This window comes from Rutidosis leptorrhynchoides, chromosome 2 (assembly GCF_046630445.1).
Source record: "Rutidosis leptorrhynchoides isolate AG116_Rl617_1_P2 chromosome 2, CSIRO_AGI_Rlap_v1, whole genome shotgun sequence".
Lineage (NCBI taxonomy): Eukaryota > Viridiplantae > Streptophyta > Magnoliopsida > Asterales > Asteraceae > Rutidosis > Rutidosis leptorrhynchoides.
This window is the reverse complement of record NC_092334.1, coordinates 492,706,279-492,778,367: the sequence shown is the minus strand read 5'-3', so window position 1 is coordinate 492,778,367 and position 72,089 is coordinate 492,706,279. Positions and strand designations below refer to the sequence as shown.

Sequence of the window (72,089 nt, the reverse complement as noted above, 5' to 3'; positions counted from 1 at the left end):
TGGAATACCTTGAAAGATGATCCATTTGGGCAGGATCCACCTAGGAGAATAAAATTTTTATTGCAAGCCACACTTAGAGAAGAGTTGTATGTTGACTCTCGGGTTGAGTCATCTTTTTTCGGTCAACTGAAAAAGGATTTATCTGATATATTATATACCACCCGAGATGTAAATGAATGGCTCACTCTTCTAATTCGTGGAACTTTCTCCACTGATTTTACATGTCGTTCGATAAATATAGAGAAATTTGACCCCGCTAGGCAATAAATTATGGGGCCGAGTCGAGAAAACGACTTGTTAAAAAAATCATGTTTTGAGTGCCTTTTTATTCATTATGTGATTTATAAAATTAAAGTCTATATATATATATATATTAAAGTGTGTTTATTTCTCAAAAATATAAAAACTTTAACTTTTAATAAATTAAATTTTATAAATTTGAATTTTAAAATTTATAAACGGATAAAGACTAGGTTTTACAACCGAACTTTTCGTTATAAGAAATATAAATTTTATAAATGATATTTTAAAATTTTAATTAGTTACTAAGTTGAAAAAAATAAAAAAAAATAATTGTGTTTTTAGTTTATTATATTTTTGTTTGTTTATATATGTACAAAAAATTTAAGTGTGGGGTAAAATTTTTGGTACTATTTAAGTACAGCCCCATCTTTTGTGAGATTAACATGTTTGTTGACAGGTACTTACGATGATGCATTCGACTTAACGAAACACCAAACCAATACTAAATTATGATAAAAGGAGTGGATATGTTCATACGATAAGCATTTTACGGTCTCCAATTTTTAACCAAGGAAGTTCTAAACAACCTTTACACCTTTTGTCCTCTCAAATTTATATATTTTTTTTCTGATTTTTTGTAATGAGGGCATTACAAAATCTTAAGTGTGGGGTGGGGATATAAATTCTCGAGAACTTAGAATTTGGTCATTTTTACGAAAAATTTTTAAAAATTTTAAATAAATATACATAAGTTATTTGATTAAAACATATAAAAAGAAAACCAAGTATAAGGGAATTTATAAACCCATATGTTTAGAACCATTTATTACGTGTTTCTATAAAGTTTATTGCAGATATCATTGCTTTGGAATGTATAAACCTGTTTATCCTAATTGATGCGAGTAATAAAGGATGAATCAAGTCCATCCTTTAAGGAAATAAAGTCTTCCGAATGTCGTTTTACTTGGTATAGCATACTTCCTAAACTATATCATTTCATACTAATATCATATCACGATATAAAAGTACCGTGGGAAGAGAAAGTCTTGAACTTTCAAACCCGAAAATAAACTTGGTAGGGTAAATCCAAGTCGCTATCCAGTGCAAGACCGATTACGGTGTATAAGCTGGAGCAGGATCTGTCACACGTGATAGCTTAATCTTCGCAGTTTTAACCCTTGAATTGAAATGTACAAATTGTCATAAAAGACCGATAGAAATATCGCGTCAGGGGGCGCCCGGTTAAGAGTTCCATGATACTACAATCATGGGGGTGGATAGCTTGCTAATCGCCGACTGAGGCTTCGGTTTTCAGTTACCCTCAACCGAAATTTGAGGTTAAAACCGAAAAACGTGTCTAGTGTAAAAACTAGCATGACATTTTAAAAAATCATAAAACGTTTTCACAAGGTCCAATTTTCCCTAAGGATCCAAATTTTTAACTTTTCGTGAGACTTTAATCACGAAATTTCAACTTCGTTTATGTTGCCAGAATTTCATTTCGTGTGGTGTGTATGATCCAATAAATATCGTGTGATGTTTTCAAGTCATTTCATAAAGTGTGTGTTTTCGTTTCGTGTGACGTGTGTGTGTGATGAATGATTGATATGGAAAAATATGTAGTATTCCGAGTCTTTTAAAAAGCTGTTATTGCTTGAGGACAAGCAACGTTCAAGTGTGGGGTAATTTGATATTGCTTAAATTATACATATCTTTTGGCGCAATATCAGTTCCAATTATATATGCTTTTGCCGTTTTCAAGAATATTTGATACCTATTTCGCAAGGAAAATGACTCAAGTACATACAAGTGAAAAGAAGAATGATCGGTTAAAAGAACGATAATTTCGGCGAAATATATATAAATCAAGAAGTGTTTATCCGAATTTGAAATATAATATAAAGATTAAGGGGGTATATCGTTAAATTTTTGAAAAGGACAAAAATAATTTGTGAATTGCAATTTAGATTACACGTAACGTGTAATTTGAAGATTAATTACGCGAAACGTGTAGGATTTTACTCGGTACTCGTACTATTCGAATCTACGCAAAACGCGTAGGACTACACGAAACGCGTATTGGTACCAGATTCATATCTACTTTTCATGTGGGAAGGCTTCTTTATCAGTTATTTATTATACTTTATCGATGATCAGTCCTCTTTACAGTAACAGATGCACTCATTTATATTTTAAAAGGCAAAGGTTACAGATCAAGCTAGACTCTACCTACTACCTACTACTTCATTTACATGATAAATACGGAGTACTATGCATTCAGTAAAGGGAAGAGTCAACATACTAGCTAGACTACACAAATTTGCATACTAGTAGCTAGTTTTAGTTTAGTCCTAGGACAGTAGTAGTAGGGAATTTTTAGAACGAGAAAATATCTATTACTGTCCAAGTTATATTTCTAGTACTCCGTACCATTTATATTTCAGATTATATTATGTACTGTTATTATTTCCAAGTTAAAATAGGATAGTTTTAAATATTGTAAGAGTGCTATTTCAATATTGTAAGGGTGTTATTGTTCGTGTGCACGGGTGCTGTCATTTCCATTTTCTACCATTTGAAGTTAATGAAAGTAAAGACTATTGTAAGTTTGTTCGATTTAAATTTTTATTATTGTTGCTATCATCTTTATTATTGTTATTATTATTAGTATTAGTATTAGTATAGTAGTAAATTATTATTATTGTTATGTTTATCATGTTATGTTTACGTTTTTACTCCCGTACCATTATTATGATTAGCTAGTTTACTTGCGTGTGTTTGCTTAGATGTAGAACCCCTCGATTATGAATTGTTATCATTTAGAACATTAAAATGTAACTTTGATTATCTTTAATATTGTGCCTAGCCAAAAGAACCATTGTTATATAATTAGATATTTAATCTTTATCACATAATTTGTTAGATATAAATAGCGAAGGTTATGTCTATTTATATAAATTAAGTTTTAACACTAAAAGTGGTTTAGACGAACTTATGAATAAATTATTAACACCAATTTAGAAATATGATTCAGTGGTTTGGGTAATATCATTAGTTATATAATCGTGAAATTGTAAAAAGGGAAATCGTTACAATTTAAGTTTTGGCGAAAGTCAAAACTAGGCTAGGTCTCAATTTAGATAATTGGGGTATAGTTAACTATCTAAAATAAGATCCAATGAAAATTAGATTTAATTTTAATTAGTTAAGATTTTATATAAATTCGAAAGAAAAATATATAAAGTAAACATTTTAGAATAATTACAAATGTTATTTAGATCAATTTTAGATATTGTGTTCAATCAAAAGATCCATTATTATGTAAATTTAATACTTAATCCCCGTCACATAGTTTATTGAATCATTTAGCGAAAGTTAAATTGGTGATATATAAAATATGCTTCAACACTATTTGTGATCTAGACAAAACGTAGGATTATATTCCTGACAAAAATATAAGAATACGGATTTGGTGATTTGGTGGTATTAAGATTTATATAGTCATGAAATTATAAGAAGGGAAACCATTTTAGTTTAGGTTTTAATGAAAGTTAAAACTAGGTTGAATCACAATTCGAATGATCAGGTATAGTTGATTTGTTAAAATGATAAGTTGAATTTTAGTAAATCAGGACTTTATGAAATCGAAAGGTTATCACGAAGTTATATACTATATAATATTGTAACCGGACTTAACAACAATCCATAGTATATTGATTTTGAATTGTCTATGATTCATATCAACGAGGGGGATGAAATCTAAGTAAATACACTTTCTTATATTTTTATTTCTTGTAATTTTTATTATTATTTTAGTTAATTATATCCAAAATCAAAAACCAATTAAAACTCACTTAAAAGTATAATTAATTGTTGTTAGATTCTTGAATACGCTTCTCCCTGTGGAACGAACTTGACTTGCCAGTATCTATTGCTGCACGATCGGGACCAGTTGCTCGTAGTGTGATAATATTTATTAAGCTAGTTTAGTTGTAAAATTTAAAGGTCAGTTTTATCACATCACCATTATTAGTATTATTATTGATATTATGAGTATTATTAATTATTGTTATTGTTATGTTAATATAAATATTATGATTGTTATTATTATCCTTTTAGTTAGTATTACGTAATATCACTAAGTATTAATAGTATTATTATTATTAACATTAATATAAGTATGATTATTATTATTATTATTATAAATATGACTATCATTATTATTATTATTGTTATTACAAAAATAACACAAACTATTATTATTATCATTAATATTAGTATTAATATCTTTCTATAAATAATAGAAGTATTAATATTGACATAAGTAATATTATTATCACGAATATTATTATTATGTAATTACTAAAACCATTATCATGACTATCATTCACAGTAGAATTAATATTTTTACTGTTATTATTATTAATATCATTATTAAAGAATTATTAACATTAATATCTTTATTAGTAATATTAAGTATTATAATTATTATCATTTTTACTATTATTAATATTACTCTAGTGTTATTATAACTATTATTTTGCAAACAAAAGATTTTTCATATAAAAATATATATAATAACCATCACTTAAATATATAAGTACTTTTATTTAAAATATATAAAATGAAAATATAATGAAGTAAATAAGTTATTAATATAAAGATTACATCACTAATAATAATATATAAACTTGTTCAATTACGATTATACATTTTAATATATATACAAATGATATAGGTTCGTGAATCCGAGGCCAACCTTGCACATGTTCAATGACGTTATATGTATTTTTTACTACGAAATACAGTATTGTGAGTTCATTTGATTCCCTTTTACTCTTTACATTTTTGGGACTGAGAATACATGCGTTGTTTTTATAACTGTTTTCTAAATGCTTTTGAGATATATTTTTGAACTGAGAATACATGAACTGCTTTTATAAATGATTGACGAAATAGACACAAATATTCAAAACTACATTCTATGATAGAATTATTTGGATTCAGAGGTTCGATTTAGTAGTTAACGGAGAGATGATTTTGCATTGCGTACGCATTAGCTCCCGTTTTAACTACCATCGGCGAGATGAGTTTGCATTGCACGCACGCACTAGCCCCCGATGTATTGTATTGTATTATAGTCGACTTTGTAGTTGGTAACGGAGGGATGATTTTGCATTGCGTACGCATTAGCCCCCGTTTCAGCTACCCTCGGAGGGATGATTTTGCATTGCGTACGCATTAGCCCCGTTGTAAGAATTATATTGTATTAACTACCACGGTGAGATGATTTTGTCATTGCACTACGCATTAGCTACCGTTGGTGAGTTGTTTGAAAGGTTCCGGTGTTCTTCATATGAATGATTTTACAGCAGGAATAGACCTGCACAGATTGTTTTCTAATTATGAGTATCTTGTGGTCTATTATATTATTGAAAATGATTGATTATGAAAAACTAATGAACTCACCAACCCTTTTGGTTGACACTTTAAAGCATGTTTATTATCAGGTATTAAAGAAATCTTCCGCTGTGCATTTGCTCATTTTAGAGATATTACTTGGAGTCATTCATGATATATTTCAAAAGACGTTGCATTCGAGTCGTTGAGTTCATCAAGATTATTATTAAGTCAATTATAGTTGGATATATTATGAAATGGTATGGATGCAGTCAACTTTCGATGTAGTGAAAGTTTGTCTTTTAAAAACGAATGCAATGTTTGTAAAATGTATCATATAGAGGTCAAGTACCTCGCGATGTAACCAAATGTAATGTATTCGCCCAGATGGATTAGGACGGGTCCTTTCAAATCAATGAAGAGAAACACAACAATTACAATGACGGAGTGAAACTCGGTCATAAGAAAATGAAAGGATACAATACCAACGATTAAAAACAAAGCAAAAGTGGGCGTTGATCTCGTATATAAGATTGTAATCTGTGCCAAAGAATGAAATAAGATGCTCAAAAGAAGATTTTCAAATTGACGTTCCACACTATATCCGATTGGCATGTGAATTTGCCATTAAAAGGAATCGATTCTAGCCAACCAAATTGCCAAAATAGCGGCGGGCCCGATTAACTTCCAAAACCTTGAAGCATCGATAAGCCTTGAAACTTTGAAGCACATGGGAGGCGGCATTGTTGGACAGTAGCAAATTTAAGAGTGTAAGTCAAGAAAAGAGAAGGAAAGTCGTCATTTAGAATGCGACCATCAAGCCACGAAACATGCTAAGACAAAAAGATTACTCTGTAGTCAACAATCCACTTCCATACATTAGAAGCCACAATATTAACCAGCAACTCAAACTTCTTCAATATTACCAAATCCTTCCATATTGATGATAATTGGGATGTATGCAAGGATGTCATCTCGTTCATAATTCGATTGGTACCGAGACCGCGGGTATACCACGGGGCACTCCTCATAGTTTTGCATCGATGTTGGCTTGATCGTCTTCTGCCATGTTGCTCATTAGAATGCCAAAATTGATCAATTCTTCTTTATAAGTCATTTTCCCCCCACCAAATTGCTGATTACAACTAGTAAGTTGTTACTTGTTAGTCGGTAAATAAAAATAGCGCGTATATCCAGGGTAAATTAACACGGAGTATTTTTTCAATCTAACGGTAATATTCCGTAAGCGTCAAGTTAAATATACTCGGTAATTAAACTATATAAAGTCGCCTTATACATCTCTTCTCTGTTATCAATCAATAAACCCTAAAATAAAATAAAACACGCTCCATCGCTCTCGGCAACTTCACCGTTGCCGGTATTCAATACATACACGCACTCGTTGTCGCAAACATCTCTGTTATCCTTCACTCCCGGCCATCTATCTCTCTGGTCTCTTGCACTTTTCCGGCAATGATTTCCATCACTGCCGTTCCTCTATCTCCGGTCGCTCTCTTGTTTCCGGCGGTAATTGTTTCATATAAGACCTAATTAATCTTTCCCTACCAGTTATTTTTGTTGTTGGATGCATCCTTAATTGATTCTAGCAATTCGAAAAAGGTAGGTGCAAGTATAACTATGAGAAAATTAGAATTTTTATCATCAAAATTTAGGGTTTGCTAATAATTTCTAGTATATCTTTTGGTTTCAGGCAATGAGTATGCTGTCTGTTCCTATTGCCTCAAAACGGAGCCAATCTCCGTCGTCACATAATGTGGAATGAAGCTACTACTGTAAGATACAGACAGAGCGATGGTGAAAAAGAGGTAAGCACTAAGCAGTAGATCTCAATCTCAATTCATTCGTCTTCTTCGATAAATAATCACAACTTTGATTTGATTGTTTTATTGTATGAGTATTTAACTTTACAAAATAATTATTTCATTGCTAGAGGCAAACATTTAGGGGTGTTTTTAGTGAACCGCCCAAACTCGATTACATAAACCTATTCGAAATTCATCTATATCTATGTTAAAAACATAACCTATAACTAATGATATATATCTACCAATGCAACCAAAAAATCTCAGCCTTTGACCTATAAAACCACAAATTACAAAACCTCTTTAGCACTTTCAAATAACTCTGATCTTCATCAGCATACTTGAATCTTTTACCATTGACCTTCAAAACATCCCAATTCTTTAAAAGAAGATAATCAATCAAATACAGTATAATAAAAACTACTTTGGAGAGCTGTATCATCCCATTTGATCAGCAGCAACAGTTAAATCACACATAACATGTAGGCTTTCCCAAATCACACTTTTTAATAATATTCTCTTGATCTTGACAACAGCTATCCCTTTTGACCCAACATGTACACTCACAATGCACCATATCTCGAAACAACAAAAGTTTAACATGACTTTCTTCTTGAAACCATATAACCAAAAAAACAGCAGCCAAGATAACCAAGTAGACTGGATGTGGTAATTCTGACCCAAAACATAACTAGAAGTCCAAAACATCAGAAACCACAAAACCTTGACACATATTTCAGCTTTTAATTTTCTTGCTTGACCGTACAAAGTCAAAACAGCAGCATCAGCAAGATTACATATAATCAGATCAAAATATTGCCCTATCACAGTTTGAAAAAACAGCCACAATATTAAACAGCCCTATCACAGTGGTAACTCTGACCCAGTTTACTCTTTAAGCTCCAAGGAAAGCTAAGACAATTACAAATATAGTAACTACCCAATACAAATATTGCACCTTAATTTATGCATGTGGTAATCACTGCCAAAGACCAAATCAGACAGAAATTATATGTTCTGGAAGTTGATGTGCTCGCTCAATTAAAGCAACGCGCTTCAACACAACAATAAATCATCTACTAAGTCTCCCTTTGAAGAATAAAGAAAAGAGATGATCAACAACAAATAACATCAAAGGGGGAGATTGTTAAGTCAAAAGAGATGATGATCAACAACAAATAAATCATCTACTAAGTCTCCCCTAGATGTACTTTTACACATTTACCCTTGTAACCCCATATAAATGTAGATGGTGTCTAGGGTATAAATAGATGTCATCCTCGTCATTTTTAGGTTACACTTATACACACCTTCATACCAGCTCCCTTTCTCCCAAACACTCCCTAATTTCATCGTTTTCCAAAATGCCCAAAACCTTGTAAAACCCTAATGATTTAATAATTGTGGCTATGAGCTTTGATTAGATATTGCTTTCTGTTTGTTTATCTATTATACTATTATATCTATATCTTATATCTTATATACTGATCTATACTATATACATACACTATATCATCATCATCATCTTCGTTATCATTTCAACAAAAAACACTGTATCGTCAATTTAAACAAACAAAACGTGATTTGAAGCTACAATCAAGGAGTTTCACAATGCACCATATCTCAAAACAACAGTTAGCATGACTTTCTTCTTGAAACTATATAACCAGAAAAACAGCATCCTAGATAACCAAGTAGACTGGATGTCGTAATCCTAACCCAAAACATAAGTAGTAGTCCAAAACATCAGAAACCACAAAATCTTGACACAAATCTCAGCTTTTATCTTTCCTGTTTGACTGTTTCACTGTACAAAAGTCAAAACAGCAGCAACAACAAGATTACAAATAACCAGATCAAGATAGCAATTAAAAGTTATCCAAACATCAACTCTCAGTTTGAAAAAACAGCCGTAATAATAAACAACCCCATCACATTGGTAACTTTGACCCAATTTACTCTTTAAGTTCCAGGGAAATTAAGACAATTATAAATATATAGTAACTAACTCCTTGAATACAAATATTGCTCCACAATTTAATGATGTGATAATCACTGCCAAAGACCCAATTAAACAGTTCTCGAAGTTGATGTGCTTCCTCACTACCATGTGATATATTTTGTGCTTAAGTGCTTTCGGTAGAGGTTTCTGACTTTTATTCAAAAAATCATTTCGTGTTGCGATTTCAATTAACTACACTTAAAGTGTGATCCATAGAAATTAGCTAGAAAATTTGGAAGCCCAAGAATTCCCTCCCTAGCCCAATGCGGCTAATCCCCCTCCCCACGATCCATTCATTATTTTTGGCACAAGCATGTAAACCACCTTGAACCTTAATCACATTCTAAGCCTCACAATCTATCCAACAACTCTTGTTTGCAATTCTTGAAGTTCAGATGGAGCAAATTTATAAGGCGAACTTGCTACTGGCGCTGCTCCCGACACTAGATAGATTTGAAATTCTTCCGACCGTTGTGGGGAAGACCAGGCAATTCCTCTGAATTCTCAGGATATTCTCCTAGAATAGGCACATCTTCAATGCTCTTCTCTTCGGTTTCGATTTTCTTCACGTGTGCCAATATGGCATAACAGCCCTTTCTAAAAAACTTTTGACCTTTCAAACTAATAAGGTTTAGCTTTTGGTTGTTCTTTTCTCCATAAACTATCAATGGCACTCTATCCTCCCAAGAGGATACAGATAACCTTCTCAGCACAAACAACCTTTGTTTTCTTCTTGGATAACCAGTCGGTACCAATTCACCCAAGATAATCACATTGCACATACAACAAGCAAATACACTTTATACAAAATTGCACAAAATGTGAAGTTTATTAACGAGTCGTTCACTCGACTCGTTTCCAAGTTTAGTCAACATTCGGATTGAAGTTGAGGCTAACCTCATTCTCAATCTCCATGGGTCCATCTACATAATGCTTGACCCTTGACCCGATGGCTATTCACTTTAAATTCATCCCTATTAGAGTTCACCAACTCAATCGTACCATACGGGTACACCTTTTTCACAACAAATGGTCCCGACCATTGGGACTTGAGCTTTCCGGGTAAGGGTTTAAAACGACAGTTAAAAAGAAGAACGCGATCGCCTTTCTTAAACTCTTTTTGATTTTTAAGTCGTTTGTCATGCCAACGTTGCGTCTTTTCTTTGTAGATGAGAGAGTTGTCATACGCATCTAGCATCAACTCTTTCAATTGGGTCAAACGAAGGCGACCCTTTTCATGGTAATCAAGATTACATGTCTTAATAGCCCGATGTGCCTTGTGCTCAATCTTCAAAGAGAGATGACATGTTTTTCCTTAAACAAAACGATAAGGAGTGGTGCCTATAGGTGTCTTGTAGGCAGTGCGAAACGCCCACAATTTCATCATTGAGTTTTGTGGACCATTCCTTCGAATTCGTACCAACGGTATTTTCAAGGATTCGTTCTAAAGAACGATTGATATTTTAACTTGCCACTAGTTTGCGGGTGATAGGATGTAAAAACTTTATGGGTCACCTCATATTGTTTTGACACCTTCTCCATTTGAGCATTGCAAAAGTGGGATCCTCGATCACTAATTAAGGCCTTGGGGTGCCGAAACAAACGAAGAGGCTTTTCAAGAAGGTTATTACAACTCGCAAATCGTTAGTTTGGAGAGCTTTTGCTTTTGCCCGTTTAGACATATAATCAATAGCAACGAGTATGTAAAGATAAGAATGGGATTTTGGAAACGGGCCCATAAAGTCAGTGCCCCACACGTCAAACACCTCGCATACTTGAATGCTTTGTTGAGGCATTTCGTTACGTTGGGTATTTTTCCTGCCCGTTGGCACGAATCACAAAAACGAGGTGGGCATCTTTAAAAATTCTAGGCCAATAAAAACTGGCCTCATACATTTTTCTCTCCGTGATTTGGGTTCCAAATTGCCATGAGTCGAGTATTCAAGAAAATTTTCTCGATGAATATCTCATGAGAGTAGAGACGAGTGATGAGCTTTGGTTTGTTGATATAGCCAATTATCTCGCCGGGGGTTTCTTGAAAACGGTTGGTCACACCAAAAACGAAAGAAATTCTTTAGTGACCTCAAGTACTATATTTGGGAGGACCCTATCTCTTTAGGTGATGTCTCGATAGAGTGATTCGGATGTGTGTTTCCGGTGAGGAATGTACACTAATATTACTCAAATGCGATATTGGCCCTACGGGTGGAGGATCTGAAGATTCGGATTCTCGAGTCCAGAGAGGTGATCGGCTGCAAGATTTTCAGCACCTTTCTTATCTCGGATCTCGATATCGAATTCTTGCAAGAGCAAGATCCAACAAATCAATCGAGGTTTCACATACGGTATAGAGAAAAGGTACTTAAAAGTGAAATGGTCGTGAAAACGATTGTCTTAGAAAGCACGAGATATGACCGAAATTTATCAAAAGAAAAGACAAGGCAAGGAGCTCCCTTTCGGTAGTCGTGTAATTCAATTGAGCTCATTGTAAAGTCTTTGCTCGCATAGTAAATGGGTTGGAATCGCTTCTCAACCCGTTGGCCCAAAACTGCACCAACCGCAAAATTTGATGCATCGAACATGAGCGCGAATGGTAATGACCAATTAGAAGCTATAATGATTGGTGACCAGTTTATCCTTAAGAAGAAGGTTTGAATGTTTGGTGCACTTATCCGAGAAATCAAAAGGCGCATCATTTTCTAGGAGTTTATTCATCGGGGTTACGATTTTTGAGAAATCTATAGTGAATCACCGGTAGAAACCGGCATGTCCGAAAAAACTCCTAACACCCATTACATTAGAATAATGCCAACACTCGAGATTTTGTGCCTTAGGATAATGCCTTCGCGAACCATGAAATGACATTTCTCCCAATTAAGCACTAGATTCGATTTCTCACACCTAATAAACATCTTTTCCAAATTAAGAAGGCATGAATCGAAAGTGTCACCGAAAACTGCAAGTCATCCATGAACACCTCCATGCATTCCTCAACCATTTCATGGAAAAATAACAATCATACACCTTTGAAAAGTCGTTGGAACGTTATAAAGACCGAATGGCATGCGACGGTATGAGAATGTTTTGTAAGGGCACGTGAAGGTTGTCTTTTCTTGGTCCTCGACGCTATTGGGATCTGGAAATATCCCGAGAAACAATCAAAGAAACAATAAAAGTTGTTTCCTGCCAACCCCTCTAACATTTGGTCGATGAAAGGAAGTGCTAACTTGACTTTTCTTGTGGCGTCGTTCAACTTTCGGTAGTCGATACAAACACGCCACCCCATGACCGTCCGGGTAGAAATAAGGTCGTTTCTATCGTTGGTGGTAACGATGATACCATCCTTTTTGGACACGCAATGTACAGGGCCTGTCCACGGATTATCAGAAATCGGGTATATTAATCCCTCATCAAGCTATTTAATGATTCCCTTTTTGACGACATCTTGCATATAAGGGTTTAACCTTCTTTGACGTTGCACCACGGGTTTGGAGTTATCTTCCATTAAAATTTTGTAGGTGCAATATGAAGGACTAATACCCTTAATATCATTTATCTTTCATGCAATGCCCGGTTTATGGTCCTTTAGCACGGAGACAAGTTGAGATTTCTCACTTTATCGTAAGAGAAAAGGATTTTCTCTTCTTCATATTTGCGGAATTATTAACAATATTTAATTTTGTTTATGGATCGTGAGGATCCAGAAATTAATAACTTGAATGTTATATGGAAATGAATTCATGATATGAATAAGAAATGGACATTTACTAAACTTTTGACTAATGGATTATGATTGAACCTGATAACGATGCTTACCAAATTTGTATGATTTAAACGTATGAATATGATTTATGAATATAACATGAATTATGATAGCTTGTTGTGCTATTTTCTAAGATGTCTACTATATGAGCGCTATTCTGAATCCTTTCAGACTCGACGACTAAAGCTCTTCAGAATCTAAAAAGACTCAACAGAGAAGAAAACTAGTGAGGTTTATTATCAACTACAACCTGAATAAAACATTACAACTGATGTCTCTTTATGTAGACGAGCCTTGCACTAATTACAGTTACCCTAGGATTCACGCACTATTGTTAGTCTTCAAGACATGACTGCTATGGTCCGAGCACTAAACTACTTTAAACACACACCTTACATGATCGAGCACTTTATTGATTCCTATAGCCCACATGGCTTACACACTTATTATACGTATTTATGACTATGGCTTACATGACCCACACACATAATACATTTTAGCAAAAAAGAGAACAAATTCAAGCACATCAACGTTAAGTCTTAATTTTTCAGGGGGAGGAGGAGGAATTACAAGAAACACTCAAAATTTTAACCCAACAAAAAACGGTCAAAAAAGAAGTCCTAGTAAAAAAAAGGGTCACCTCCACAAATAACACACTCATCATCATTACCTTCGTCATCCACATCAACACTAACATCAAAATCACAAACACCACATGATTCCGTCATCATTAACCTAGAAGAACCCGAACAAGTTCAACAAACACTCAAAAAACAAAGCTGGTACGAAATAGTTGAAGGGGAACAGTCTCAACAACTATCAAGATCAGAAGAACTAAAAAAGAAATGGTATGTCATTTTTGACGGACCAAAGGAGTATATCACAACTGGGCAATAGCAAATCAACGCATAACTGGCAAGCGTGTAACACACAAAAGTTACACAACTCAAGAAGCAGCAATCGCAGCATACAAAGAATCATCAAAAATGGTCGATCTCAACCATTATCTCTACGGCCAAACAAAAAGCCTCAACGCAATAAATAAAATGGAAAATATTCTCTCAACAACAGAAAAGGAAAACAGGAAAAGGCCATCTACTGAAAACTTCTAAAGGTTATGGCATAGCCTCGTAAACTATAATGAAACTCATACAACAATGATGTTCTATCCAAAAAATAGGAAAACTAGTCTCAAGGCAGTTTTCTACCAGAAGCATCTCCACTAACGGTATCGGAATATTTCGTCCATGGACTAATCGATACTCTATATATCGATGGTCGGACACTCCATGAAATCAAAGAGCTACCACAAAAAATGCAAGACGCGATCACCTGATACATAGACAACTTTGCAAAAAAAAAAAGAGAAATATTCCTCAGGATACATTCAAGTTACCCAATATTCAACGAGTACCTACAAGAGATGAAGCTCCACATATAACACCTACAGTTAATCATCTAGTAGAATCTCTAGCAGGAGTCTATTTCAGCTCTTCAAAAATAGGGATCGGTCAAGAATAGCAAGAAAACATAAGTATTAATTATGTTCACAAAAACATATTAATCTATTCAAGCATCAACGAAAAGATCGACGAAAAAAGGCCTCAGTTTAATCCAGAATTTTGAGGAACCCTTCTAAGCATTCACAAGACAACTCGCATTATTCCCAGAAGAAATGAAAAGACTATTATGTAGTCAAATCTCTCATGCACCAAGCCATAGTTGTGGGTACTGTTCAGACGCATGCAATAGCCATGGAAAAAAAAGCCATCAATAATCCAAAATTGCCGATATTTTCCTTTTTGGCGTGGAGAGGATTACAGTCAAATAAAATAAAGAAGTGGGTTCCACGTGGGCCATGACAATAAATATTTATAATGTAATGTATTATGTGTGTGGGTCATATAGGCCATAGTCATAAATACGTATAATAAGTGTGTAGGCCATGTGGGTCATAGGAATCAATAAAGTAATCGATCGTGTACGGTGTGTGTTTAAAGTAGTTTAGTGCTCGGGCCGTAGCAATCAAGTCTTGAAGACTAACAATAGTGCGTGGGTCTCAGGGCATCTGTAACTAGTGTCAAGGCTCCTATATATAAGGAGACATCAGTTGTAATGTTTTATTCAGGTTGTATTTGATAATAAACTTCACTGGTTCTCTGTTGAGTCTTTTTAGATTCTGAAGAGCAGAGCTCTAGTTGTTGAGTCCGAAAGGATTCTGAATAGCGACGCTATCCCCCGTTATCAGCGTAACCGCTCATATAGTAGACATCTTAGAAGATAGCACAGCAAGCTATCATAATCATAATTCATCATCATATCTAATTCATGTTATATTCATAAATCATATTCATACGTTTAAATCATATAAATTTGATAAGCATCGTTATCAGGTTCATATCATGAATTCATTTCCATAGAACATTCGAGTTATTAATTTCTGGATCCTCATGATCCATAAACAAAATTAAATATCGTCAATAATTTCGTAAATCCGAAGAAGAGAAAATCCCAAGTTTGAAAAGTCGTCGTAGCATTACAAAGACCGAATGGCATGTGACGGTATGAGAAAGTGTCGCGAGGGCACGTGAAGGTTGTCTTTTCTTGGTCCTCGGCGCTATTGGGATTAAAGTGTCGTGAGGGCACGTGAAGGTTGTCTTTTCTTGGTCCTCGGCGCTATTGGGATTTGGAAATATCCCGAGAAACCATCAAGGAAACAATAAAAGTTGTTTCCTGCCAACCCCTCAACATTTGGTCGATGAAAGGAAGTACGAAATTGGCTTTTCTTGTGGGGTCGTTCAAATTTCGGTAGTCGATACAAACACGCCACCCCGTGATTGTCTGAGTAGAAATAAGGTCATTTATATCGTTGATGGTAACGATGATACCATCCTTTTTGGACACGCAATGTACCGGGCATGCCCACGGATTATTAGAAATCGAGTATATTAGACCCTCATCAAGCAATTTAATGATTTCCTTTTTGACGCCATCTTGCATACAAGGGTTTAACCTTCTTTGACGTTGCACCACGGGGTTGGAGTTATCTTCCATTAAAACTTTGTGGGTGCAATATGAAGGACTAATACCCTTAATATCGTTTATCTTACATGCAATGGCCGGTTTTTGTGGTCCTTAAGCACAGAGACAAGTTGAGATTTCTCGCTTTACCGTAAGAGAAGAAATAATTACCGCAAGCTTGGATTCTTCCTGAAGGTAAGCATACTCGAGATGATGTGGCTTAAGCTCCAAAGTTGGAGGCTCTTTAATTGATGATTTGCTTCGGAATTCACTCTCTTGTCCAACTCCTTGAATTCTTCTTCCGTTGGCTAATAACCATTAGCCATCAATGCGGTCATCATGTCTACCTCCTCTAACATATCCTCATCTCCATTAGCTATCTCACATTCTCACTTTCACCAGATCCCTGTAATTTCGGTAACTCTTGGAACAACTCAACACGTGTGTCTACGGATTGCATAAAATAACATGTATCATCGGTAGACTCAGGGTATTGTAAGACATGGTAAAAAAAAAAATGTAGCGCTTGCAACCTCTATCCTAAGGGTCAATTGTTGGCTATACACGTCAATAATTGCCCTAGCCGTATTCAGAAAGGGTCTACCCAAAATAAGAGGCACTCGTGTGTCCTCTTCCATGTCTAAAACCACATATAAATCGGCCGGGAAAACCCAAGTACATGCCTTAAATAGCATATTCCCAATGATTCCTCGAGGGAATTTAACAGAGAGCGATCAACTAGTTGAATAGCCATTTGGGTTGGCCTATTCCAACTACCATTCATGAGGTTCGGAGCTTTCACGGTCTCGCATCTTTTTACCGGCGTTTTATTCGTAATTTCAGTACTATTATCGCACCCGTTACCGAATGTATGAAAGGGGGTCGATTCACATGGAACAATCAGGCCAATATCGAGTTCAATGAGCTAAAGCGTAAGTTACTGAAGCACCAATTTTGGCCTTGCCAAACTTTCATGACGTATTTCAGGTTGAGTGTGACGCGTCCGGAGTGGGCATTGGGGGTGTATTAAGTCAAAACCAACATCCCATAGCCTACTTTAGTGAAAAACTTAATGACGTACGTCGCAAATATTCAACTTATGACCGAGAATTTTATGCGATAGTGCGTACACTTGAGACTTGGCGACTTTACTTGCTTCCGACTGAGTTCATACTTTATTCAGATCATGAGTCCCTTAAATAAATTAATGGGCATCATAAATTAAGTCCTCGACACGCAAGATGGGTTGAAACTTTACAGACATATACGTTCGTTATCAAACATAAAGTCGACACACTGAACCAAGTGGCCGTCACCCTTAGTCGTCGCCACTCACTTGTTACTACATCCGCATGTAACATCAGGGGGTTTGACTTATTGAAGGAATTATATGAAAGTGATAAAGATTTCAAAGACATTTGGTGTAACTGTACAACAGGGACTTTTAGGAGTTTTTTTTATGCATGATGGTTTTTTATTTAAAGGCTCTCGGTTGTGCATTCCTTCTGGGTCATTGTGTGATGAAATTGTTATCGAAAGTCATGCGGGTGGTCTTGCGGGACACTTTGGTATTAACAAAACCCTATCACTTGTTAATGATCGTTTTTATTGGCCTCATATGGAGCGATATGTCAATCGGGTGGTGGATCGATGTCGGATTTGTCACATTGCAAAGATGCTTGGCAGCAACGCGGGATTATATACACCTCTTCTTGTACCGAATGGGCCATGGGAAGACGTAAGTCTTGATTTTGTTCTTGGCTTGCCCCGTACGCATCGACATAAATATTCAGTCATGGTGGTGGTTGATCGTTTTTCCAAGATGGCACATTTCATTCCGTGTAACAAAACCTTTGACGCTAGTCAGGTTGCTCGTCTTTATTTTTCAGAAATCGCCAGGCTACATGGCATCCCAAAGACTTTAACTTTAGACCGTGATGTTAAATTGATTAGTCACTTTTGGCGTACGCTATGGGCTCGCATGGGATCCAAATTACAATTTTGTAGTTCACATCATCCACAAACGGATGGTCAAATCGAAGTGGTTAACCGGAGTTTGGAATTTTTTTTTTTTTTTTTGAAAAGAAAGATAATTTTATTGATAAGGAAATGATACAAAGAGAATTACAACATGAGTAACACTAATTTGAGCGAAACTCGAGGACCTATACTAGATATAAAGTAAGAGACTAACAAAATGTAGAATACCCTGATTTCGGAGCAGTATTATCGAACTTAACATCAATCACCATTACCCTCATCATCTACCAATACATAAAAAGGATTGTTTGTTTCAATTCTATCTTTGGAATATGTCTTATTATTACCTTCACCATCAATGCTCTTCCCTTTATCTCTTTTCCTTAAAACATTATGATTTCGATTTTTCTGGGACTCCACATTCCAATCTGTTTCCTCCACAGTAATATTGTCTTTAATACCATAATTATTCTTAACTGCATTTTGCTTGATACCTTTTGCTTCTGTTGACTGCCATTGACTTTTATTAGTATCAAAATTCAACTTATGAAATATCCTTCCTTTCTTACCAACAACTTTAGAGCCGTCCTCAACACACTGGTTATTTAAATCAACTGTTTCACCATCATTGTTGATTTTCAAAGCGTCTTTTAACACTTGTGCAGATACTTCATCTTCTGTTTTAGGCCTAATTTTACAAGTATTAAAAGAGTGCCCAAACACTTTGTGATATTAAAAGAGTGCCTAATTTTACAAGTTTGGAAATTTATTACGTAGCCTTGTAGGGGAACGTCCAAAACAATGGGATTTAACCTTACCACAAGCCGAGTTCGCTTTTAACCGGTCAGTCAATCGGACCACTGGAAGGAGTCCATTTGAGATAGTGTATGGACAGAACCCACTTACTCCCCTTGATTTGTTGCCAAGAGTTGTGTCCACTGATGTTTCTCATGATGGGCTTGCACAAGCTGAACAAATAAAGGCTGTCTATAAACAGGTTCGTGATCGAGTTACCAAGCAAAATCAATTGTATAAAGCAAAAGCTGATGTCCATCGCAAGAAAGTGACCTTCAATGTTGGTGATCTCGTTTGGGTACATTTACTCAAGGAGAGGTTTCCAGGAGGCCGTTTTGGTACATTGAAACCACGTGCAGATGGACCATTTCGTGTGTTAGAACGCATCAATGACAACGCTTACAAAATTAACTTACCAGGTCATTATAATGTGTTGGCAACATTTAATGTGGCAGACCTTTCTCCCTATGTTGGTGATCACGAGCAAGATTTGGACTCGAGGTTGAGTCTCTCCGAAGGGGGGAGGATGTTGCAGGATTGGCCCAAGATGAATTGGATAAGAAGTGGGGCAAGGTTTATAAAAGGAAGCCCAAGACTCAAGTAGGCTTGCATGATTATGTGGAGTATAATCAGAAAAAAGGAAACATAATGGGCTTGGGTTATTAATTGGAACTTTGGCAGGAAGCAAGAATACAAAACGTAGGAGCAAGTCAAACGATTGTACTTCCTTACTTTCAGTTTTTTGGAGTTTATTTTGTTTCTTTTTCCAGTATTTAAGCTCTCTGGCAGCTAGTTTGCAAAGCAGTTTTTGATGATAAATAATATTGTGAAATAAACAAAGGCCCACTGCCTTTTGTTCTAAACATACTCTTCAATTACATTGGCTCGTTCGACCATTACACCAATCCCATTAAGTCTATTTTGGAAAAATATCAGATTTCTCAAATAAGGCGAATTCCTCTGAAAAAGACAAATCTTGCTCTAAAATAAAGGGTATGTCATTGGAAGAAGTCAAAGTTCGCATAAAAGGTCAAACTTAACAAAATATGGTCTTCTGCTGGAATATATGTAAATAAATGTTGACCTTTTGTAACGTCCATGCCTTGTGAATGTCTATCTATTATGGTGGTAATATTGATTCAAAAATGGATTAGTCAAACATGACAAATCAACTTTGGAAGAATTTCTTGTATTGATTTATTAGATAAACATTTTGAACATTGTGGGAAACCTAGATTAGACTTGCTGTAATATATTGAAAAGATTTACCTCCATGAAATTAGCAGTTAAATAAAAGAGAGGAATATATCATAACAAAAAAAGTGAGCAAACATTTCTGTTGGTTGAAAATTTGACATGAATATATATATATATATACGTTGTTGAAAAAAGGTATCTTATGAGTAGATTCATCTTATAACATATGTCCAAAAAGCATATGTCTTTACATATGGATACGAATTGACTGCTGCAATCTACAAGTAATTTAAAAAATATCTATTTAGTTAATCATGTTCACTGAGTACTAACACAACCCACGCACAAATGGCTACAGGAAAATTCTTTCAGGAAGTCGGCTTACCGGAGCAAAATGAAATGTCCCGTTCTTATTGATTAAAAACGTTCCATATTAATTGATTTCGTTGCGAGGTTTTGACCTCTATATGAGACGTTTTTCAGAGACTGCATTCATTTTTAAAACAAACCATAACCTTTATTTCATAAATAAATGTTTAAAAAGCTTTACGTAGATTATCAAATAATGATAATCTAAAATATTCTGTTTACACACGACCATTACATAATGGTTTACAATACAAATATGTTACATCGAAATCAGTTTCTTGAATGCAGTTTTTACACAATATCATACAAACATGGACTCCAAATCTTGTCCTTATTTTAGTATGCAACAGCGGAAGCTCTTAGTATTCACCTGAGAATAAACATGCTTTAAACGTCAACAAAAATGTTGGTGAGTTATAGGTTTAACCTATATATATCAAATCGTAACAATAAACCACAAGATTTCATATTTCAATACACATCCCATACATAGAGATAAAAATCATTCATATGGTGAACACCTGGTAATCGACATTAACAAGATGCATATATAAGAATATCCCCATCATTCCGGGACACCCTTCGGATATGATATAAATTTCAAAGTACTAAAGCATCCGGTACTTTGGATGGGGTTTGTTAGGCCCAATAGATCTATCTTTAGGATTCACGTCAATTAGGGTGTCTGTTCCATAATTCTTAGATTACCAGACTTAATAAAAAGGGGCATATTCGATTTCGATAATTCAACCATAGAATGTAGTTTCACGTACTTGTGTCTATTTTGTAAATCATTTATAAAACCTGCATGTATTCTCATCCCAAAAATATTAGATTTTAAAAGTGGGACTATAACTCACTTTCACAGATTTTTACTTCGTCGGGAAGTAAGACTTGGCCACTAGTTGATTCACGAACCTATAACAATATATACATATATATCAAAGTATGTTCAAAATATATTTACAACACTTTTAATATATTTTGATGTTTTAAGTTTATTAAGTCAGCTGTCCTCGTTAGTAACCTACAACTAGTTGTCCACAGTTAGATGTACAGAAATAAATCGATAAATATTATCTTGAATCAATCCACGACCCAGTGTATACGTATCTCAGTATTGATCACAACTCAAACTATATATATTTTGGAATCAACCTCAACCCTGTATAGCTAACTCCAACATTCACATATAGAGTGTCTATGGTTGTTCCGAAATATATATAGATGTGTTGACATGATAGGTCGAAACATTGTATACGTGTCTATGGTATCTCAAGATTACATAATATACAATACAAGTTGATTTAGTTATGGTTAGAATAGATTTGTTACCAATTTTCACGTAGCTAAAATGAGAAAAATTATCCAATTTTGTTTTACCCATAACTTCTTCATTTTAAATCCGTTTTGAGTGAATCAAATTGCTATGGTTTCATATTGAACTCTATTTTATGAATCTAAACAGAAAAAGTATAGGTTTATAGTCGGAAAAATAAGTTAGAAGTCGTTTTTGTAAAGGTAGTCATTTCAGTCGAAAGAATGACGTCTAGATGACCATTTTAGAAAACATACTTCCACTTTGAGTTTAACCATAATTTTTTGGATATAGTTTCATGTTCATAATAAAAATCATTTTCCTAGAATAACAACTTTTAAATCAAAGTTTATCATAGTTTTTAATTAACTAACCCAAAACAGCCCGCGGTGTTACTACGACGGCGTAAATCCGGTTTTATGGTGTTTATCGTGTTTCCAGGTTTTAAATCATTAAGTTAGCATATCATATAGATATAGAACATGTGTTTAGTTGATTTTAAAAGTCAAGTTAGAAGGATTAACTTTTATTTGCGAACAAGTTTAGAATTAACTAAACTATGTTCTAGTGACTACAAGTTTAAACCTTCGAATAAGATAGCTTTATATGTATGAATCGAATGATGTTATGAACATCATTACTACCTCAAGATCCTTGGATAAACCTACTGGAAATGAGAAAAATAGATCTAGCTTCAAAGGATCCTTGGATGGCTTGAAAGTTCTTGAAGCAGAATCATGACACGAAAACAATTTCAAGTAAGATTTCCACTCGAAATAAGATTGTTATAGTTATAGAAATTGAATTAAAGTTTGAATATGATTATTACCTTGTATTAGAAAGATAACCTACTGTAAGTAACAAAGGTTTCTTGATCTTGGATGATTACTTGGAATGGATTTAGAAAACTTGGAAGTAAACTTGCAATCTTGGAAGTATTCTTGATTTTATGAAACTAGAACTTTTGGAATTTATGAAGAACACTTAGAACTTGAAGATAGAACTTGAGAGAGATCAATTAGATGAAGAAAATTGAAGAATGAAAGTGTTTGTAGGTTAAATTGATAGACATCCAAAATTTTCTGGTTCGTAGTAATAGTTGGATTTGTTAGTGGCGAGTTGTGCTTCCTTGGCAGAAACACCATTGACCACGATTGCGTCACATCAAACAACCGAGTTGGTGTTTTTGGTCGTTGGTGTATGGATTAGATATAAAGGATATGTAATTTTGTTTTCATGTAAATAAGTCATGAATGATTACTCATATGTTTGTAATTTTATGAGATATTTCATGCTAGCTGCCAAATGATGGTTCCCACATGTGTTAGGTGATTCACATGGGCTGCTAAGAGCTGATCATTGGAGTGTATATACCAATAGTACATACATCTAAAAGCTGTGTATTGTACGAGTACGAATACGGGTGCATACGAGTAGAATTGTTGATGAAACTGAACGAGGATGTAATTGTAAGCATTTTTGTTAAGTAGAAGTATTTTGATAAGTGTCTTGAAGTCTTTCAAAAGTGTATGAATACATATTAAAACACTACATGTATATACATTTTAACTGAGTCGTTAAGTCATCGTTAGTCGTTACATGTAAATGTTGTTTTGAAACCTTTAGGTTAACGATCTTGTTGAATGTTGTTAACCCATTGTTTATTATAACAAATGAGATGTTAAATTGTTATATTATCATGATATTATGATATATAATATATCTTAGTATGATGTATATACAGTTAAATGTCGTTACAACGATAATCGTTACATATATGTCTCGTTTCGAAATCATTAAGTTAGTAGTCTTATTTTTACATATGTATTTCATTGTTAATACACTTAATAATATATTTACTTATCATTTAACATAATTAACCAAGTGTATCAATATCTTAATATGATTCATATGTACCTAGTAAGACGTTGTTATAACGATAATCGTTATATATATCGTTTTCGAGTTTCTTAAATTAATAGTCTCATTTTTATGTATATAACTCATTGTTAAAATACCTAATGAGATACATACTTATAATAAAATCATGTTAACTATATATATAACCATATATATGTCATCGTATAGTTTTTACAAGTTTTAACGTTCGTGAATCACCGGTCAACTTGGGTGGTCAATTGTCTATATGAAACCTATTTCAATTAATCAAGTCTTAACAAGTTTGATTGCTTAACATGTTGGAAACACTTAATCATGTAAATAACAATTTCATTTAATATATATATAAACATGGAAAAGTTCGGGTCACTACAGTACCTACCCGTTAAATAAATTTCGTCCCGAAATTTTAAGCAGTTGGAGGTGTTGACGTATCTTCTGGAAATAAATGCGGGTATTTCTTCTTCATCTGATCTTCACGCTCCCAGGTGAACTCGGGTCCTCTACGAGCATTCCATCTAACCTTAACAATTGGTATCTTGTTTTGCTTAAGTATTTTAACCTCACGATCCATTATTTCGATGGGTTCTTCGATGAATTGAAGTTTTTCGTTGATTTGGATTTCATCTAACGGAATAGTGAGATCTTCTTTAGCAAAACATTTATTCAAATTCGAGACGTGGAAAGTGTTATGTACAGCCGCGAGTTGTTGAGGTAACTCAAGTCGGTAAGCTACTGGTCCGACACGATCAATAATCTTGAATGGTCCAATATACCTTGGATTTAGTTTCCCCCGTTTACCAAATCGAACAACGCCTTTCCAAGGTGAAACTTTAAGCATGACCATTTCTCCAATTTCAAACTCTATATCTTTTCTTTTACTGCCCGCGTAGCTCTCTTGTCGACTCTGGGCGGTTTTCAATCTTTGTTGAATTTGGATGATCTTCTCGGTAGTTTCTTGTATTATCTCCGGACCCGTAATCTGTCTATCCCCCACTTCACTCCAACAAATCGGAGACCTGCACTTTCTACCATAAAGTGCTTCAAACGGCGCCATCTCAATGCTTGAATGGTAGCTGTTGTTGTAGGAAACTTCTGCTAACGGTAGATGTCGATCCCAACTGTTTCCAAAATCAATAACACATGCTCGTAGCATGTCTTCAAGCATTTGTATCGTCCTTTCGCTCTGCCCATCAGTTTGTGGATGATAGGCAGTACTCATGTCTAGACGAGTTCCTAATGCTTGCTGTAATGTCTGCCAGAATCTTGAAATAAATCTGCCATCCCTATCAGAGATAATAGAGATTGGTATTCCATGTCTGGAGACGATTTTCTTCAAATACAGTCGTGCTAACTTCTCCATCTTGTCATCTTCTCTTATTGGCAGGAAGTGTGCTGATTTGGTGAGACGATCAACTATTACCCAAATAGTATCAAAACCACTTGCAGTCCTTGGCAATTTAGTGATGAAATCCATGGTAATGTTTTCCCATTTCCATTCCGGGATTTCGGGTTGTTGAAGTAGACCTGATGGTTTCTGATGCTCAGCTTTGACCTTAGAACACGTCAAACATTCTCCTACGTATTTAGCAACATCGGCTTTCATACCCGGCCACCAAAAATGTTTCTTAAGATCCTTGTACATCTTCCCCGTTCCAGGATGTATTGAGTATCTGGTTTTATGAGCTTCTCTAAGTACCATTTCTCTCATATCTCCAAATTTTGGTACCCAAATTCTTTCAGCCCTATACCGGGTTCCGTCTTCCCGAATATTAAGATGCTTCTCCGATCCTTTGGGTATTTCATCCTTTAAATTTCCCTCTTTTAAAACTCCTTATTGCGCCTCCTTTATTTGAGTAGTAAGGTTAGTGTGAATCATTATATTCATAGATTTTACTCGAATGGGTTCTCTGTCCTTTCTGCTCAAGGCGTCGGCTACCACATTTGCCTTCCCTGGGTGGTAACGAATCTCAAAGTCGTAATCATTCAACAATTCAATCCACCTACGCTGCCTCATATTCAGTTGTTTCTGATTAAATATGTGTTGAAGACTTTTATGGTCGGTATATATAATACTTTTGACCCCATATAAGTAGTGCCTCCAAGTCTTTAATGCAAAAACAACCGCGCCTAATTCTAAATCATGCGTCGTATAATTTTGCTCGTGAATCTTCAATTGTCTAGACGCATAAGCAATCATCTTTATCCGTTGCATTAATACACAACCGAGACCTTGCTTTGATGCGTCACAATAAATCACAAAATCATCATTCCCTTCAGGAAATGACAATATAGGTGCCGTAGTTAGCTTTTTCTTCAATAACTGAAACGCTTTCTCTTGTTCATCATTCCATTCAAATTTCTTCCCTTTATGCGTTAATGCAGTCAAGGGTTTTGCTATTCTGGAAAAGTCTTGGATGAACCTTCTGTAGTAACCAGCTAGTCCTAAAAACTGGCGTATGTGTTTCGGAGTTTTCGGGGTTTCTCACTTTTCAACAGTTTCTATCTTTGCCGGATCCACCTTAATACCTTTTTTGTTCACTATGTGACCGAGGAATTGAACTTCTTCCAACCAAAATGCACACTTTGAAAACTTAGCGTACAATTCTTCCTTCCTCAATACTTCTAACACCTTTCTCAAATGTTCACCGTGTTCTTGGTCATTCTTTGAGTAAATAAGTATGTCATCAATGAAAACAATGACAAACTTGTCAAGGTATGGTCCACACACTCGGTTCATAAGGTCCATGAACACAGCTGGTGCATTAGTTAAACCAAACGGCATGACCATAAACTCGTAATGACCGTAACGTGTTCTGAAAGCAGTCTTTGGAATATCATCTTCTTTCACCCGCATTTGATGATACCCGGAACGTAAGTCAATCTTTGAATAAACAGACGAGCCTTGTAGTTGATCAAATAAGTCGTCGATTCTCGGTAGTGGGTAGCGGTTCTTGATGGTAAGTTTGTTCAACTCTCGGTAGTCGATACACAACCTGAATGTACCATCTTTCTTCTTGACAAACAAAACAGGAGCTCCCCACGGTGATGTGCTTGGTCGAATGAAACCACGCTCTAAAAGTTCTTGTAATTGGCTTTGCAGTTCTTTCATCTCGCTGGGTGCGAGTCTGTAAGGAGCACGAGCTATTGGTGCAGCTCCTGGTACAAGATCTATTTGAAATTCAACGGATCGATGTGGGGGTAATCCCGGTAATTCTTTCGGAAATACATCGGGAAATTCTTTTGCGACGGGAACATCATTGATGCTCTTTTCTTCAGTTTGTACTTTCTCGACGTGTGCTAGAACAACATAGCAACCTTTTCTTATTAGTTTTTGTGCCTTCAAATTACTAATAAGATGTAGCTTTGTGTTGCCCTTTTCTCCGTACACCATTAAGGGTTTTCCTTTTTCTCGTATAATGCGAATTGCATTTTTGTAACAAACGATCTCTGCTTTCACTTCTTTCAACCAGTCCATACCGACTATTACATCAAAACTCCCTAACTCTACTGGTATCAAATCAATCTTAAATGTTTCGCTAACCAGTTTAATTTCTCGATTCCGACATATATTATCCGCTGAAATTAATTTACCATTTGCTAATTCGAGTAAAAATTTACTATCCAACGGCGTCAATGGACAACTTAATTTAGCACAAAAATCTCTACTCATATAGCTTCTATCTGCACCCGAATCAAATAAAACGTAAGCAGATTTATTGTCAATAAGAAACGTACCCGTAACAAGCTCTGGGTCTTCCTGTGCCTCTGCCGCATTAATATTGAAAACTCTTCCGCGGCCTTGTCCATTCGTGTTCTCCTGGTTCGGGCAATTTCTAATAATGTGGCCCGGTTTTCCACATTTATAACAAACTACATTGGCATAACTTGCTCCGACACTACTTGCTCCGCCATTACTCGTTCCGACACCATTTGTTCCTTTCGTTCTGTTAACCCCTGGTCCGTAGACCTCACACTTCGTCGCGCTATGACCATTTCTTTTACACTTGTTGCAAAATTTGGTGCAGAACCCCGAGTGATACTTTTCACAAATTTGGCATAGTTGCTTCTGATTGTTGTTGTTGTTGCGGTTATTATTGTTGTTGGGATGATTGTTATAGTTGCTGTTGTTGTTGTTGTTGTTGTTGGGCCATTTGTTGTAGTTGCGATTGATGTTGCGATTGTTGGGATAATTGTTGCGATTATTATTGTAATTGCTGTTGTTGTTGTATTGGTGATTCTTATCACCGTTTTCCTCCCACTTTCTTTTGACTTGCTTTACATTGGCCTCTTCAGCAGTCTGTTCTTTAATTCTTTCTTCAATCTGGTTCACTAGTTTGTGAGCCATTCTACATGCCTGTTGTATGGAGGCGGGCTCGTGTGAACTTATATCTTCTTGGATTCTTTCCGGTAATCCTTTCACAAACGCGTCGATCTTCTCTTCCTCATCTTCGAACGCTCCCGGACACAATAGGCACAATTCTGTGAATCGTCTTTCGTACGTGGTAATATCAAATCCTTGGGTTCGTAACCCTCTAAGTTCTGTCTTGAGCTTATTGACCTCGGTTCTGGGACGGTACTTCTCGTTCATCAAGTGCTTGAATGCTGACCACGGTAGTGCGTACGCATCATCTTGTCCCACTTGCTCTAGATAGGTATTCCACCATGTTAACGCAGAACCTGTGAAGGTATGCGTAGCGTACTTCACTTTGTCCTCTTCAGTATACTTACTTATGGCAAACACCGATTCGACCTTCTCGGTCCACCGTTTCAATCCGATCGGTCCTTCGGTTCCATCAAATTCCAAAGGTTTGCAGGCAGTGAATTCTTTGTAGGTGCATCCTACACGATTTCCTGTACTGCTAGATCCAAGGTTATTGTTGGTATGTAGCGCAGCCTGTACTGCGGCTATGTTTGAAGCTAGAAAAGTACGGAATTCCTCTTCATTCATATTCACGGTGTGTCGAGTAGTCGGTGCCATTTCCTTCAAAATAGTCAAATGGAACAAGTTAATCATACAGAATATTAAGAGTAGTTAATAGTATTTCGTAGCATAATATGAACTCATTTATAAAAGCTTTTTCTTCATATTAGCGTTTTATAAGTTTAAATTCGGGTAGTACCTACCCGTTAAGTTCATACTTAGTAGCTAATATACAATTCAACTACTACAATTCTATATGAAAAACTGATTATAATAATATTTCGCGTTCAAACTTTTATACAATATTTTACAAACTTACGATACCGCTTATTTTACATAAAGCATGAAATATAGCACACAATAACTTTGATACAAGATAGTTGTGAAGATAATTCTAGCTAGTACACAAGTCGTTCAGCAAAGGCAATAAAGACACGTAATTCATACGTCCAGAAACAAGTCATGCATTCTGGTTTTACTAGGACTACTTCCCATCCTTGGTCTTGTGGAACATAACCGTTATGGCCGTTGATAAGACAGCGTGTTGTAACGTCGTCAAAGGGACGAGGGTTACGTAATGTCCAACAGTCCCGTAACAATCTAAAAACCTCATTTCTTACCCCAATTACCGACTCCGTCACTTGTGGGAACGTTTTATTTAATAGTTGTAGCCCGATGTTCTTTTTCTCACTTTGGTGAGAAGCGAACATTACTAACCCGTAAGCATAACATGCTTCTTTATGTTGCATGTTAGCCGCTTTTTCTAAATCATGAAGTCCTATGTTCGGATACATTGAGTCAAAATAATTTCTTAACCCGTTGCGTAAAATAGCACTTGGGTTCCCCGGAATATATGCGCCAAAGTAAACACATCGTAACTTATGGGTTTCCCAATGTGATATTCCCCATCTTTTAAATGAAAGTCTCTTATAAACCAAGGCATTCTTTGAACGTTCTTCGAATGTCTTACAAACTGATTTCGCCGTAAATAGTTGTGCCGAAGAATTCTGACCGACTCTAGACAAGATTTCATCAATCATGTCTCCGGGTAGGTCTCTTAAAATATTGGGTTGTCTATCCATTTTGTGTTTTTATACTGTAAAATAGACAAGAGTTAGATTCATAAAAAAAAATACTTATTAATACAAGCAATTTTTACATATATCATAAAGCATAAGCACACTATATTACATATATTACACCACACGAATACAACTATCTTATTCCGACTCGCTCGTTTCTTCTTCTTCGGTTTTAGTTCGTTTTGCCAAGTTTCTAGGGATATATGATGTTCCCCTAATACGAGCTGTCGTTTTCCACAACGGTTTAGAAAAACCTGGTGGTTTAGAGGTTCCCGGGTCATTGTTACAACGTAAGGATTTCGGGGGTTGACGATACATATAAAGTTCATCGGGGTTGGAATTAGATTTCTCTATTTTTATGCCCTTTCCCTTATTATTTTCTTTTGACTTTTTAAATTCAGTTGGGGTAATATCTATAACATCATCGGAATTCTCGTCGGAATCCGATTCATCGGAGAATTGGAAATCCTCCCAATATTTTGCTTCCTTGGCGGAAACACCATTGACCATAATTAACCTTGGTCGGTTGGTTGAAGATTTTCTTTTACTTAACCGTTTTATTATTTCCCCCACCGGTTCTATTTCCTCCTCCGGTTCCTCCTCTTCCGGTTTTGATTCTTCTTCCGGTTCTGATTCTTCTTCCGGTTCCTCTTCGGGAACTTGTGAATCAGTCCAATATATATTCGACTCTTCGTTATTATTAGGTGAGTCAATGGGATTTGTGCTAGAGGTAGACATCTATCACACAATATCAAACATGTTAAGAGATTAATATATCACCTAATATATACATGTTAATAATATATAGTTTCCAACAAAAATGTTAAGCAATCATTTTTAAAGAAAACACGGTCGAAGTCCAGACTCACTAATGCATCCTAACAAACTCGATAAGACACACTAATGCAAATTTTCTGGTTCTCTAAGACCAACGCTCGGATACCAACTGAAATGTCCCGTTCTTATTGATTAAAAACGTTCCATATTAATTGATTTCGTTGCGAGGTTTTGACCTCTATTGAGACGTTTTTCAAAGACTGCATTCATTTTTAAAACAAACCATAACCTTTATTTCATAAATAAAGGTTTAAAAAGCTTTACGTAGATTATCAAATAATGATAATCTAAAATATTCTGTTTACACACGACCATTACATAATGGTTTACAATACAAATATGTTACATCGAAATCAGTTTCTTGAATGCAGTTTTTACACAATATCATACAAACATGGACTCCAAATCTTGTCCTTATTTTAGTATGCAACAGCGGAAGCTCTTAGTATTCACCTGAGAATAAACATGCTTTAAACGTCAACAAAAATGTTGGTGAGTTATAGGTTTAACCTATATATATCAAACCGTAACAATAGACCACAAGATTTCATATTTCAATACACATCCCATACATAGAGATAAAAATCATTCATATGGTGAACACCTGGTAATCGACATTAACAAGATGCATATATAAGAATATCCCCATCATTCCGGGACACCCTTCGGATATGATATAAATTTCGAAGTACTAAAGCATCCGGTACTTTGGATGGGGTTTGTTAGGCCCAATAGATCTATCTTTAGGATTCGCGTCAATTAGGGTGTCTGTTCCCTAATTCTTAGATTACCAGAGTTAATAAAAAGGGGCATATTCGATTTCGATAATTCAACCATAGAATGTAGTTTCACGTACTTGTGTCTATTTTGTAAATCATTTATAAAACCTGCATGTATTCTCATCCCAAAAATATTAGATTTTAAAAGTGGGACTATAACTCACTTTCACAAATTTTTACTTCGTCGGGAAGTAAGACTTGGCCACTGGTTGATTCACGAACCTATAACAATATATACATATATATCAAAGTATGTTCAAAATATATTTACAACACTTTTAATATATTTTGATGTTTTAAGTTTATTAAGTCAGCTGTCCTCGTTAGTAACCTACAACTAGTTGTCCACAGTTAGATGTACAGAAATAAATCGATAAATATTATCTTGAATCAATCCACGACTCAGTGTATACGTATCTCAGTATTGATCACAACTCAAACTATATATATTTTGGAATCAACCTCAACCCTGTATAGCTAACTCCAACATTCACATATAGAGTGTCTATGGTTGTTCCAAAATATATATAGATGTGTCGACATGATAGGTCGAAACATTGTATACGTGTCTATGGTATCTCAAGATTACATAGTATACAATACAAGTTGATTTAGTTATGGTTGGAATAGATTTGTTACCAATTTTCACGTAGCTAAAATGAGAAAAATTATCCAATCTTGTTTTACCCATAACTTCTTCATTTTAAATCCGTTTTGAGTGAATCAAATTTGTGACGCCCCGTACTAAATCATCATGTACGGACCATCATCAACAGGATCATTACAAGGTTAAGTACTATATGCGTTTTCAAAACAGAGTTTGCATTCATTAATAAGAGTGACGTCATAACAAACGTCGAATGTTTTACAATCCAAAAGTAAGCTTCACTAAGTAGAAGCATTAAATAAGTGTACGTGACCACAAAGGTCGTTACATAACATAGTTCCAAAAGTATATAAGTTTGAATGCAAGATAAGTAGTCATGCGATAACAACTCTAAGCAGCGGGTTCTACAGCACGACTAGTATGATAGCGGAAGCGACTTCAAGCACCTGAGAAATACACGCTTAAAAAGGTCAACACAAAGGTTGGTGAGCTATAGTTTAAGTATAACAGTAATGTAAGTAGGCCACGAGATTTCGGTGCTACAACGAGCGTTTCAAAAGTATGTAAAAGTATATGCTTAACCGCGGGCACCCGGTAACTAACTTAACGTTTATGTACCCCCTGAAAGTGCACTTGGCAAGTGCGTATAACCTCGAAGTATTAAACACTCGTTAAATGCTAGCGCGACTAGCCCGAGTGGGGATGTCAAACCCTATGGATCCATATCTAAGATTCGCGTTCACGGTTCAAAAACCAATGACTAAACGTTACCGAGCTAAAGGGAATGTTTCTGCCGTTATATAACCCACACATATATAAAGTTTAAGTACTCGTGCCTATTATGTAAAACATAAAATGCGCATGTATTCTCAGTTCCCAAAATAAGTTAAAGTAAAAAGGGAAAGCTATAACTCACAATGATAAGTAGCGGTAAAAATAGTAGTAATGTAGAGTCGGGAAAGTGTGCAAGTAATCGGTCCAAAAGTCCTCAACCTAAGTCAAATAGTACTAAGTCAGTAGCTTGTCTTAAAAGGTTTATAAGTATGTAAATAAGGTCATAAGGGTCATCATCAAACATCATCAAACGAAAGGTATAAGTATGTTTTGTTCATAAAGGAAGTTTTAAAACGAAGGCTGACTTCGGTCGGTCACCACGGTCTCTATACCTACTGAAATAAGGTGAGACCAGTGGCCATGGCTCCGTATATGAGTCCCTTAAGTGTGGTAAAAATCTCAAAAGCAAACTCGTCTTAGTTTGACCGTGGCGACGGTTTAAGTGCGAGTAGGTCAGAATTTTCTGCACAACGTTAAAGGACCTAGTGACGATCGGAGGGCCATAAATCCTAAACCGTAACTCGTATTAAGACGAGTCCCAAACGAAAAATTATCTACTCGAACAGAGCTAACTGAATATCACAGTTACAGTAGCCCAGGTGTTCGGGTATGACTCAGAAAACAGTAAACAGAAAACAGGAACTGGAAACAGAAAAGTAAATAGACCTAGTGACGATCGGAGGGCCATAGACTCTAAACCGTAACTCGTATGAAGGCGAGTCTTATATGAAAAGTTATCTACCCGAAAAGTTCTATCCAAAAATCAAGGTTAGATCAGCCCAGACCTACTGGTCTGTTACGAATTCAGCTGATCAGAAAGTTGGACAGAAACAGTAAGTTAAGTGAGTTCCGGTGGTCTTGGTGCTTGATGTTCATCATGGTTCTCATCCTTGATGCATATAGCTTCAAGTGTACAACTCATGAAGGTGTTTACATCATCTTTAACCAAGTCTTGACCATCATAACCCACATGCAAGTTTATGTAAAGTCATTAAGTTAAATCATAAGTACTAACACTTGAATCCTTACTTTAGTGAAACCATAAGTTACAAAACTTTGATTATCAACTAGTAAAGTGTAATTAGAGTGCAAGAATGAAAGTGATAAACTAAATAAACAAGTACCAAGTTCATGAGTTCCATACTTTTAAAGATTCAAGCCTAGGTCTTGATCTTTAGAAAGTAAACTTTAAGTTTACTAACATGGATGCATGTATGATTTTTAGAACTTATGAACTTTAATTCTTTAAAACACTAGTTGTAGAACCATAAACTAGAGAGTTTAGATCCTTGGATGTTCTTGAATAACAAGATAATATGAAGAACAAACTAGGAAGTTTGGTTCTTACAACAAGTAAGTAAACACTAACTAAGAACATGTAACAAAATAACAACAATGAACAAGTAACTAGTCAACAACATAAAACAAGTGATGATGATGATTATGCATGTGTGTGTGTTCGGTTTTAGGGAGAAAAAGAGAAGGAAAAGATGTCTTGCAACTTACCAAGTTAGAGAGAAAGAGAGAAGAATGAAAGCAAGTAAGAGTGTGTGTAATATGAAAGTGTAATGCTAGTAATAAGGTGGTCAAGATTTTTGAAAACCAAACCCCACTCCCCTAGGCCATATGGCCGTGATTCCCTCACCACCAATGGGGGAGGTGGTGCCCATCATGTTTATGCATGCTTCCTTGACTCAAATTTGGTAATTAGGGGTGTTTTATGGATAAAGAATGGGTAATTAACATGCATTTAGATTCCTTACTAGTTAGTTAATCCAATTAAGTCTAAGTGATACTTACATAAATAAAATGGGCTAATAAGTCCATTAAGGTGAGGTAGGGTGGGCTTATAAGCCTTATTCATGAGTCCATTAGCTTTGTTAAGCCCAAGTTCAAGTATTTAACAAATAAATCCAATTAAAGCCCAAATAACTAACTAGTCACCATAGTTAATTAAAATAATTAATAAAATTAATTATGAATGTAAATAATACTTGAAAATATTATTCGTGCAAGTTCCGGGTGTCACAAAGACGTTTCGGGCAATTAAAGTCAAGTTCGGGCAATAATGGAAACAAGTAAATGTAATAACATACATTTGTTTAATCACAAGTATTAATAATAATAATTATTAATAAATAAAGGTTGGAAAAATCCAGGGTCGTTACATTACTCACCTGTTAAAGAAAATTTCGTCCCGAAATTTTAAGCTGAATCTGAAGGTGATGGAGGAGGTGGGAAAAGGTGAGGATACTTCTGTCTCATTTGATCCTCTCGTTCCCAAGTAAACTCAGGTCCTCATTTGGCATTCCATCAAACTCGGACAATCGGAATCCTATTGTGTTTCAACTCCTTGACTTCACGTTCCATAATTTCAACAGGCTCTTCCACAAAGTGAAGTTTGTCGTCAATAGTAAGTTCCTCCAATGGTATGATCAGTTCAGGTGGAGCAAGACACTTCTTCAAGTTTGATACGTGGAAGGTAGGATGAACTGAGCTCAATTGTGTTGGAAGGTCAAGACGATAAGCAACGGGTCCAACACGCTCCAAAATTTCAAAAGGACCAATGTACCGCGGGTTTAACTTTTCGCGCTTTCCAAAACGAATCACACCCTTCCAAGGTGCAACCTTCAACATAACGCGGTCACCAACGTTGAATTCAAAGTCTTTACGTTTACTATCAGCATAACTCTTTTGGCGATCACGAGCTACCTTGAGTCTGTTTTGAATTTGGGCAATCTTCTCTGATGTTTCGTGGACTATCTCGGGCCCGGTGAGTTGCACTTCACCTAGCTCGGCCCAACAAAGAGGAGAACGGCACTTGCGGCCATACAATGCTTCAAAAGGTGCAGCTTTGATGCTCGAGTGGTAACTGTTGTTGTAAGAGAATTCGGCGAGTGGCAAATGCCTTTCCCAGGCCTTTCCAAAATCAATAACACATGCACGTAGCATGTCCTCCAAGGTTTGAATTGTTCGTTCACTTTGCCCGTCAGTCTGAGGGTGATATGCAGTGCTCATGTCGAGACGAGTTCCCATGGCTTCTTGCAAGGAACGCCAAAATCTAGAAGCAAATCGAGGATCGCGATCGGAGATGATCGATAAGGGTATACCGTGTCGTGATACAACCTCTTTAATATAAAGTTGAGCAAGTCTCTCCATTGTATCGGTTTCTTTCATTGCTAAGAAATGTGCAGTCTTGGTAAGACGGTCAACAATAACCCAAATGATATCGTATCCGCCCACTGTCTTTGGCAGTTTGGTGATAAAGTCCATAGTTATCATCTCCCACTTCCATTGTGGGATTTCCGGCTGTTGAAGTAACCCAGAAGGTTTTTGATGCTCGGCTTTAACCTTTGAGCAAGTCAAACACTTACTAACATAAGCTGCAACGTCTTTCTTGAGATTCGGCCACCAATATTGTTCTTTAATATCATGGTACATCTTGCCCGCTCCGGGATGAATCGAATATCTTGACTTGTGAGCTTCATCCAATATGAGGCTCCGTAAGTCTCCATAGCGTGGTACCCAAATTCTTCCGGCATAACATCGGAGTCCGGATTCTCTAACCTCGAATTTAGAGACGAGAATGTTCAAATATTCATATCGTAAGTGCTTCTCTATGAGAGCCTGTTCTTGGGCTGCTCGGATTTGGTTCTGGAGATTGGAATGAATCGTGATGTTCAATGCTCGAACGCGAAGAGGTGCCGATCTCTCCTTTCGGCTTAAGGCGTCAGCAACAACGTTGGCCTTACCCGGATGATAGCGAAGTTCACACTTGTAATCATTTAGCGTCTCAATCCACCTTCGTTGTCTCATATTCAAATGTTTCTGATCGAATATATGCTGGAGACTCTTGTGGTCGGTGAAGATAGTGCATTTAGTTTCATAAAGGTAGTGCCTCCACAATTTGAGCGCGAAGACAACGGCTCCAAGTTCAAGATCGTGTGTAGTATAGTTTCGTTCGTGGATCTTAAGTTGACGAGAAGCATAGGCGATGACCTTCGTGCGTTGCATAAGCACACAACCATAACCAGTTTTCGAGGCGTCGCAGTAAACAACAAAATCGTCATTACCCTCAGGAAGTGATAGGATAGGCGTGGTGGTTAACTTCCGTTTCAAGAATTGAAACACTTTCTCTTGCTCGTCTCCCCAAACAAATTTCTTTCCTTTGTGAGTGAGTGCGGTTAGCGGACGTGAAATCGGAGAGAAACCTTCGATAAACCTTCGGTAATAACCGGCAAGACCCAAAAATTGGCGGATGTGAGTCGGAGTAGTGGGGGTCTCCCACTTGCTGATAGCTTCGATCTTGGCGGGATCAACTTTGATGCCCTGGTCACTCACAACATGACCCAAAAACTGAACTTCCTTCAACCAGAATTCACACTTGGAAAACTTTGCGTAAAGTTGCTCACGTCTCAAAAGTTCAAGTACTAATCGGAGATGATGCTCGTGTTCTTCTTCGCTCTTAGAGTAGATGAGGATATCATCTATGAAGACTATAACAAATTTGTCCAAGTACGGCTTGCAAACACGATTCATAAGGTCCATAAATACAGCAGGTGCATTGGTCAGACCGAATGGCATTACAAGAAACTCATAATGTCCGTAGCGGGTTCTAAATGCAGTTTTCATCACGTCACTTTCCTTCACCCTCAACTGGTGATAGCCGGATAGTAAATCGATCTTTGAGTAAACACACGATCCTTGCAGTTGGTCAAAAAGATCGTCAATTCGTGGGAGAGGATATCGATTCTTGATTGTTAATTTGTTGAGCTCACGGTAGTCAATACACATTCGGAAGGATCCATCCTTCTTCTTTACAAACAACACAGGCGCGCCCCACGGCGAAGAACTCGGTTGAATAAACCCTCGATCAAGTAACTCTTGTAGCTAGCTTTGCAATTCTTGCATCTCGGAAGGTGCAAGTCTATAGGGTGCGCGAGCTACAGGTGCAGCTCCTGGCACTAAGTCGATTTGAAATTCTACTGCCCTCGGTGGCGGCAATCCCGGTAATTCTTCGGGAAAGACATCGGGAAATTCGTTCACAATACGCACATCTTCCACTTTCTTCTCCTCGGTTTCTACGGTTTTCACATGAGCTAGGACAGCAAGACGTCCTTTCTTCATTATTTTCTGTGCTTTAATACAACTGATGAGGTTCAATTGAGAGCTACATCTCTCTCCATAAATGATCAATGGCTCGCCATCTCCTTGCGGTATACGAAGAGCTTTGTCTCCACAAATAATCTCGGCTCTTATCTTAGTCAACCAATCCATGCCAACAATAACATCAAAACTTCCCAACTTAATGGGTATCAAGTCTATCTCAAAGTCTACACCGGCTATGTTGATAATAGCCCCTCGGCCAATTTGGTCAACTTTTTCAAGTTTTCCGTTGGCTACCTCGACAAGCATACTTTCCTTTAAAGGAACTAACGACCAATCTAACTTATCACAAAAATGTCTACACACATAGCTCCTATCGGCACCAGTATCAAATAGGACAGAAGCTAAAAGATTGTTGATTTCGAATATACCTGTCACCAAGTCGGGGTTGTCACGTGCGTCCCTTGCATTAACATTGAAGGCTCTAGCACGTGGTGGTCCGCCATCTTTACGCTTGTTTGGGCACTCGTTTCTGAAATGGCCTGTCTTCCCGCATTCATAACACTTCTTAGGCCCATTGTGGTTGTGGTTTGGCTTCACATTCAATGTAGTAATCTTGCAATCCTTGCCAACATGCCCGGTCCGTTGGCACTTCTCGCAAACAACATTACAATACCCGGTGTGGTGCTTGTAGCACCTCTTGCATTGTGGTAGGGTTCCCTTGTAGTTCGGGTTAGAGCTTGTGCCGGGGTTGGTGTTGTTGTTTTGCCTGAAACCTTCATGTCGCTTCGCCGGGTTTTGATCATAGTTTCTACCTCGGTTGTTGTTGTTGTGGTTGTTGTCCCATTTCCTCTTCTCGCCACTACCAGTTTCAAACTTAGCCTTCTCCGGCTCGTCAAGGATGATTTGATTCAAGAGAGTATGCGCCATGCGCATTGCTTCGGGAACACTTGGTGGCTTGGATGAGGTAACATTGCCCTTGATGGACTTAGGAAGTCCCGAGAAGTATTTTTCCAAGCGCTTAAATTCGGGGGTGACCATGGTCGGGCACATAAGAGCCAACTCCAAAAACCTACGATTGTAACTGTTAAGGTCGTTCCCTACGGTCTTCAATTGCATAAATTCAATTTCCATCTTTTGGATTTCGGTCCTCGGACAGTATTCCTCGATCATAGCAGATTTAAATTCTTCCCAAGGCGTAGCATACGCTTCATCAATTCCTTGCGCTTGGGCCATGGTATTCCACCATGTAAGCGCGCCATCGGAAAGCGTGCAAGATGCAAATTTCGTTTTGTTAGCCTCAGAGCAATTGCTAACCCTGAATACCGATTCTAACTTTTCGAACCATCTTGTGAGACCGACTGGTCCCTCAGTGCCACTGAAGTAGTGCGGCTTACAGCTTTGGAATTCCTTATATGTACACCCAATTTGGACGGGTGGAACAACCGGTGGTGGTGGTGGTGGTGGTGGTGGAGCTTGGGGTTGCCTTTCAGCTAGAGCAGCAGCAACACGCTCGTTAATCATTTCCTCAATTTGTGCTGCGGTAGGGGTTGATCTCCCGTTGGCCATGATGTTCTAAACAAACATTTTGACTCAAGTCAAAATCCAGTATGCAAATAATAATAATATAGTGTATAACAATCAACATGAAAACAGCACAACACATGTTGATTAAGTAACGCAAGCAGATATAAGTACCACAAAACCATGATAATGTAAATAGAACACTTGTGCAAAAAGTAAAAAACACAAATTTCCATTCATTAAAGATAATAAGTTCCATACATTACAATAAGTTCGTACGATACATAAGTGAAATATGAAATTCCAAAAGAGATTACAATACAGAATCTAATACAAAGTCCTACGGTGATGGTGGGTGCAAGATGTCCAAAACCTGAGCCAACTGCTCCTCAAGCTCAGTAACTTGGGCCTGAAGAATCTCAATCTCCCGCCTCAGTCCCTCATTAGAGGAAGATGGTGGGGCAGGTGGTGCTGACGGTGCAGGTGGTGCTGGTGGTGCTGAAGTAGATGGTCCGGCTCTGGGTGGAGATGGTAATATCAGTGGGTCAGCAGGGTACGGCACCAGCCGTTTACGAGCAGTAATCCTCTGACGCCGACCAAAAGCGTCAGTGATAGTACGACCCGAAATAATGCCAGCGAAGCGATACCGCTTCTTCGGCGGGGTAGAGGGTGCCTGAATCGGTCTGTCAGTGGGATCCTCCTCATCACTGGAGTCATCAGATGAGGTGTCGTCTGAAGGAGCATCGGTGGAAGACCCGTCGTCTGAATCATGTGGTGGTGACACGGGTGGCTCAACTGGATATCCGAAGGCGGCCAACATCTGTCGGTGTCGGCCTGGCGTAATCACGGCTAGGTATCCGTCGGGAGTGCGTCGGCAGGGAGTGCGCCAGTGATTACGAAAAGGACCTTCCCCGAACTCCGCGGGGATCTCCATACCACCAATGCGAGCCAGTTGCCTCGGGGGTCTGGAAGAAGACGCTGGGGCAGGTGCACTAGAGCTAGCTCCGGAAGTGGAAGCGCCGGGATCGCCAGTGGGTGTCGGGGCCGGAATATCGGCAGCAGCAGCAGCAGCAGCAGGTGTAGCAGTAGGTGGGACAACGGGGTCTGAGCCTGTACTGCCCGAAATGCCAGCAGGTGGAACGTCCGACATCTGAACAAGGAAAAATAAATTTTTCCATGTCAGTAAGTCATAAAGCACGCAAATGATTGGCCAATAGTTTAAATCATGTATAACAGTAACTAGCATGGCAATAACAGCAAATCGTATGAAAGTAGCATGCAATCGAAAGCAAATAATAGCATGCAGTAGTGAAAACATGTAGTAACATACGGCATATAGCAGTAAAGGTAAGCAGCAACATGTAGTAAACACAGCGGAAACAAGTAAACTAGCAAGTTGTAGATTAGTCCTATTAGTGAATCCTACTCGGGTCGGTCTTAGACTCACTAATGCATCCTAATTCCCTACAACCAAGGCTCTGATACCAAATGTGACGCCCCGTACTAAATCATCATGTACGGACCATCATCAACAGGATCATTACAAGGTTAAGTACTATATGCGTTTTCAAAACAGAGTTTGCATTCATTAATAAGAGTGACGTCATAACAAACGTCGAATGTTTTACAATCCAAAAGTAAGCTTCACTAAGTAGAAGCATTAAATAAGTGTACGTGACCACAAAGGTCGTTACATAACATAGTTCCAAAAGTATATAAGTTTGAATGCAAGATAAGTAGTCATGCGATAACAACTCTAAGCAGCGGGTTCTACAGCACGACTAGTATGATAGCGGAAGCGACTTCAAGCACCTGAGAAATACACGCTTAAAAAGGTCAACACAAAGGTTGGTGAGCTATAGTTTAAGTATAACAGTAATGTAAGTAGGCCACGAGATTTCGGTGCTACAACGAGCGTTTCAAAAGTATGTAAAAGTATATGCTTAACCGCGGGCACCCGGTAACTAACTTAACGTTTATGTACCCCCTGAAAGTGCACTTGGCAAGTGCGTATAACCTCGAAGTATTAAACACTCGTTAAATGCTAGCGCGACTAGCCCGAGTGGGGATGTCAAACCCTATGGATCCATATCTAAGATTCGCGTTCACGGTTCAAAAACCAATGACTAAACGTTACCGAGCTAAAGAGAATGTTTCTGCCGTTATATAGCCCACACATATATAAAGTTTAAGTACTCGTGCCTATTATGTAAAACATAAAATGCGCATGTATTCTCAGTTCCCAAAATAAGTTAAAGTAAAAAGGGAAAGCTATAACTCACAATGATAAGTAGCGGTAAAAATAGTAGTAATGTAGAGTCGGGAAAGTGTGCAAGTAATCGGTCCAAAAGTCCTCAACCTAAGTCAAATAGTACTAAGTCAGTAGCTTGTCTTAAAAGGTTTATAAGTATGTAAATAAGGTCATAAGGGTCATCATCAAACATCATCAAACGAAAGGTATAAGTATGTTTTGTTCATAAAGGAAGTTTTAAAACGAAGGCTGACTTCGGTCGGTCACCACGGTCTCTATACCTAGTGAAATAAGGTGAGACCAGTGGCCATGGCTCCGTATATGAGTCCCTTAAGTGTGGTAAAAATCTCAGAAGCAAACTCGTCTTAGTTTGACCGTGGCGACGGTTTAAGTGCGAGTAGGTCAGAATTTTCTGCACAACGTTAAAGGACCTAGTGACGATCGGAGGGCCATAAATCCTAAACCGTAACTCGTATTAAGACGAGTCCCAAACGAAAAATTATCTACTCGAACAGAGCTAACTGAATATCACAGTTACAGTAGCCCAGGTGTTCGGGTATGACTCAGAAAACAGTAAACAGAAAACAGGAACTGGAAACAGAAAAGTAAATAGACCTAGTGACGATCGGAGGGCCATAGACTCTAAACCGTAACTCGTATGAAGGCGAGTCTTATATGAAAAGTTATCTACCCGAAAAGTTCTATCCAAAAATCAAGGTTAGATCAGCCCAGACCTACTGGTCTGTTACGAATTCAGCTGATCAGAAAGTTGGACAGAAACAGTAAGTTAAGTGAGTTCCGGTGGTCTTGGTGCTTGATGTTCATCATGGTTCTCATCTTTGATGCATATAGCTTCAAGTGTACAACTCATGAAGGTGTTTACATCATCTTTAACCAAGTCTTGACCATCATAACCCACATGCAAGTTTATGTAAAGTCATTAAGTTAAATCATAAGTACTAACACTTGAATCCTTACTTTAGTGAAACCATAAGTTACAAAACTTTGATTATCAACTAGTAAAGTGTAATTAGAGTGCAAGAATGAAAGTGATAAACTAAATAAACAAGTACCAAGTTCATGAGTTCCATACTTTTAAAGATTCAAGCCTAGGTCTTGATCTTTAGAAAGTAAACTTTAAGTTTACTAACATGGATGCATGTATGATTTTTAGAACTTATGAACTTTAATTCTTTAAAACACTAGTTGTAGAACCATAAACTAGAGAGTTTAGATCCTTGGATGTTCTTGAATAACAAGATAATATGAAGAACAAACTAGGAAGTTTGGTTCTTACAACAAGTAAGTAAACACTAACTAAGAACATGTAACAAAATAACAACAATGAACAAGTAACTAGTCAACAACATAAAACAAGTGATGATGATGATTATGCATGTGTGTGTGTTCGGTTTTAGGGAGAAAAAGAGAAGGAAAAGATGTCTTGCAACTTACCAAGTTAGAGAGAAAGAGAGAAGAATGAAAGCAAGTAAGAGTGTGTGTAATATGAAAGTGTAATGCTAGTAATAAGGTGGTCAAGATTTTTGAAAACCAAACCCCACTCCCCTAGGCCATATGGCCGTGATTCCCTCACCACCAATGGGGGAGGTGGTGCCCATCATGTTTATGCATGCTTCCTTGACTCAAATTTGGTAATTAGGGGTGTTTTATGGATAAAGAATGGGTACTTAACATGCATTTAGATTCCTTACTAGTTAGTTAATCCAATTAAGTCTAAGTGATACTTACATAAATAAAATGGGCTAATAAGTCCATTAAGGTGAGGTAGGGTGGGCTTATAAGCCTTATTCATGAGTCCATTAGCTCTGTTAAGCCCAAGTTCAAGTATTTAACAAATAAATCCAATTAAAGCCCAAATAACTAACTAGTCACCATAGTTAATTAAAATAATTAATAAAATTAATTATGAATGTAAATAATACTTGAAAATATTATTCGTGCAAGTTCCGGGTGTCACAAAGACGTTTCGGGCAATTAAAGTCAAGTTCGGGCAATCATGGAAACAAGTAAATGTAATAACATACATTTGTTTAATCACAAGTATTAATAATAATAATTATTAATAAATAAAGGTTGGAAAAATCCAGGGTCGTTACAAAATTGCTATGGTTTCATATTGAACTCTATTATATGAATCTAAACAGAAAAAGTATAGGTTTATAGTCGGAAAAATAAGTTAGAAGTCGTTTTTGTAAAGGTAGTCATTTCAGTCGAAAGAATGACGTCTAGATGACCATTTTAGACAACATACTTCCACTTTGAGTTTAACCATAATTTTTTGGATATAGTTTCATGTTCATAATAAAAATCATTTTCCCAGAATAACAACTTTTAAATCAAAGTTTATCATAGTTTTTAATTAACTACCCCAAAACAGCCCGCGGTGTTACTACGACGGCGTAAATCCGGTTTTATGGTGTTTATCGTGTTTCCAGGTTTTAAATCATTAAGTTAGCATATCATATAGATATAGAACATGTGTTTAGTTGATTTTAAAAGTCAAGTTAGAAGGATTAACTTTTGTTTGCGAACAAGTTTAGAATTAACTAAACTATGTTCTAGTGATTACAAGTTTAAACCTTCGAATAAGATAGCTTTATATGTATGAATCGAATGATGTTATGAACATCATTACTACCTCAAGATCCTTGGATAAACCTATTGGAAATGAGAAAAATAGATCTAGCTTCAAAGGATCCTTGGATGGCTTGAAAGTTCTTGAAGCAGAATCATGACACGAAAACAATTTCAAGTAAGATTTCCACTCGAAATAAGATTGTTATAGTTATAGAAATTGAATTAAAGTTTGAATATGATTATTACCTTGTATTAGAAAGATAACCTACTGTAAGTAACAAAGGTTTCTTGATCTTGGATGATTACTTGGAATGGTTTTAGAAAACTTGGAAGTAAACTTGCAATCTTGGAAGTATTCTTGATTTTATGAAACTAGAACTTTTGGAATTTATGAAGAACACTTAGAACTTGAAGATAGAACTTGAGAGAGATCAATTAGATGAAGAAAATTGAAGAATGAAAGTGTTTGTAGGTGTTTTTGGTCGTTGGTGTATGGATTAGATATAAAGGATATGTAATTTTGTTTTCATGTAAATAAGTCATGAATGATTACTCATATGTTTGTAATTTTATGAGATATTTCATGCTAGCTGCCAAATGATGGTTCCCACATGTGTTAGGTGATTCACATGGGCTGCTAAGAGCTGATCATTGGAGTGTATATACCAATAGTACATACATCTAAAAGCTGTGTATTGTACGAGTACGAATACGGGTGCATACGAGTAGAATTGTTGATGAAACTGAACGAGGATGTAATTGTAAGCATTTTTGTTAAGTAGAAGTATTTTGATAAGTGTCTTGAAGTCTTTCAAAAGTGTATGAATACATATTAAAACACTACATGTATATACATTTTAACTGAGTCGTTAAGTCATCGTTAGTCGTTACATGTAAATGTTGTTTTGACACCTTTAGGTTAACGATCTTGTTGAATGTTGTTAACCCATTGTTTATTATAACAAATGAGATGTTAAATTGTTATATTATCATGATATTATGATATATAATATATCTTAGTATGATGTATATACAGTTAAATGTCGTTACAACGATAATGGTTACATATATGTCTCGTTTCGAAATCATTAAGTTAGTAGTCTTATTTTTACATATGTATTTCATTGTTAATACACTTAATAATATATTTACTTATCATTTAACATAATTAACCAAGTGTATCAATATCTTAATATGATTCATATGTACCTAGTAAGACGTTGTTATAACGATAATCGTTATATATATCGTTTTCGAGTTTCTTAAATTAATAGTCTCATTTTTATGTATATAACTCATTGTTAAAATACCTAATGAGATATATACTTATAATAAAATCATGTTAACTATATATATAACCATATATATGTCATCGTATAGTTTTTACAAGTTTTAACGTTCGTGAATCACCGGTCAACTTGGGTGGTCAATTGTCTATATGAAACCTATTTCAATTAATCAAGTCTTAACAAGTTTGATTGCTTAACATGTTGGAAACACTTAATCATGTAAATAACAATTTCATTTAATATATATATAAACATGGAAAAGTTCGGGTCACTACACAAAAATCTCTCGACGACAGCCTTTTCTCCCCCACTGTGTTATCTCCAAACACCAATCCTGATAAAGTAAAACTGTGCGTGTTTGAAGAGGCTATTAGAACTGAGAAGCCATGGTTGGAGTCACTTTTAAACGAGTTATTCTCTTCAGAGGATTCCCTGTCACCTCTCCTTCCGATTTCAACGACGTTGTCGAAGCATTCGGGTTCCCTGAAGCCCTCTATGTTGGCCGCCGAGCCCCTAGAACCAAAGTCGTTGGCCGGGTTTACACCGCAAATGAAAGCCCTCCTGATATGCAAATTCCTTTTCATCATGAGATGGCTTATGTAAATTAGCATTTTCAGATGCTTATATATCCATTTTTCTTTAATTAAAGTAATAGAAGAATATAATGTTGTGACTGTAGGTTCCAGAGTACCCGGCCAAGTTATTTTTCTTTTGTGATGAACCAGGAAAAGGGGGCGAAACTCCAATAGTTTTGAGTCATCACGTACGATAAGATGAAACAGAAACACCCTGAATTTGTTGCACAACTTGAGGATCATGGATTGACGTATAAAAAAGTACTTAGTGATGAGGACCGCCCGTTGTCTTTCACGAGTAGAAGTTGGAAGTCAACATACATGACCAATGACAAAAATGTTGCAGAAGAAAGGTTAGCATTTTTAAAATTGTTAACCTTTAGACCACCTACTACGGGGCTTCAAAAGTGATGATGGTTCGGCGCCTGTTTTGTTCCCAACGGGCAAAAAAGGAGGCGTCAGATTTCCTTTTGCCAATTAAATCTCGACATGTCATTTGTAGTTTGTTTATTTATTTATTTTTCACCTAACTTCAATCATATTTTAACACTTCGTCCAAAATCTTTTCAGTCGAATTTAACAACCAAATTTGACACTCACCATAACACAAGTACAAAAGTTGATACTGCCACGTCACGATCAGAATCTTCTCTCTCCTCCAAAAAAACACCAAATTTGACTCAACGTCACAGTCACTGTAACGAATGGTTTTATTGTAAGTTACGTAAAAGCTCACCACAATTTTTTATTAGTACGTACGGCTGCAAAACTGGGAACGAAGCTGGAATGGATGGAGAAGGGTGTTAAAGTAATAACAGGTCCAATGCCAGCCGTAAAATTTGATGAAGGAAGTCAACGTTGCACTTTGTTCAACGGTCTGGCAACTGGTAATACTGGCCCAATGACTGGTAATAGTGATGATCATGATATATATGTTGAGCTCGGAAACGGTGATCTTGTGCCTGATCTATGAAAATAATGGAAAAGAATGTGTTGTGATACCTTGGAAGAAAGGTGATGTTATGCGTGTTAATAATCTCACTGTCCTTCACAGCCGAAAACCGCTACTAACACCACCTTGTTGCATACTCGCATCACTTTGCAACTGACAAAAGTAGGTAGTGATTCGACCTCTTGTATACTGTAACATCCCAGGTAACACGTTCCCCGTAGCATGATATTGTCCGCTTTGCCCGTAGGCGCACGGATTTTTCTTGGCAACCACACACGACGAGTAAAATAGGGCTTAGTCCCTATATAACCAGTCCTAGTACTATCAGCAGGCTTCTTAGCAATATTCTGGTTTGAACCCTAAGACGGCTCAAATTTCCTTTTACCATCACTACTCTTAGCATCAACTTGCTTACTAGCCAAAGCTCTTCTTCTTTTGGCCATCATCAGATTTTGAGCCATGAGAATCACGGCATCAAGGGTAACTTTCTCAGCAGCGATAACATTTCCCTGAACATCCTCAGGGAGACCTTCAATGTACCTTTCGATCCTTCTCGGCTCAGTAGGAAACATTTCGGGACACAAAGTAGAAAGCTCAAGAAAACGATTAGTGTAGCTTTCAATGTCGGCACCCTTAACCTTGAGTTCCCAGAACTTGGCTTCAAGCTTTTGGACTTGACTTCTAGGACAAAACTTATTAACCATCATGCCTTTAAGTTCATCCCATGGGGTTGCATTAGCATTATCGATTCCCACAGACTTAGCATGAGCGGTCCACCAAGTCATAGCATTGCCAGCTAATGAACTAGTGGCATATTTAACTCGGTCATTGTCCCCGCAGTTGCAGACACGGAAGATGGACTCTAGTTTTTCGAACCATCGGACTAGTTCAACGGCCTCTTCACTTCCCTTGAAAGCGGGAGGATTGCAGTTCATAAAGTCCTTGTAAGAACAAGGTTTTGGTTGATTGTTGACATGATTAGGTTGGACGTTGCCTTGGGCGGCAGCAAGTAATTGTTGAAATTGCTCATTAGTCAACACAATGTTGTTAACGGTAGGTGTGCGAGCCATGATGCTTCACTACATAAAAGTGAACATAAGTTTGATAAGTTGACAAGTTATAAGTTTGAGCAATTACAAGTATGATAAAGATAAAGTATTGATATCAACATGATATAGTTAAAACACTTTATATTATTAGAAACGATGCATTAAATAAGCCTTTTTACTACACGAGTTGAATATAGAAATAGTTTTAGGCAAAGCCTTTACATAATTAGGAAATAAAAGAATGGAAAAACAAAACAAAACAAAACAAATGTCGGGTTCACTTCTTCCTCTCAGCCTCCTTCATAAACTTCTCTATTTTCTCGTTCTTTTCTTTTTGTTTCTCATAGAGATACTCGAGGTTATCATAGAGGTTAGTAACACGGCTGTTGACTGTGTTGTTGTTGTACTCCTTTAGAGCAAGCTGCTTATCAACTCGGTTTCTCTCCATCTTCATCTGGAAATCAACGTCCTCCTTTAGATAAGCAAGTGACTGCTTTCCCCGGCGGGTGTTGCGTTCTTCCTCATATCTCAGTATCATCAACTCTTTTCTTAGCTTAGCATTCTCTTCCACCAGTTTCTTAACTTCTCGGTCTTTCTCGTCCATTCGATTCTCAACTCTCGCCACGTGGCGAAGCAAACCTTCCAAGTTCTTTTCGGTAGTCTTTCGCAAGTTCATTATCTCGTACTTAGCATCAATATCACAAAAAGGAGATCGGGCTCTTTTCCTGAATGGACCAGTTTCCTCAGGACGTTTCCCCTTGTCTTCAGTTCTCGGGGTCGGGTAGTATTCGGGAGACTTAGGTGAATCTTGAAGAGTATTTGGACTATAGTTCAATGGTGGTGAGACAGGACCAAAAAGAGGGCTTCGGACTGGTCTTGCAGTTGAAGAGTATCTAGTATCTTCTTCGGTGGTAGGTTTGAAGCAAGCCATTACTTCAGATGGTTTGAAGAGAGTTGTTTTGTTGTTTTGATTAACGCTTGACATCCTAACATTAGGAAAGAGACTTTGATTAGAATTTTAAGCCAAGATTATTAAAGCAAAGTTGTTAAGATTATAAGGCAATCCTAAGTGCTTTAAGTCTAAGGCAGGAAAGGTTACAGTTTCCTAGATTGCTAAGGCACCCTAGCTAGCAAGTAAGGCACACATAAAGATGCAATCCTGGTTCTCTATAATAGCCTGGTTATGCTCTGATACCAATATGTAACATCCCAGGTAACACGTTCCCCGTAGCATGATATTGTCCGCTTTGCCCGTAGGCGCACGGATTTTTCTTGGCAACCACACACGACGAGCACTTTCCCAGGAGGTCACCCATCCTGGTAGTGCCCTCGCATGAGCACGCTTAACTGCAGAGTTCTCATGGGATCTGCTGCGCTTGTGGTCCCAAAACGCGTCATGCTAGGAAAGGTCTCCACACCCTTATATGGCATGCTTAGTTCCCCTCTCCAACCGACTCCACACCCTTATAAGGCATGCTAGCTAGGGTGCCTTAGCAATCTAGGAAAATATAACCTCTCCTGCCTTAGACTTAAAGCACTTAGGATTGCCTTATAATCTTAACAACTTTGCTTTAATAATCTTGGCTTAAAATTCTAATCAAAGTCTCTTTCCTAATGTTAGGATGTCAGCGTTAATCAAAACAACAAAACAACTCTCTTCAAACCATCTGAAGTAATGGCTCGCTTCAAACCTACCACCGAAGAAGATACTGGATACTCTTCAACTGCAAGACCAGTCCGAAGCCCTCTTTTTGGTCCTACCTCACCACCATTGAACTATAGTCGAAATACTCTTCAAGATTCACCTAAGTCTCCCGCGAATACTACCCGACCCCGAGAACTGAAGACAAGGGGAAACGTCCTGAGGAAACTGGTCCATCCAGAAAAAGTGCCCGATTACCTTTTTGTGATATTGATACTAAGTACGAGATAATGAACTTGCGAAAGACTACTGAAAAGAACTTGGAAGGTTTGCTTCGCCACGTGGCGAGAGTTGAGGTTCGAATGGACGAGAAAGACCGAGAAGTTAAGAAACTGGTGGAAGAGAATGCTAAGCTAAGAAAAGAGTTGATGATACTGAGATATGAGGAAGAACGCAACACCCGCTGGGGAAAGCAGTCACTTGCTTATCTAAAGGAGGACGTTGATTTCTAGATGAAGATGGAGAGAAACCGAGTTGATAAGCAGCTTGCTCTAAAGGAGTACAACAACAACACAGTCAACAGCCGTGTTACTAACCTCTATGAGAAACAAAAAGAGAAGAACGAGAAAATAGAGAAGTTTATGAAGGAGGCTGAGAGGAAGAAGTGAACCCGACATTTGTTTTGTTTTGTTTTTTCATTCTTTTATTTCCTAATTATGTAAAGGCTTTGCCTAAAACTATTTCTATATTCAACTCGTGTAGTAAAAAGGCTTATTTAATGTCTCGTTTCTAATAATATAAAGTGTTTAACTATATCATGTTGATATCAATACTTTATCTTTATCATACTTGTAATTGCTCAAACTTATAACTTATCAAACTTATGTTAACTTTTATGTAGTGAAGCATCATGGCTCGCACACCTACCGTTAACAACATTGTGTTGACTAATGAGCAATTTCAACAATTACTTGTTGCCACCCAAGGCAACGTCCAACCTAATCATGTTAACAATCAACCAAAACCTTGTTCTTACAAGGACTTTATGAACTGCAATCCTCCCGCTTTCAAGGGAAGGGAAGAGGCCGTTGAACTAGTCCGATGGTTCGAAAAACTAGAGTCCATCTTTCGTGTCTGCAACTGCGGGGACAATGACCGAGTTAAATATGCCACTAGTTCATTAGCTGGCAATGCTATGACTTGGTGGACCGCTCATGCTAAGTCTGTGGGAATCGATAATGCTAATGCAACCCCAAGGGATGAACTTTAAGGCATGATGGTTAATAAGTTTTGTCCTAGAAGTCAAGTCCAAAAGCTTGAAGCCGAGTTCTGGGAACTCAAGGTTAAGGGTACCGACATTGAAAGCTACACTAATCGTTTTCTTGAGCTTTCTACTTTGTGTCCCGAAATGTTTCCTACTGAGCCGAGAAGGATCGAAAGGTACATTGAAGGTCTCCCTGAGGATGTTCAGGGAAATGTTATCGCTGCTGAGAAAGTTACCCTTGATGCCGTGATTCTCATGGCTCAAAATCTGATGATGGCCAAAAGAAGAAGAGCTTTGGCTAGTAAGCAAGTTGATGCTAAGAGTAGTGATGATAAAAGGAAATTTGAGCCGTCTCAGGGTTCAAACCAGAATATTGCTAAGAAGCCTGCTGATAGTACTAGGACTGGTTATATAGGGACTATGCCCTATTGTGCTCGTCGTGTGTGGTTGCCAAGAAAAATCCGTGCGCCTACGGGCAAAACGGACAATATCATGCTACGGGGAACGTGTTACCTGGGATGTTACATATGGTTATATATATATATATATATATATATATATCTTTCCTTCTAAAAGGTCAACAAATGTGCTCTGTAGTTTTCATGAATGATGTACGGATATGTTGATGAAAAAGGAACTGTGATTGTTTGTAACGAATTAGTTGTAGTAATAATAATTGCAAGTTTTTGCAATTTCTCGACTTACCTTCTAATGAGATAAAAGCTTTTTGTATTTATAGAACTGAAAACTGACTATCTTTTTCGGATTAGCGAGGAAACCCGGCTCCCCCATAGAGGGTAAACCTCGGGGTAATCAAGCCCCCGAGCGCGAGATCTGGTACCGGGTGAATTGCGCATTATGCGCACCCTTTAGTTACACTCCCTTTTTGAAAACTATCACACATTGAAAGTTACAAAGAAGAAATTTCATATAAACTTTTAACAAAGTGTATTTTGTATGTTGTTTCTGCATGTTGATTTGGGCAGGAATTGCTCATGTGCTTTGTTGATGTATTTGGCCCGGAATTGCTACTGTGCTTTGTAGTAGTAATTAAATTAATTTCTAGAGGAAGACTGTTTGAGAATTTTCGAAGAAGAATGTGTTGGGATACCATGGAAGAAAGGCGATGTTTTGCTTGTTGATAATTTTAAAGTTCTGCATGCTCGACAACAGCTGCGAAAGCGGCCCCACAACGTACTTGTATCCCTTTGTAACTGATCGACTACAAAGAAGATCGACACAGTCATATTAATCTTTAACTTTAATTTGTTTACAACTAAAATGCGTATAATCAACATTCAGCATACCATTTCACAATTCCGTAGCGATAAATTGTGTAAATGAGATCTTTACCATTTTATGAAATTTACCCAATGAATTATAATATTCTCATACGATTAAAACATAATACATGAAAATTTGGTACTTCGTATTTTATTTGATAACATGGAGGCAAAGCAAAGGAGCGAGTGGATACATGGGAATGCGGTAATGGTTATAACAAGTCCAATGATTGTTAATATTGACGATCATGATCATGGACATCTTCGACACATGTGCAAGGTGTGCAACCGAACATGTCTCAAAATTTTTTAGGGGCTCAAAATCTAAAAACTAATAATGCCTTTATTTATATATAGTAGCGAAATATTATTCAAATAAGGATTTCAAATTTTAATTAGCTAGTTTACAAATTATTATGAGCTTAAAAAGATAACTATAAACCAAAAGGGGTATGAACTTCAAGGTAATTATAAAATAGAAACTTGTAATCATTTGAGTTACGAGTGTTTGAGCTTTTAAATAAACTAAATTTGAATTGTATGTAAGAGATATGACCAAAACGGGGACATATCGTAAATTTGCAAGCCTTCACCATTTTCATACAAATTCTATTTTAGTTGATTAAAAAAGCCTAAACGATCGTAACTTAAAACTACAAGTTTCATTTTCATTTCGGGGGGTCAGAGCCCTCCGTGCTCCTGAAAAGCTTCGTCTTTAGCTCAATTAATAAGGGCGCATTTTTACGGGTTAATAATCTCACGTTGTGAAGTTCATGATATTAAATACTAAGTACTCCCTAGTATTTTTGTGTGCATTGTACAAGCATTTGCAATGTTTTGTGTACGGAACATAAAGGATAGCATTGGGCATACAGGAGTAATGACCGATAATGTAACAGAGTTGTGTTTTTGGGTTTTAGATGTTGGGCATGTTTTCTAACAACTGATATAGGATAAAATTTTTGTACCACATCAATCCCTTTGAATATGGTACTATGGTTACTATAGAGTTATCAATATCTTTTGGCTAGTTCCATTACTAATGTATATTATTATTATTTGTATATATTTGTATATATAGAATACAACTTGTTACTGTACTACACAAATCTAATCTAATTCTAATGAACTTATTAAAAAGAATGAAAATATCGGCAACCTTCTAATGTAATAAAGAGTAATTTTTTTAAGGCAAAAAGTCGATAATTAGCCTGCCGAATGCACTATGGCCCAAGTGGGGTCAAAGGACTCCATTAAAAATTTTTGTATATATAAATTACAAATAAAATTGTATAGAATATCATTAAATTTATTAATAGAACCCCGTATATTTTTAAAATTAGTAGTTTTATGAAAGTAAATACACATTTTTTAGAAATTTTCTTAAATAATAGTACAATTCAAATTGCATAGGATCTCATCGAATTTTAATCTTAGAATCGCCATTGATAAATAGCAATTCAGACCATCTTACAATTATTAGTCAATTATATATATATGAGGCATATCTGACTCACTGAATGATTATGGTTATGGAGTGTCAGGACTTCATGGTAAGATGTCTTACTTATTACTAATTGAGGTAAGCACCATACTCAGTAGCGGAACAAGGAATTCGAAACACTAGGGGCAAAAAATTTGCACCATGCGAGACAATCGGAATATACCCCGACTAAATTTTATAATAGAAAACACAATAAAAATTTTAGGGAGCGGCTGAAATTTTATTAAAGAAAGTCTATCAATGAGCTAGACGGAAAAAAAATTACATAGGATTAAAGCCAAGAATTTCAGTTACACGCTTATTTACTTCGAGACTTAAGCCATGAAAAACAACTAATCTAATACTATCGAATAAATAGTTTTTTTTGACTTCACGAGTCATGAACGATGTCACCAAATCCACCAAAGCTGACAATATATTTTGTGAGTTTAAGATCTAATAAAGTTAGACACCTATACTAACAATTAAATATATACGGAGTAAAACGTTACAACATCAATAGATAAAAAGAAAATGTAACTTTCATGAGTTTATGCCATTAATCATATGATCTTTTATCAAATAGTACCACCGTATATTTCTTATATAACATTTAATATTAAAAGATATTTTAGGTGTCATCAACAATATACTTCAACTATTAATTATAGCTTTTGAATAAAATGAAAATAAATAATTAATTAATTAATTAATTAAAGCACCGAGGCATTGCCTGAGTGGTTTCCAAGCCTTAGTAGGGGGACCCACGATTAGTTGCCAAGCAACATGAGTTCAATTCCGATAAGGGAGAGGTTTTCTCCAGAATTTTTCCGCGATTAGTAGTCAAGCAACCCGGAACCCGCGATTAGTTGCCAAGCAACCCGGGTCAATCCTTGGAGTTTACTACCTAGTGTGTGTGGGTCGCAAATGAGAGTATTCGATGCGAAAATTTGCCGTTCAAAAAATATAAATAATTAATTAATGTACATGACCTTAAGGACGCTCAATACGTTAACATATACGGGATAAAAATCAAAATGTTAATTCTATGATATTAAGTTCGCATTTGTTGTTTTGAAATTCCATTTCAGTGACTATTTTTCATTTTCAAAATTATGTGAACTATATATGCAATTTTGAGGTTAAATTGATGGGTTGAGAACTAATAAGTCAACATAATAGAAGAGCATTACAAGAAAATATTAAAGGACTAGACAATCACTTTTTGATAATTAAAGGTCATAAAATGAAAACTCCTATAAAAAGTACACGGTCATCTTCTTCGATCACCTGCAACTGAATACGACTTCAATGGAATTCAAAATTAGCCTTCAATTTTCTTGTTCTAATTTCACTAAATATATATATATATATATATATATATATATATATATATATATATATATATATATATATATATATATATATATATATATATATATATATATTGTGGTAAATAGTGTCAACCTATGATTGGTTAACACCATTCGTTAATAGTAACTCTTTTTTTTTTTTTTCAAAACATGATTTGCTCAACACTCCCCAAACCACTAACCCAATACTATCCGGATCCCCTGACCCGCTCCACCAACCCGACCCGAATACACGCTACTGTAGATGCTACTGTAGCTACAGTACCTTTTTTTTTTTCCCCGAAATCAACTCGCAGCGAAAGCGCGGGCCAAAAAACTAGTTAGATTTAAACTATCCAAAATAAGCATACTACAAATTATAATATCATATTTTGCAAGATAGACTTTTAAGTTGGGGGAAAAAAAAAAAAAAAAAAACCCAAAATTTTAACCTAGATATTTGTTGATCCACTAGGGGCATATGCCCCCCCAAGGCTAATTTCGCCCCTGATACTATATACTATACTAATACTAATGTATATCATTCATTTTATATTCAATCTGCATTATCTTCTTTTTTTTAACGCACCTCAACTTTAAGTATATTATCAATTTATCATCTAGCAATCTGCATTATCTTCTTTTTTTTTTTTTAATCACCTCAACTTTAAGTATATTATCAATTTATCATCTTGGATGTATAATTGGACCAAAAATGGACATATTTATACATTATGTATTATCTTCATTTATTATATCAATAACATTAATAAGCATTTGTTTGCAGAAAATAATTAATAACAAAAATAATCATATATGACAAGTGGCAGGTACTAAAAATAATATGTTAAAGATAAGATTTAAGTACATCGAAAGACTTTCAAATCTACACATTACTACTAGGTTACCTCTGTAACGACCCGACCAAAACCGTTATTGACGGCGCCGTTAACTTAGGTCCCGTTGCGTGGTCGTAGTCCCTATATGAGACTCGTTTGACCAAAATTATGTCGCATTCATTTGAAATGTACAAGACTTGCAAGTTTAGTTTACAAAAGTCATAAAGTATAAATGAAATAACTTGCGACATAATTAGTTTAAAAACACAGTTGCTATAAATAGCGTAAGTATGTAAACAAAAGTTTGAATCCAAAAGTGCTATCCCTAGCGTATGCATGCATGGTTGACTCCAATCAAGTAATCAAAGAGTGCGGAAGCATGTATCAAGTAGCCAAGTATGAACCTGAGAAAACATGTAGAAAACTGTCAACGAAAAACGTTGGTGAGATCATAAATGTATTTGTGAAAGTATGTTTTTGAATCACAAGGTTTAGTATCAAGGCGTATACATCTCTAAAGATGTGTTTGTAAACCATAAGATTTAGTATAAAGTGAATATCAAGCGTATACATCCCAAAAGATGTTGTCTGTATCACGAGCACCCAATTACCAAAACTTAACTGAATCTTACCTCTGCATAATAGTGTTAGAACCTACACTATATACCGAAAATACGTTTCATCCGTCAGATGAGGGTACGTCAAACCCGCATGGCCACACAACATAATTTCTCGCTCACACCCTACAAGTGTAACTAATGGTAATTGAACTTGAGGATTTTCGTTCTAACTCGTATGTATCTTTGCTCTTGTATTCGCATTTGTATTCAAAGTATGAAAGTATAAACCGTATAAATGTATATAAAGTATATGTTTCTCAGCCCACGATTTAAAAGTATAAAAGTATTTGCAAAGGTGGGACTATGATCTCACCTCGAGTGCACGAGTATAAAAGTACTTCACAAAGTAACGTATGCATGAAAGTTGCTTAGCCTTGACCTAAACAAGTAAGTTGTGTCAATTAACCGGTTACGATACAAGGTCGGGTGAAATGTGTTCAATTAGTCCTATGGCTCGTTACGACTCGAATAGTATAGCATGTGAATCACGTTGTCAAGTTTCATGCAAGAATCACGTATAAAAGCATGTTAGAACGTTTGCATAAAAGTTTGGTTAAGTTTGACTAAAAGTCAAACTTGGTCAAAGTCAACGAAAAAGTCAACATGTTCGGGTCGGGCCCCGGACTATTTTTCTATGCTAATTATTCATATACAAGTATATTAAAACAAGTTTCATGTGAATCGGAGGTCGATAGCTAGTCAAACATTTCGCGTGAAATGCGCCAAACAAAGCAGAATCTGGCCAGGCCAATCAGCGCGCCGTGCCACCATCTGGGCAGACACTTTTCTGTTTTTCAAAGTATGCACGGACCAAAACATTTTCCAACCCAACTCTTGACCCGCAAACACTTATAATGCCTATCATATATCGTTGAAAAGGTATTTTGACGAGGAATACAACTAACCACATATCATCAATCAAAAACATCATTTTCAACAACCGATTTCTCGTCAAGTGATCAATAAAAGTCTATTTTCAAATTTTCAAGTTCCTCAAATGCATTTTGAGTTTCGGGAATCCAATTCTCACATATGATATGCCGTTTTGAAGGTAATGAAGCATACATTACAACTAAACACTAACAATTAACATTCCATGGCATTCAAGCATCCAAAAATTCATGTCAAGAACTATCAAACCCTAGTCAAACATCTCAAAATCAATAATCATGCTTTTGAAGTTTTCTTAATCAACCTACACATCAAATTGAAGCTAATGATGCTAGTAACACATTTAATACATGAACTTTAACAATTAAACAACATTTAATCATCCAAAATCAAAGATTAAGCACACCCATTTCAAAGTTCATACTAGTTACTCCAAATCAACAAATCGAGCAAACAAAACATATATTCATGTTATACACGAGCCATAGACACTAACTAACACAATTTCAAGTCAAAAACACGAATTTAAAGAAAATTAGTGATTTTAGAAAGTTACCCAAATGAGATGAAATTGGTATCAAAATGTAGAGGATGAAGAGAGGATCACGAAAATGTAATTTGTTTTGATGTTTGCTCCATGATTCGGTTTTAGATGATGAATTTGTGTTTGAGGGTTTTGTGTTCATAAAAGGGAAGTAGAGAGAAAAAGGGAGGAAGAAGGTGAAAGTGTTGGTGAAAATGAATGGATGAGATGGGGTTTGACTAGTTGACCTAGTCACTAGTTAGGCCCCTTTGCAACTTTGGTCCCTCGAGTTTCAAAGCGGGTGCGGGAATTAACCAAACGAATATTTTAAAAACGCTCGTGTAAACGGGTGACGTTAAAATTAAATAACGAGGGATATTATAAAAAAAAAAGACGGTGTTAAAATAAATTTAACGGAAAAACGCGGGATGTTACATTATCCACACCTCAAAAGAAATTTCGTCCCGAAATTTAGTTGGAAGTAGTAGTTGTTGAATCTTCCTCGAGATCTTGCGTTGTAAATTCTACGGATAAGTGAAGGTACGTCCTTGGGCATTTCAACGAACTTCGACGGTCGGGATTTTTACGTTGGATTGAAGTTTGGTTTCACGATTCATAATTTCAACCGGTTCTCCTAGGAAGTGGAGTGTACCATCGATAGCAAGCTCATCGAAGGGAATAGCAAGTTACGTCTTCAGGTTCTATGTAGGATGAACGGAGACTCAAATGAGTCGGAAAATCTAGATGACAAGCAACGGGTACAATACGCTCCATGGTTTCAAAAAGGATTAGTATATCGCGGATTTAGCATTCCTATGTTTCCAGAAACGGTTTACACCTCCTCAAGGTGCGACTTCTAACGTGACGCGGTTTCCCATGGAATTCGAAAGGTTTACGTGTAACATCGGCATAGCTCCTGGTGATTACGAGTCGCGTTGGGTCTTGCTTGAATATGAATAAATCCTCTCGATTGCTCATGAATAAGCTTGGCCCCGGTGAATTGATCATCGTTTACTTGGTTTCGACAAAAAGGAGGATGACGTTTCCGGTCACATGTGGTTTCAAAAGGTGTGACGTTAAAACTCGAATGATAACTATCGTGGTAAGAGATTCTGGTTAAAGGCAAGACTTTTCTCAAGTGGTTTGAAGTTGGTAACACAAATTCGTATTACGGTTTCCAAGGTTTGAATCGTATGTTTGTTCGGTCCGTCGGGTTTTGGATGGTACGCGGTACTCATGTCTAAACGTGGTCCCGAGGCTTTTTGTAAGGCACTCCGAAATTTAGAAGTGAAACGAGGATCTCGGTCCGAAACAAAGTACATTCCGTAAGGTATATTTGAACAAGTTTGTTAGGACAAGTTTCTCAAGAAAATTCGCGTCGCGGAAGATTTATCGGTTTCCAAAAACGTTCGTCGGGACTATTCACCCTCGAGGCGAATACTAGCATAACGTGAAGAGTCTCTCTCCATTGAGAATTTAAAATAAAAGATTTCCTGAACCGGAATTACGAGTGTAAGGCGAGAGAAGTTTCCGCCTCGATGCGAGCATAACGAGTAAATTGTAGTTAGTCAATAAGACTGTGCGAGGACGAGATAGTATACACGTGTAACATACGGTTGAAGTCGAAAGGAATCGGTAATTCATTCGGAAGCATAAGTATAGTTCGACAAAAATCGAAGGTGTGTCCCCGGTATGGTTGTTATCAATATTCTCGGAGTTTTCAGATGTCCAACATGAATAGATGAAGTCATGTACATGGCTCATGGTGGTGTTTAGGTTGATCGAGTCTAACCACCATCACGTGTCACTAGAACTTTGGTATGTGAAAGGACCCGTCCTAATCCATCTGGACGAAGTCACCAACAACTGGTTCCATTGCGATGATCGACTCCAAGTACTGTCTTTAAAATGAGCAAATGCACAGCGGAATGCTTCTTTTATACCTGAGAATAAACATGCTTTCAAGTGTCAACCAAAAGGTTGGTGAGTTCATTAGTTTAACACAAATAATCATTTTCAATAATATAATAGACCACAAGATTTCATATTTCCATTTCTCATAAACATACGTCCCATGCATAGAGACAAAATATCATTCATATGGATTGAACACCTGGTAACCGACATTCACAATATGCATATAAGAATATCCCCATCATTCCGGGATCCTCCTTCGGACATGATATAATTTCGAAGTACTAAAGCATCCGGTACTTTGGATGGGGCTTGTTGGGCCCGATAGATCTATCTTTAGAGTTCGCGTCAATTAGGGTGTCTGTTCCCTAATTCTTAGATTACCAGACTTAATAAAAAGGGGCATATTCGATTTCGATAATTCAACCATATAATGTAGTTTTGATTTACTCGTGTCTATTTCGTAAAACAGTTATAAAAGTAGCGCATGTATTCTCAGCCCAAAAATATAAAGGGTAAAAAGGCAAATGAAACTCACGCATATAAATATTGTAAAACAGTTAATAAAGCATTTGCATGTATTCTCAGCCCAAAAACATAAAGAGTAAAAGGGGCAAATGAAACTCACACATATAATTATTGTAAAACAGTTAATAAAACATTTGCATATATTCTCAGCCCCAAAAATGTAAAGAGTAAAAGGGGAGCAAATGAAACTCACCTAATGTATTTTGTAGTAAAAATACATATGACTATATTGAACAATGCAGGGTTGGCCTCGGATTCACGAACCTATATCATTTGTGTATATATTAATACATATCCTTGTACTCGAACACATATATATAATTTTATTAGTTATATTCTTGTTATATTAATAATATATATTTTCACATATAAAATATTAATTTTTGTTATATTATATATATATATATATATTAAATTTATTTGTATGTATATATATATATATCTATCATTGGTTTGTTAAAACTTTTCTTTTAGTATTGTTAGTGATAATATTTGGAATAATGCGAATGATAATACTAATATCAATGAAATGCTAATATTATCTAAAATTCTGTTAATAATGTTATTAATGATCGTTTTTAATAATAAAACTCATGATAATGATAATATCAATAGTTTTTAATAATTTAATAATAAAGACTATGAATATAATACATTTTGTTATTAATACTTAATAATAATAATTGTAACAATCTTATTACTAAAGGTAAACTAAATAATGATTCTTTATTTATTAATGATGATAAAATTTCTAAAATGATACTAATACGAACATTAATAAAAAATAATAGTAACTTTTATTGTCTTCATCATAATACTAATAATAGTAATAATACTAAATATTAATACTTGATAATAGTAATACTAATTATAACATTCCTAATATTTATCAATAATCGTACTAACAATCAATACTAATATTAATACATGATAATAACATTACTAATTACTAATATTAATAATAATAATAATAATAATAATAATAATAATAAATAAAAGTACATGAAACTACCTCATATCAAAAGGGTTCCAAAAAGAAAACAGCCCTCCCCTAGTCTCGAACTCGAGACCACATGCTACCTCGACACTCTCCCATACCATTGAACTGCTTTGATTTTTCTGTTTTAATTTCTCCCCAAATTTATATAAACCGAATTATGTATCCTCATACTTATCATCTTCTTCTTCCTCAAGCTTGTATCCATTCAACCAAATTTCAATCCCAAGTAACAATTAGTTTTAGAATTTATTAACTATCGTAGGAACTTTTATCTGGGTTAAATGGGATTGAAAAGAAGAAAAAATAAAAAATAAAAAAAATATATATATAAACAAGCAGCTGCTCGTCGCTGCAGTAAAAAAAAATAATTATAAATCGAAAATCTAAACACTCTTACACTATGATTCCTATATGAAACTTGCTCCATATCATCCAACAAATACTCGTTGGTCAACAATTACAATTGAAACACCATCAAAATCACGAATTTGAATTCACAAGAACTGTTGACTTTTGTTTTAAAAAATTTGACTTCGAAAATTCGTGCTTGATATTAGAAATTGGAACGTGATATTTTGCAGCCATATTGAGTAAGAGATTCCTAACGAAACAACATTTAAGGATTTTTCTATTTGGTGCGAAATTGAATTAAGAGGAAAAAAAAAATTACGTGTACAGATGAACAAAAAAAAAAAAATATGCTATGCTCCCAATTCCCTCTACTTTCCGTTGTTGACTTGTAGAGTTGATAAATCCTCATGTGGACGTTCCAATAATAGAATTTAACTGATTGTTTGATGACAAAGGGTCACGAGCAGCACAGTTGGACAGTAACATATAACAAATTGATTTTGATATAACAATTACACATATTTATTTACATTAGTTATTTATATATATATCTATATATATGTTTAAACATTTATAATATATATACAGTTGTATTTTGTATATATATACATATTCATATAAACCTATATATATAATTCTGTTTATTTGTAAATAATTCATAATATGGTAATTACAAATATATTTATGCGTAATATTATTAATAATAGAATAGAATTATTAATAAAGTCTACTAATAATAGACAATAATAATATTAATATTAACAATAATGCAGATTTTAATAAATTTAATTAATGATAATAATAATCTTATTAATGATACAATTAATAATAATACTAGTTATAATAATATTAATAACATTAATATTGCAACTTAGATCTTATATATATTTTATTTTAGAAAAAAAAAATATACAAATCTTAATATTAGTACTAACAATAATTATCATGTTTATGTATCATATATATATATATATATATATATATATATATATATATATTCAAATTACTATATATAATTATGTTTTACGTATCCAGATTCAATACTTTGATATATGTATTAATTATATACATCAAAGCAATTTACACTCAAAGTATAACATTATACAATTAATACATTATTAATCGTTGACTATTTATGTTCGAAATCATTTAGTAACAGATTTTAGTTATTTTAATTTATCTTCCATAATAAATAAACCACTTATTAGTTATCTGTTATATTTATTTTACAATATATGATTATTTATATATGTAGTTAATTATATGTACATTTCTATTTACGTTTATAGATTTGTGAATCGTCGGGAGTAGTCGAAGGTCAAATTGAATTAATAAAAATAATTCACAAGTTTTAAGACTCAACCTTACAGACTTTGCTTATCGTGTCGAGATTATATAAAGACTTAGTTTAAATTTGGTATAAAATTCCCGGGTCGTCACAGTACCTACCCGTTAAAGAAATTTCGTCCCGAAATTTGAGTGAGGTAATCATGGCTAACAATAAAAAAAATGTTTTTCATGACGAATATGAGTTGATAAATTGAGTTTTATCATTTTTGAGTAATATGGATTAAAATAATTCAATTATTTGAAGAGTACGAATGAAGCTATTCACAAAAGAATGAAATGAGAAACAAAGATTTGCTTTTAACTTTTGACGTAGTCAGGTTTGAATTTAGAAAATAAGGCGCGTCTTAACTTTTGACGTTGTCTTGTTTGAATTCCGGAATTCATGGGATTTAAAAGGAAATCTTCGGAATCTAAAAGATTTGATTCTTCGGGATTTATGGAAAATAAGATCTCTACAATTAAATGCTATGATCATCTGTCTTGATTGCTTCGTCTGGTATCTCCACTATAAATGAACTTCTTCCGTTCTATTACTTCCCACCACTTCCAATTTCGATATTTTAATTCATACTTTCAAATCATCAGTAAATATGCTTCATCCAGTTTTAATCCTTGTCCTTATCCTTATTATCGCAACAGTTATTCTCCTTTTCCAACTACCACCGGAGGAATTTGTTTTCTTCTACTTCGCCCTTGGGGTTATAATGTTTTTAATTCTCCCGTGTCTTTATGTTGCGATAAACATTGATATGCACGGTTTGTAATTCCTGTGTTTATGATCGGCTTTCTATTTTCCTTTATTTTCCGGAGCTCCATGCTCTTGTTTTCTCTTCCCAACTCCAAGTCAAGCGAATAATGGTCCAGAATTCGTAGATATAGAGTTTCGAATGATTATAATGTTCTAAGCAGGGTGGAACGTGATAGCACGATTTGATTTTCAAATTTATCAACATTACAGAAGATAGAACCATCAAGAATACATTTTCTTGATATGTTCAGAAGTTAAGTAGAATAAAAGAGTTATGTAACATGGCACATGATGACGTTAAGATCTGTGAATCATCACGTTCCATTAGAAACTCAACATGACTTAATATAATATAATCACGTTGATCAAGTGTCATTATATTATACTAACTCATGCATCAATTTCCAACATTACTTCATTAACATTCATATTTTAAGCTCGAAAGTTTACAGAATATAGAACCTAACAGTTTCTATATGATGTAACACTGATAGCACGAAGAGATTAATGATTTCAGATAAGAATAATTATGAAAATATCTTCAGAAATATCGAAGATATTTATGATGATATTTTGGAATTTCTAAGTTCGATGGTTGATGAGGAAGATTTTCCGCAAGATTTTAACATGAGTACGGAGCAAGATATTCGTTGAAGGTTTCATCGGATCCAGAATTACCTGGATTCTTTGAATATATGGTATGGTCCTTGTATTTGTCCTTGGTCTTCTTCGTGGTTAGCTCAATCCGTTTTCCAGTTCCAACTTTTCTGAGCTTTTCCAACATACTAATCTTTATCATCAAACTTTTGATGATTAAGGTCGTTTACAGTTGTCTATGGTTTCTGCTGTTTCATTCAACTTTTTTCAACATTCATAGTACCGATTTGTGACTGAGTGCTTTTCAGAATTTCAGAATGAGAGATCATAATTCTAAAAGATAAATGTCATACATATAATTGTTGATGTAGATATGATGTGAGTTTTCAAAGTACTGATTGCTGATTCCTGGTAATTGGTATGGCAGTTCTCGTTACAAGATATGGATGAGTATATGATAGGGTTTCAATGAATAAATATAATGATTTGTCAAAGAGATTTAAACCAAGGAGTAACGAGGTTGTTGGTACGTCTGCTGGTAATAAGATGGAATACAAAAGATTTCCCGGTAACAATAAAAGAGTACACATATAAATCAAGGTTATAATAAGGTTGTTTCGAATGAAAAGTCAAAGTTAACTTGCTGGAGCCGTGACAAAATTTGCTAATTTGGAAAGGGATTGCAAAGTTATTTTGGGTAATAATAACACTAAGAAATTAGCATAGCTACGTTTTAAACGTTTACTCAGGTTTCGAGTGATTGTAAGTGCATATCTATATGCATCAATCTTTTCTTCTGTAGATGAAGTGCGGCTCGTTCATCCTATCGATTGAGGTGTTTTCAAGAATCATGAAAGGTTTGAACGCAGATTGTAATCGTCAAGATACAAATGAGGTTTAAGATGAAATCAAGTGGCAAACTTGAAGAATTGTTTAGTTTCATATGTTATAGTCAATATTTTAATTCATTTTAATTGTCCAATGTTGGTAGTCCACAGTTGATAGTCCACAGTTAGCAATTCAATAATTCATATATAGTTTAATATATAATATTCGAATTAATTATTACGTATCGTGACCCGTATACGTCTCAGACTCGATCACAACTCAAAGTATATATATTATTTGAGAATCAACCTCAACCCTGTATAGAGAACTCGATCATTACTGCATATAGAGTGTCTATGGTGATTCCAAATAATATATATAGATGTGTCGATATGATATGTCAAAACCTTGGATACATGTCTCGATATTTAGAGTGTGTAAAAATAAATAACAGAAATTTAAATGACGATAAATAAAGTGCGTAAAGTAAATAACAAAAATTAAATGACGATAAATAAAATTGCGAGAATGTAAATTGCGATAATTAAATTGCGATAAATAAAATGTAATCAGTTAGCTAGGAAGAATTAGCTAGGAACAGTTAGCGTGGATTCTTAACAAAATTTCTCATAGTTAATTTGTTTGTTTCTAACAAATTTTATTTTGTCAAATGTTTCCTTCATTATGCCACTTGATTTTTGATAAATCGAAATATGAAATTGGATGAATATGGTTATTCTGGGGTGAACTGATTTGTATATCGGTGGATATAAGTAGGATAGTATATGGCTGTTGAAGCAGATTCGAAAAACGTACAATGTAACTTATTAATGTGAAATTTAAATAGTCCTCGGGTATTACCTACCCGTTAAAATATTTTCACCATTAACAGTTTGTACAAGAGAATTTTTAATTACAATCTTTATGAAAACATATATACATATATATTTTCTTCAGATGTATTCATGGATTTAATGAGTTAATATGATATTAAACTCATTTGCTTTTCGGTTAGAACTAGAATAAATAATCTCTAAAACTTTAGAGATTACATATTCGCCATGTCGAACGAAGATAAATGACGTAGAACGATACGTAGAACGAAGATCATACTCAAAGTACATATGATGATATTGAAGCATGGATTGTTGATGGTACTGGTGCTGTTATTGATTGTACTATTGGTGCTGGTGATGTTGCTGAAGCTGGTACATTTTGCACCATATTCTTCGAATTTATTATTCAAGCGCGAAGTTCGTTGACTTGTTACTCCATGATGATTGTCGGTCAGAACGAGCGGATGAATAAGGTTCAGAATTGTGGATAGAATATGATCTTATCGAGTTACCCTGGAAATGAGACTGAAAATGGTGTCTCGAACAGGTTCGCCAGTAAAAGCTTCAGGTTCATTGTCAAGAGGTGAATCCGATTGGTGGAAGGGATTGCCTCCTGCGCGTTTCCATTAATTAAGTCGACTACGAATGCATCAGATGAATTGGAGATGGCTGATTGATTAAATCATTCTGGTGACATCGTTTTCGGAGCTTAGGTGAATATCCATGTCGGAATAGCTGTCGGAATAACTATCGGAATAGCTATCGAAATTTGAGGGACTCGAAATGGTTGAGGGATTCATCTTGTACAATCAGATGGAGGATTTTCGATAAGGAATATATTATAGGATGTAGATTAGTACCCTGCAATACATAATTTACATATGCATATATAATACTAAAATCCCATAAGTTACGGAGGAATCTACAGAAAATGTCAGGCAAAGTTTATAATAACATATACGCTAAGATATGAATTAGCAGATATGCTAAGATATGAATTTTGTCCATACACTAATCATGCAATCAATGCAGTAAAACGTGTCTAGACTAAGAATGATATGCAAGTGATTCTCTAAGAATGATAAGCAGGTAATTTTTGACACGAAGTGATAAGCAAAACTTTTGACATGCAGACACGGTCGAAGTCCAGACTCACTAATGCATCCTAACGACTTATCAGTTAGACACACTAATGCAGACCCGGTTCACTAAGACCACCGCTCTGATACCAACTGAAAGGACCCGTCCTAATCCATCTGGACGAAGTCACCAACAACTGGTTCCATTGCGATGATCGACTCCAAGTACTGTCTTTAAAATGAGCAAATGCACAGCGGAATGTTTCTTTTATACCTGAGAATAAACATGCTTTCAAGTGTCAACCAAAAGGTTGGTGAGTTCATTAGTTTAACACAAATAATCATTTTCAATAATATAATAGACCACAAGATTTCATATTTCCATTTCTCATAAACATACGTCCCATGCATAGAGACAAAATATCATTCATATGGATTGAACACCTGGTAACCGACATTCACAATATGCATATAAGAATATCCCCATCATTCCGGGATCCTCTTTCGGACATGATATAATTTCGAAGTACTAAAGCATCCGGTACTTTGGATGGGGCTTGTTGGGCCCGATAGATCTATCTTTAGAGTTCGCGTCAATTAGGGTGTCTGTTCCCTAATTCTTAGATTACCAGACTTAATAAAAAGGGGCATATTCGATTTCGATAATTCAACCATATAATGTAGTTTTGATTTACTCGTGTCTATTTCGTAAAACAGTTATAAAAGTAGCGCATGTATTCTCAGCCCAAAAATATAAAGGGTAAAAAGGCAAATGAAACTCACGCATATAAATATTGTAAAACAGTTAATAAAGCATTTGCATGTATTCTCAGCCCAAAAACATAAAGAGTAAAAGGGGCAAATGAAACTCACGCATATAATTATTGTAAAACAGTTAATAAAACATTTGCATATATTCTCAGCCCCAAAAATGTAAAGAGTAAAAGGGGAGCAAATGAAACTCACCTAATGTATTTTGTAGTAAAAATACATATGACTATATTGAACAATGCAGGGTTGGCCTCGGATTCACGAACCTATATCATTTGTGTATATATTAATACATATCCTTGTACTCGAACACATATATATAATTTTATTAGTTATATTCTTGTTATATTAATAATATATATTTTCACATATAAAATATTAATTTTTGTTATATTATATATATATATATATATATTAAATTTATTTGTATGTATATATATATATATATATCTATCATTGGTTTGTTAAAACTTTTCTTTTAGTATTGTTAGTGATAATATTTGGAATAATGCGAATGATAATACTAATATCAATGAAATGCTAATATTATCTAAAATTCTGTTAATAATGTTATTAATGATCGTTTTTAATAATAAAACTCATGATAATGATAATATCAATAGTTTTTAATAATTTAATAATAAAGACTATGAATATAATACATTTTGTTATTAATACTTAATAATAATAATTGTAACAATCTTATTACTAAAGGTAAACTAAATAATGATTCTTTATTTATTAATGATGATAAAATTTCTAAAATGATACTAATACGAACATTAATAAAAAATAATAGTAACTTTTATTGTCTTCATCATAATACTAATAATAGTAATAATACTAAATATTAATACTTGATAATAGTAATACTAATTATAACATTCCTAATATTTATCAATAATCGTACTAACAATCAATACTAATATTAATACATGATAATAACATTACTAATTACTAATATTAATAATAATAATAATAATAATAAATAAAAGTACATGAAACTACCTCATATCAAAAGGGTTCCAAAAAGAAAACAGCCCTCCCCTAGTCTCGAACTCGAGACCACATGCTACCTCGACACTCTCCCATACCATTGAACTGCTTTGATTTTTCTGTTTTAATTTCTCCCCAAATTTATATAAACCGAATTATGTATCCTCATACTTATCATCTTCTTCTTCCTCAAGCTTGTATCCATTCAACCAAATTTCAATCCCAAGTAACAATTAGTTTTAGAATTTATTAACTATCGTAGGAACTTTTATCTGGGTTAAATGGGATTGAAAAGAAGAAAAAATAAAAAATAAAAAAAATATATATATAAACAAGCAGCTGCTCGTCGCTGCAGTAAAAAAAAAAATTATAAATCGAAAATCTAAACACTCTTACACTATGATTCCTATATGAAACTTGCTCCATATCATCCAACAAATACTCGTTGGTCAACAATTACAATTGAAACACCATCAAAATCACGAATTTGAATTCACAAGAACTGTTGACTTTTGTTTTAAAAAATTTGACTTCGAAAATTCGTGCTTGATATTAGAAATTGGAACGTGATATTTTGCAGCCATATTGAGTAAGAGATTCCTAACGAAACAGCATTTAAGGATTTTTCTATTTGGTGCGAAATTGAATTAAGAGGAAAAAAAAAATTACGTGTACAGATGAACAAAAAAAAAAAAATATGCTATGCTCCCAATTCCCTCTACTTTCCGTTGTTGACTTGTAGAGTTGATAAATCCTCATGTGGACGTTCCAATAATAGAATTTAACTGATTGTTTGATGACAAAGGGTCACGAGCAGCACAGTTGGACAGTAACATATAACAAATTGATTTTGATATAACAATTACACATATTTATTTACATTAGTTATTTATATATATATCTATATATATGTTTAAACATTTATAATATATATACAGTTGTATTTTGTTTATATATACATATTCATATAAACCTATATATATAATTCTGTTTATTTGTAAATAATTCATAATATGGTAATTACAAATATATTTATGCGTAATATTATTAATAATAGAATAGAATTATTAATAAAGTCTACTAATAATAGACAATAATAATATTAATATTAACAATAATGCAGATTTTAATAAATTTAATTAATGATAATAATAATCTTATTAATGATACAATTAATAATAATACTAGTTATAATAATATTAATAACATTAATATTGCAACTTAGATCTTATATATATTTTATTTTAGAAAAAAAAAAATATACAAATCTTAATATTAGTACTAACAATAATTATCATGTTTATGTATCATATATATATATATATATATATATATATATATATATATATATATATATATATATATATATATATATATATATATATATATATATATATATATATATATTCAAATTACTATATATAATTATGTTTTACGTATCCAGATTCAATACTTTGATATATGTATTAATTATATACATCAAAGCAATTTACACTCAAAGTATAACATTATACAATTAATACATTATTAATCGTTGACTATTTATGTTCGAAATCATTTAGTAACAGATTTTAGTTATTTTAATTTATCTTCCATAATAAATAAACCACTTATTAGTTATCTGTTATATTTATTTTACAATATATGATTATTTATATATGTAGTTAATTATATGTACATTTCTATTTACGTTTATAGATTTGTGAATCGTCGGGAGTAGTCGAAGGTCAAATTGAATTAATAAAAATAATTCACAAGTTTTAAGACTCAACCTTACAGACTTTGCTTATCGTGTCGAGATTATATAAAGACTTAGTTTAAATTTGGTATAAAATTCCCGGGTCGTCACAGTATGTCTTACCGTAATATAACCACGTTGATCGAGTGTCGTTATATTACGCTAACTCATACCTCCATTCCCACATCACTCTATAGATTCAAGTTCGTGTAATCGTGAAGTTTAAAATAAACAAAGTGTAACGACGTCTCTAACGTGACTCGTATTGAATCGAAAGAATTAGTGCAACTATAAAGAAGCGTTCCCCGAGGGAAATGTATAAATGATTGTTCACGTCAATGTGGTTCGAGTCAGACAATAAGGTATTCAGGTATGAAAAGAGTAACGAGTCATGATAACGAGTAGCACGCAACCGTAGTGATAAATGTTGATGACGATACTCACCTAGAGTAGTGATGGTAGTAACACCAAAAAGTAGATAGTAAGAAACACCAGCGGGAAACCGATAGTAAGTTGAAACGGTGGCAAATAACAATCCGGGAGACAGAGTTCCCGAACAAGTGTGACTAATGAAGTCGTCGTCATCCATACGTGTATGAATCATGAATTTACGTGTGTTACCAAAAAGTGGCGGAATACGAGTTCGTATGATGAAGGTTGGGTACCATTAAAAAGTTTGCCTAAGAATGATTCAAGTATAATGCACAAGTAGTCAAGTAAGTGCTATCTATAGCAAATGTATGTCAGAATGCAAATGCTAACTATCCGGTTGTAGTCTAGACTCACTAATGCGTCCTAACGACTCTGTTAGACACACTAATGCACGTCCTTGTTCCCTACAACCAACGCTTTGATACCACTTGTAACGACCCGACCAAAACCGTTATTGACGGCGCCGTTAACTTAGGTCCCGTTGCGTGGTCGTAGTCCCTATATGAGACTCGTTTGACCAAAATTATGTCGCATTCATTTGAAAGGTACAAGACTTGCAAGTTTAGTTTACAAAAGTCATAAAGTATAAATGAAATAACTTGCGACATAATTAGTTTAAAAACACAGTTGCTATAAATAGCGTAAGTATGTAAACAAAAGTTTGAATCCAAAAGTGCTATCCCTAGCGTATGCATGCATGGTTGACTCCAATCAAGTAATCAAAGAGTGCGGAAGCATGTATCAAGTAGCCAAGTATGAACCTGAGAAAACATGTAGAAAACTGTCAACGAAAAACGTTGGTGAGAT

General features: G+C 35.4%; 1 pseudogene; it reads left to right on the top strand.

Moving 5' to 3' along the window:
* The first annotated feature begins 20,572 nt into the window (after positions 1 to 20,572).
* Positions 20,573 to 46,748, top strand: LOC139889471 (clavaminate synthase-like protein At3g21360; annotated as a pseudogene).
* The last annotated feature ends 25,341 nt before the right edge of the window (positions 46,749 to 72,089 follow it).